This window comes from Triticum urartu, chromosome 4, assembly GCF_003073215.2.
Source record: "Triticum urartu cultivar G1812 chromosome 4, Tu2.1, whole genome shotgun sequence".
In the NCBI taxonomy this organism is placed as follows: Eukaryota; Viridiplantae; Streptophyta; class Magnoliopsida; order Poales; family Poaceae; genus Triticum; species Triticum urartu.
This window is the reverse complement of record NC_053025.1, coordinates 7426777-7498865: the sequence shown is the minus strand read 5'-3', so window position 1 is coordinate 7498865 and position 72089 is coordinate 7426777. Positions and strand designations below refer to the sequence as shown.

The window sequence follows — 72089 nt, the reverse complement described above, 5'->3', positions numbered from 1 at the left end:
TATATACAATAATTATCTCTTACAAATATAATCATACGGACTCAGGGTCCACATAGAATTCTCCGTCTTCAGGGATCACGTGGTCAACAAAGAATGCCGCCAATTCCTCTTGAATTGCTCGCATGCGAGCTGGTGCTAGGAGTTCATCCCGCTTCCGAAACATCTAATTTGAAGAAGGGGGTCAATACATATATATATATATATGAATGAATGAAACTCAACACAAATGATGGTAATAAAATAAAATTGTGAATGTTGTTATTTACGTACTTCATATTGTTCGTTAGAGTACCCGCCCCGCTCATACGTCGTGTGGCGGATGGACTCGCAGATGTAGTATCCACAGAAATCATTCCCTTGTTCCTGCCACAACCACTTTATAAGAAATAGAGGTCAATCAAACTGATAAGCAAGAATGCTAAATGGTATTGATGAAACTAGCGCTTGAATCACTAGGAGATGCGCGGAACATGCTACTATATTACTTACTTTCGGGTGTCTAAATTCCAACTCCTTCGGCAGTCCCGGAACTTTTTTGGTGAATTTTCTCCAAACCCTGCCGGACAAAGAAAACAATTACTTGATATCAGAAAATGAACAAAGTTGCTGATATGGTGGATAATGATCGATTTAACTTACTTCTTGAGGATTTCAGTCATGTCTGCATAGTCCTGGGGATCTTTTCGTTTTGAGTCTAAGACAGTTACTAGTCCCTGCTCAAGCTTAATCTCTAGGAGAATATAGTGAAAACTGCACACACATGCATAACTCATGAATTACATTACTATAACCTTGACTAATATATAAGGGAAACCGAATACTCACAAGACAGTAACACTCACTTGAAGTTGTAAGGAAAGAGTATTATATCTTTGTTTTAATTTATTATGAATGATTGTAGCAAGTTGGCCTCGGTAGCTGCGGCATGAAGTTTAACCTGAGTTGCATCTATGAGATATGTGTTAATGAACCCAATATCACCGACTTGTCTTTTCTTCAATTCGACGATCTTCAATCTGCATAATATAGTGAGGATGATTATAAATACATGCAATGAAAGAGCTAAGCTGTATAGAGAAACTTAATGACAGAAGTAGTACTACTTACAGACAGTAGCAGGCGACCGTTGTTTTATCGAGGGCCAATTGATTAAAAAACTGATAGAACTCCTCAAATGGAACAGGCAACAGATCAATTCCAACGAGGTCATGCTCCTTTTTAACTTTCACATACAAAGTAATCCTCCCCCCAGAGTCTCTGCAGATTTTCAAGTACCAATCATGCAATATTCGCATCATCGTTGATAGAGATCTTTCATCTTTGACGAGAGGCTTCCCGTACTCGTATCTTTGTATCTGCATGTCCATGGGTTCATAATGTACTTCGTCGGGCAGGTAATCTGCAAGATTGCTATAACCGGGCACCATCCTCGGATCATTAGCGACGTTGTGGCTAGGCACCTTGAGCGGGGGGCATGATTGCTTCGCTTGTTTGCCAAGCTGGGCAATTTGTTTCCCAGCTCGTCGTTCTTTCAGCCTTTGATCACTGACAGTACTTCCCGACCGCTCCGCTTCGGCAAATTCCTTTCCAATAATGCGGTCATAGTTTCCTTTCGGCGGATCAGACTTTGGTGGTTTTGTAAGGGCAGCCAGAGTGCGCTTCACTTTCACCCGATCTACCTTCTCCTCCGGAGGTGGATGTTTCTTTGCTTTCACCCCTTCAAAGAATTTCCTCACTTCTTCTCGCGCGATCTCGGCGTTCTCCTCCTGGGTCCTCTCGTATGGTAACTTCTCTGGAGTCTTCAGAGAAGAACCGAATCTGTATGTCCTCCCGCCTCTGGTTGTACTGCTAGACGCCGACCGAGCAGACGAAGTGGTTGTCTTCTTTACTTGCTTAAGAGGCGGAGGAGAAGGACTACGACGCGCCGGAGCAGCTGGAGCGGCGGCAGGTCTCTTCCGCCCTTGCTGACGAGGCGGAGAAGGAGGAGGCTGGCTGCTCGGGCGCGTCGGCGCAGGCGGAGACGGAGGTGGAGTGCCGCCACGCGCCGGAGAAGGATCCGGCCGAGGGCCCTGATCGTCACTCGCCGGAGGAGGAGGCAGTGGAGGAGGCGGAGTGCCCTGACTCGCCGGAGGAGGAGGAGGAGGCGGAGGCGTCCAGTTCGGAAGGTTGATGAGCTCCTTCCGCCATAGGCATGGAGTCTTCAGAGCAGACCCCAGCCGAGTCTCCCCTTCACCGGTAGGGTGGTCAAGCTGGAGGTCCTCAAATCCCTCCGTTATCTCATCCACCATCACCCTAGCATATCCTTCTGGAATCGGCCGGCAGTGAAAAGTTGCGCCGGGTTTAGTAGGATAAACAGAGCCAACAGCCGCCTTGACCTTCAAATTCATCCATTGCGTCATAAGGTGGCAATTTTGAGACTCCGTTATAGCATCCACGGGATAGCTGGCAGGAGCCGTCAAGGCATGCTCCGGCTGAAGCAGCTCGGTGGAAGCCACGCTGCTTCTGCGCTGAGATGGCGGGGTAGCTTCGGGGGAGGCTTCGGCAGTACGTTTGCTGCGATTTGCTTCTCGTTCCTCTATCGCTTGTACCCTTGCGTGCAGCGCCTGCAGTTCGGTCTGCTGCACTTTTTTCCTCCTCTCATGGGATTTGTAACCGCCTGCGTCCGGAAACCCAACCTTCCACAGAACGGAGCCTGGTGTGCCTCGTGTCCGTCCAGGGTGCTCAGGATTCCCGAGGGCCATTGTGAGCTCGTCGTGCTCTCTGTCTGGAAAGAACGTCCCTTCCTGTGCTGTTTCGATATACTGCTTAAGCTTACTGACTGGTATGTCCATTTGTTCGTTCGTCCAAATGCACTTCCCTGTTACAGGGTCCAAGGTTCCGCCAGCCCCGAAGAACCAAGTCCGGCAACGGTCTGGCCAGTTATTTGTCTCTGGTTCGATCCCTTTATGAACCAGATCATTCTCAACCTTGGACCACTTAGGCCGGGCTACGAGGTAGCCACCTGACCCCGTGCGATGGTGAAGCTTCTTCTTCGCAGCATTTTGCTTGTTTGTCGCCGACATCTTCTGACTCTTTTCCGATGTCTTGTGGGCCACAAATGCGGGCCAGTGATCTCTAATCTTCTCATATCTGCCCTTGAATTCTGGTGTCTCATTATTTTCGACAAACTTATTATTCAGCTCTTTCTTCCACCTCCTGAATAGTTCTGCCATCCTCTTCAGAGCAAAAGACTTGATTAATTTCTCTTTAATTGGGTTCTCTGGATTATCCTCTGGCGGTAGGGTGAAATTTGACTTCAGCTCAGTCCAAAGATCATTTTTCTGCATATCATTGACATAAGACACCTCAGGGTCTTCTGTAGCCGGCTTAAACCATTGCTGGATGCTTATCGGGATCTTGTCCCTAACCAGAACCCCGCACTGAGCAACAAATGCGCTCTTTGTCCGGAGGGGTTCAATAGGTTGGCCGTCGGGCACGATTGCTGTGATCTCAAGCTTTTCATCCGAGCTCAACTTTTTCTTCGGGCCTCGTCTCTTTACCGAAGTTGTGCTCGATCCGGAGGGCTAGAAAAAAGAACAAAGACTTAATTAATATGTGTACATACCAAAACAATGAATGCATCAATCAGCTAGTCAGCATAGGCTTAACTAATATATATACATGGCCGGACTCGGTTCGGTCACCGGAGCCGTCCTCATGTTCTTCTTCTTACACCGGCATTAGGTCACCGTAGCCAGCTTGTTCACCCTCTCCTTCCAGACCATCGGTTTCGTTGAGATAGTACGAGACGGCATCACTTCCTTCTGCGATTATCTCCCTCAACAACGCTTCTTTTGTTGCTTCGTGTAGGGCGGTGTCCATAGTTTCTACAAATATTTACAACATGGAAATTATTATTCAAACATGACAGATGGATGTATTAGTGCCAAACGTAGAACTAGCTACCTGATCATAGTAAGCTATCGGGAGGGGGTATATATCGACAACGACGACACTACATCTATGTCCCTCGACGACCCTCGTTCCCGATAAAAAATGGAGGAAGAAGAAAAAAAAAGAGGAGAAGAAAGAATAGAGGAGAAGAACCCTCGAACCCTCGACCCCTAGACGACCCTCTTCTTCCTCTCATGTTCGAGAGGATCGCCGAGGGGTCGGGAGGTTGCCTAGTGTCAAAGGATTCAACAAAACCATGTCTTCATCATTAGGCGAAAGTAACATGTGCATGATGGTACGAAGCTCTTCAAAGTTGTTCTGGAACGGAGTCCCAGATAGGATAATTCGCTTTTTGGTACAAAGTTCAGAAAGAGCCTTCCGAATATCGCTATTTGGAAGGCCTTTGCTGAATTCGTACCAAAAGGCGGATTATTCTATCCGGGACTCCATTCCAAAACAACTTTGCAGAACTTCGTACCAACATGCCCTGGTTACTTCCGGCTAATGATGAAGGCATGGATTTCTTCAATAGTTTGACACTAGGAGAAGAAGAGGAAGTCTTCTCCACTATTCCTTTCTTCTTCTCCTCTTCTTTTTCTTCTTTTTTCTTCTTCTTATTTATTTCTCCTCTTCTTTTCGGTAGAGGAAACCCTAAATAGAAAGTATCGTGGGTGTGAGATACATGTGGCCGTCGGTGTCGGACACTACATCCACGTCCCACAAGTGACGTGGGCGTCGAAGCCCGCGCCACTTGTGGGATGTGGATGTAGTGTCCGACACCGACGATACATGTATCTCACACCGACGATACTTTATATTTAGGGTTTCTCCTCTACCACTCGGCGTCCCTCGACGACCCTCGTTCCCAATAAAATAAAGAGGAAGAAGAAGAAGAAAAAAAAAGAAAAGAAAGAATAGAGGAGAAGACTTCCTCTTCTTCCTCTCCTCTTCTTCTCCCTCTTCTTCCCCTTCTTCCTCGCCTCTCTCATGAATGTCCGACGTTCTCGACCCCCCCCATGTGTCGAAGAAAAAAAAGAAGAAAAAGAAGAGGAGAAGAAGAAAGGAATAGAGGAGAAAAGAGAAAATAGAATATATATTCTAATTTTCTCTTCTTTTTTCTTCTTCTCCTCTTCCTTTTCTTCCTCTCCTCGTCTTCTCCTTCTTTTTCTTCTCCTCTTTCTCTACTATTTTCCTTTTCCTTATTTTACTTTTTCCTCTCCATTAAACATAAAATGCACTAACCTAAAATGCAACAAACATAAAATGCACTAAAGAGGCTCAACTAACTTAAAATCAGTGATAAAATGCACTAACCTAAAACCGATATCTACTAACAACTTAAAAAATTAATACATATATGAAAAAAATGCATATATGAAAAAAAAACATCATCATATCATCAACAGAAAACATCATCATATCATCAACAGAAAAAAACATCATCATATCATCAACATCATCAACCTAAAGGGCGGCGCCGGCGCGGGGCGACGACGGGGCGGGGCGGCCACGGGCTCGGGGCGGCGACGGGATCGGGGCGGCGACGAGGCGGGGCGACGGCGCGGGGACGGGGCGGGGCGACGGCGGCGGGCGCGGGGCGACGACGGGCTCGGGGCGACGGCGCGGGGCGACGACGTACGGGCTCGGGGCGACGGTGGGGCGGGGCGACGGCGGCGGGCGCGGGGCGACGGCGCGGGGCGACGACGGGCTCGGGGCGGCGACGACGACGACGACGGGCTCGGGGCGGCGTCGGGGCGAATGGGAGCGGTTGGCCAAAATTTCGCAAGTGTTGGCTTATATAGCCAGAGCAATGGTCCCGGTTCGCGGCACGAACCGTGACCAATGCCCCCCTTTGGTCCCGGTTGGTGCCACGAACCGGGACCAAAGGCCAATTTTCGGCAGCCCAAAGGGCGGGAAGCGAAGGCCGTTGGTCCCGGTTGGTGGCACCAACCGGGACTAAAGGGGGGCAATGGTCACGGTTGGTGCCACGAACCGTGACCAATGCCCTTGTGCGCGCCGCGTCCAAAAGTTTAGTCCCACATCGCTAGCTGAAGGGCGCCGGCACTGGTTTATAAGCGCTGCTCTGCCTCCCCATTCGAGCTCCTCTCTAATGTAGGCTTTCGGGCCTAAACTTGCTACTGCCTGTGGGCCTATCGGGCCTCTGCGGGCCTGAATCCTGGCCCATATAGGGTTTCTAGTCGTATTCAGGCCGTGGAGGCCCAGTAGGTGGCATTTTTTTGGTTTTTTCTTTTTTATTTCTACATTTTTTTGGTTTTTTATTTTTTTATTTCTACTTAAAACTAAATACTTAAAGTTTTTTAGTGATTTCTTTTTGCTTTTAGGTCACAAAAATTATAAACTTTCTGTTAGTGCCATTAGTTTTAAATTTTGAATAGTTTAAATTTGAATTTTTAAAAATTTGTGTGAATCACTAGTTTATGAATAACTTTACTATAAAAATAGAATTTTTTTTCTATTTATTTTTTATTTATACTTACAACTAAATACTTATAGTTTTTTAGTGATTTCTTTTTGATTTTAGGTCACAAAAATTATAAACTTTCTGTTAGTGCCATTAGTTTTAAAATTTTGAATAGTTTAAATTGGAATTTTATAAAATTTGTGTGAATCACTAGTTTATGATTGTGTTCATCGACATACGGGGTCACCAAGGTAGAGTTCTGTAGAACTGTGTAGTGTGCTTGAGACCAAGAATATCCGTCCCTGCATATTATTGAGTCTCTTTCAAGAGTGCCTTTTTCAGTCAGTCTCCCCTCATACCGCGATTTAGGGAGACCTATCTTGTTAAGGCCAGGAATGAAGTCAACACAAAACCCGATAACATCCTCTGTTTGATGGCCCATGGAGATGCTTCCTTCTGGCCTAGCGCGGTTACGGACATATTTCTTTAGGACTCCCATGAACCTCTCAAAGGAGAACATATTGTGTAGAAATACGGGCCCCAGGATGACAATCTCGTCGACTAGATGAATTAGGACGTGCGTCATGATATTGAAGAAGGATGGTGGGAACACCAGCTCGAAACTGACAAGACATTGCGCCACATCACTCCTTAGCCTTGGTACGATTTCTGGATCGATCACCTTCTGAGAGATTGCATTGAGGAATGCACATAGCTTCACAATGGCTAATCGGACGTTTTCCGGTAGAAGCCCCCTCAATGCAACCGGAAGCAGTTGCGTCATAATCACGTGGCAGTCATGAGACTTTAGGTTCTGAAACTTTTTCTCTGGCATATTTATTATTCCTTTTATATTCGACGAGAAGCCAGTCGTGACCTTCATACTGAGCAGGCATTCAAAGAAGATTTTTTTTCTCTTCTTTCGTAAGAGCGTAGCTGGCAGGACCTTTATACTGCTTCGGAGGCATGCCGTCTTTTTCGTGCAAACGTTGCAGGTCCTCCCGTGCCTCAGGTGTATCTTTTGTCTTCCCATACACGCCCAAGAAGCCTAGCAGGTTCACGCAAAGGTTCTTCGTCACGTGCATCACGTCGATTGAGGAGCGGACCTCTAGGTCTTTCTAGTAGGGTAGGTCCCAAAATATAGATTTCTTCTTCCACATGGGTGCGTGTCCCTCGGTGTCATTCGGAACAGCTAGTCCACCGGGACCCTTTCCAAAGATTACGTAGTGTAAATCATTGACCATAGCAAGTACGTGATCACCGGTGCGCATGGCGGGCTTCTTCCGGTGATCTGCCTCGCCTTTGAAATGCTTGCCTTTCTTTCGACATTGATGGTTGGTCGGAAGAAATCGACGATGGCCCAGGTACACATTCTTCCTGCATTTGTCCAGGTATATACTTTCAGTGTCATCTAAACAGTGCGTGCATGCGTGGTATCCTTTGTTTGTCTGTCCTGAAAGGTTACTGAGAGCGGGCCAATTGTTGATGGTCACGAACAGCAACGCCTTAAGGTTAAATTCCTCCTGTCTGTGCTCATCCCACGTACGTACACCGTTTCCATTCCACAGCTGTAAAAGTTCTTCAACTAATGGCCTTAGGTACACATCAATTTCGTTGCCGGGTTGCTTAGGGCCTTGGATGAGAACTGGCATCATAATGAACTTCCGCTTCATGCACATCCAAGGAGGAAGGTTATACATACATAGAGTCACGGGCCAGGTGCTGTGATTGCTGCTCTGCTTCCCGAAAGGATTAATGCCATCCGCGCTTAAAGCAAACCATACATTTCTTGGGTCCTTTGCAAACTCATCCCAGTACTTTCTCTCGATTTTTCTCCACTGCGACCCGTCAGCGGGTGCTCTCAACTTCCCATCTTTCTTTCGGTTCTCACTGTGCCATCGCATCAACTTGGCATGCTCTTCGTTTCTGAACAGACATTTCAACCGTGGTATTATAGGAGCATACCACATCACCTTCGCAGGAACCCTCTTCCTGAGGGGCTCGCCGTCAACATCACCAGGGCCATCTCGTCTGATCTTATACCGCAACGCACCGCATACCGGGCATGCGTTCAGATCCTTGTATGCACCGCGGTAAAGGATGCAGTCATTAGGGCATGCATGTATCTTCTCCACCTCCAATCCTAGAGGGCATACGACCTTCTTTGCTGCGTATGTACTGTCGGGCAATTCGTTATCCTTTGGAAGCTTCTTCTTTAATATTTTCAGTAGCTTCTCAAATCCTTTGTCAGCCACAGCATTCTCTGCCTTCCACTGCAGCAATTCCAGTACGGTACCGAGCTTTGTGTTGCCATCTTCGCAATTGGGGTATAACCCTTTTTTGTGGTTCTCTAACATGCGATCGAACTTCAGCTTCTCCTTTTGACTAATGCATTGCGTCCTTGCATCGACAATGACCCGGCGGAGATCATCATCATCGGGCACATCGTCTGGTTCCTCTTGATCTTCAGCAGCTTCACCCGTGGCAGCATCATTGGGCACATCGTCTGGTTCCTCTTGATCTTCACCAGCTCCCCCCGTTGCAGCATCACCGTATTCAGGGGGCACATAGTTGTCATCGTACTCTTCTTCTTCGCCGTCTTCCATCATAACCCCTATTTCTCCGTGCCTCGTCCAAACATTATAGTGTGGCATGAAACCCTTGTAAAGCAGGTGGGAGTGAAGGATTTTCCGGTTAGAATAAGACCTCGTATTCCCACATTCAGTGCATGGACAACACATAAAACCATTCTGCTTGTTTTCCTCAGCCGCATCGAGAAACTCATGCACGCCCTTAATGTACTCGCGGGTGTGTCTGTCACCGTACATCCATTGCCGGTTCATCTGCGTGCATTATATATAATTAAGTGTCCAAATTAATAGAAGTTCATCATCACATTAAAACCAAAGTGCATACATAGTTCTCATCTAATAACATATAGCTCTCCAGAGCATCTAATTAATTAAACCATACATTGAAACTATGTAAAACATTTCAATGCGAAAACAAATGCGATCATAATCGCAACCAAGGTAACAATTGATCCAACGGCATAATGATACCAAGCCTCGGTATGAATGGCATATTTTCTAATCTTTCTAATCTTCAAGCGCATTGCATCCATCTTGATCTTGTGATCATCGACGACATCCGCAACATGCAACTCCAATACCATCTTCTCCTCCTCAATTTTTTTTATTTTTTCCTTCAACAAATTGTTTTCTTCTTCAACTAAATTTAACCTCTCGACAAGGTCGGTTGGTATTTCCGCTTCACATACATCCTAGATAAATAAAATCTATGTCACGTTGGTCGGCATAATTTTCATAAACAATAAATGAACCAATAGTTATAAAAATAATATACATACCAAATCCGAATCATAGACAGGACGAGGGCCGACGGGGGCGGATACCAAAACCATCGCACTATATAAGATGCAATAAAAATGTAAGAAAATGATACAAGTATCTATCTAAACATACAAGTAAGAATATTTTTTCTTTCAGAAAGAATATAAGAACAAGAGGCTCATCACGGTGGTGTCGGTGATGAGATCGGCGCGGTGATCGACGGCGGTGAAGACAGGGACGGGGCGTGACGGACCGCTAAATCTAGACAAATCTCGAGGAAAATGGAGCTTGGAGGTCGAGCTTCGAGAGGAGAAAGCTTAAGTAGTGTGGCTCGGGCATTCCATCGAACACCTCATGTGCATAAAAGGTGAGCTAGAGCACCACAAAGCCCTCTCCCCCTCGGCCAGAGAAAAACAGAGCACTGGGGTGCTCTGCTCGCGAGCGAAGGGTATATATAGGCACCTCATTGGTCCCGGTTGGTGACATGAACCGGGACTAAAGGGGAGCCTTTGGTCCTGGTTCAAGCTACCAACCGGGACCAACGGTAGTAGGCCAGGAGAGAGGCCCATTGATCCCGGTTCATCCCACCAACCGGGACCAAAAGGTTCAGACGAATCGGGACCAATGGCCCACGTGGCCCGGCCGGCCTCCTGGGCTCATGAACCGGGACTAATGCCCACATTAGTCCCGGTTCTAAACTGAACCGGGACTAATGGGCTGATGCGGCCTGGACCATATCCCTGTTTTCTACTATGATGCTGACTCACACTCACCAGCTCGTGCATGTCATGTGCGCGCCGCAACCGCCTCCGATTTGGATCTGCATGCGAGCCCGAGACCACCAAACGCATGGCATGCATGATGCGGCGCTTGGTCTGGTCGTCTCTCCATCGATCCGGTCGTTTGCTTAAATCGTTTTCTTGTTAATTTAATATACTCTACTATGTAATTGACTATATAATTACTAGTAGCGACTCTCTGACGATAATTAAGCCCATGTTGTCTTGTCTACCCTCTCTATTTTATTACAAATGAACAAAGCCGTACAAGTTGCACAGTGATCACACATGTACTACGTGCCGGACACTGCACATCTCTCCATCTTCCTCTTATCTTTCTTTCTTGTTTTTTGCAAAAAAATCTCTCCGTCCTCCTCAACGGCACAAATATACTGACCAGAAACCAGAAAAACGCCATGGATTCACTTGTTTTCCGTACCTCGTCTGCCGTGTTTAGCTTTATCGTTTCGTTACCGTTAACTAATACGCAGGTTGAAGCCAAATGGTGTCGTCCTTGACGACAGATTCTTCTCTGTAACTCAAGCCAGGTCGGTGCTCTTCCACCCTTCCTCTGTTAATGAAATACGCAGCTCTCGTGCGCACTTCAAAAAACAAATAGTCAGGAGAATTAATGGTCACTGACATGTGGGCCCTCTAACAGGCTAGAGGGCGAAAACGAACACATCTGTCCTTTTTTTTACACTTTAGCGAAAAATGAACCTGACCTCCCCCCCAAAAAAAAATAACAAGATGGCCAGCACTGGCACCCTCTTGTTAGGACTCGGGACCGCACCCACTTGCTAGGACTCGGGACCGCAACCGCCTTGGGCTTCTGCTGGACGTGCTTCTGGCTGCAGCGCGACGTCTCTCCGCGGCGTAGGGATGCTTGTTTGGTTGCCACTCGGTGGCTTTGCTTTCTCTTTCTTTTATGCTTCTTGGGCATGATTGCATTGCCCCAGCCGTCTTCTTAGTTTGGGTGCTTCAATGCTTTGGTTGTATGGATCTGTGCTTTATCTATAAAGCGGAGCGAAAGCCTATTTCGAGAGAGCATGACGCCCAATCTAGCATGGCGCCTTGGCTGGGGCGCCATGCTAAGTGATGCTAGCATGGTGTCTCAGCCTCCGTCATTATGCAAAAGTGGGTCATTTTGTGAAAATCTTTTGAATTTTGCTCATTTGTATCAAATTTAAAAAAAGGACCAGCTTTGTCAATTTTCACGGGCCTGGACGCAATGTGTGAACTGCAGCAGTGAGTACTGTACTACTAGCACAGTGATGCTAATCATCAACCATACATATTCTGTTTTTGCAAACAAATTTTGATCGACCGGCTGTGAATTCTCTGTCAAAACTGAAACCGATGCCTTACCTGGTGTGCTAGTGAGTTGTTCATTTCAGCTGATCAGCATTAGAATGGAAGAAACTAAACTCAACAACCGATGTAACTCTGCATCCCGGCCACCAGAATGTAGCAACAGATCCCTGCGGAGCAAGCAATATATCATCAGTGAAACAGACTTGTAACGTTCAACCACTAGTTATTCTCAAATAATATCTATCACTCATAACAGAAAAAAATTAATTTCACAACTGTGGAGATTGTGTCAAAAGCTCCAAGACAGAACCATCTCAGCATTATTAGACAAATTAAACCAACATTTTGAAACAGAGAACAATAATAATAGGTAATTTGCCTTCAAGGGCTAAAATACCCGTGGACTACATCTGGTCTACGTGAGGGCTATGTGAGGGCTAAAATTAATATTAGCTCATAGACTACGTGAGGGCTACGTGAACAAATTAAACCAACATTTTGAAACAGACAAATTAATATTAGCAGTCTTTGGCTACATCTGGTCTACCTGAGGGCTAAAATACCCGTGGACTTACGAGGGGCTCATCAAGTAGGATAGCTTCAACGTCTGCTTTTTAGCTCATAGCCATACTTTTAGACATGCGTGCGCTAGCTAGTTACTAAAAAATCGAACTCATCGAATTCTTGCAGTGCAAGCCTCAAGCAAGGGGTTATGCGTCATCTTACTAACTGAGACTTCCTTCCGCCCAAAATAATTGACACTTGTTTTACTTTCCAGTCTTTACGGCATCAAATGGTACTTCCATGCTAGTAAAAGTAAAAATGGCGCTGGTGTTAAAAGCAGTTTTTATGGTGAATTCATGCCATTTTGATCCCGTGCTTGATATGTAGTCATTTCCATCGTTCTTTGGGAGAGAACAATGGACGCTCGTTGGCGCGTGCGATACGCGACGGACTTGACGACCGCCTGCACCATCCATCTTCACGACGGCGAGCTCCTCCTCCGTGGACACGCCCTCCGCCTCGTGCTCTTCAACGACAAGGGCGACGTAATCGACGCCAAGGCTCTCCGGGAGCACGAGTCGGTCGACATACGGGATATTGTTTCATTGCCGTGTTTTTTTTGCGAGGGTTGTTGACAGGATTCCGGTGAAGCCCCGAGAGGTTCCCCGACGTGATGGTGCTGATCCGGTCAAGGGTACTGCGGCGGTGCACGGATCCAGTCCTGCGGTACACGGCACGGGCGGGGTACACCGCATCATCCCCGACCCGTTGTGTGCGGGACCCAGAAGGGGGAAGATGCCGCCAATGGCGGATGGCGACCACGTGGACGGCGATCCCGGACTCCATCCGCATCTCACCGGCCCGAGGGGGAGTATAAAATCCCCATCCCACGCTCCCCTTGACCTAGACGCCGCTCTCGCTCACCTGTGGGCGGCGCCGCACAACCCTAAATCCAGATCTGACTCCTCTCCTTCCTTCTCCTGGTGACGAGGGAAAATTGGTGGTGACCACAGATCCTTCGCCGAGGTCGTTGCAACCCCTCCTCGGCCACCTGATCCCATGGACAAGGCGGAGCATGGCTACCGCGGCGACCACCGCGAGGGGTTCGGAGCTGGGCGCGCAGGCCGCGGCGCGGGTCGATTCGGACGCGGTGGCGGGCGTTTCGACCGCGGCGTGGGCAGATTTGATCGCGGCGGTGGTCGCTTCTCGTGGTGGAGGGACGGCACCAACAACAACACCGACAAGTCCGGTACATCCGATGCCTCCGAGGCCCCTCGTTGGGACGCCGCAGTGGCGGCGGCGGAGCAGCAGAGCTCCAGCCCGGGGGGCGTTTGAGTGGAGAAGAACAAGGTCCCAGTGGATTCAGGCGGAGGGAGCAGTGATACGTCTCCAACGTATCTATAATTTTTTATTGTTCCATGCTATTATATATTCTATTTTGGATGTTCAATGGGCTTATTTATACACTTTTATATTATTTTTGGGACTAACCTATTAACCGGAGGCCCAGTCCAAATTGCTGTTTTTTTTGCCTATTTCAGTGTTTCGCAGAAAAAGAATATCAAACGGAGTCCAAACAGAATGAAACCTTCGGGAGCGTGACTTTTGGAACAAACGTGATCCAGATGACTTGGAGTGGATGTCAAACAATCAACGAGGAGGCCACGAGGCAGGGGGCGCGCCCTCCACCCTCGTGGACCCCTCGTGGCTCCACCGAACTACTTCCTCCTCCTATATATACCTACGTACCCTGAAAACATCAGATGGCACCACGAAAACCTAATTCCACCGCCGCAACCTTATGTACCCATGAGATCCCATCTTGGGGTCTTTTCCGGCGCTCCGCCAGAGGGGGCATTGATCACGGAGGGCTTCTACATCAACACCATAGCCTCTCCGATGATGTCTGAGTAGTTTATCTCAGACCTTCGGGTCCATGGTTATTAGTTAGATGGCTTCTTCTCTCTCTTTAGATCTCAATACAAAGTTCTCCTCGATTCTGTTGGAGATCTATTCGATGAAATCTTATTTTGCGGTGTGTTTGTCGAGGGTTTATGATCAAGATTATCTATGAACAATATTTGAATCTTCTCTGAATTCTTTTATGTATGATTGGTTATCTTTGCAAGTCTCTTCGGATTATCAGTTTGGTTTGGCCTACTAGATTGATCTTTCTTGCAATGGGAGAAGTGCTTAGCTTTGGGTTCAATCTTTCGGTGCTCGATCCCAGTGACAGTAGGGGAAACGACATGTATTGTATTGTTGCCATCGAGGATAAAAAGATGGGGTTTATATCATATTGCATGAGTTTATCCCTCTACATCATGTTATCTTGCTTAAAGCGTTACTCCGTTCTTGTGAACTTAATACTCTAGATGCATGCTGGATAGCGGTCAATGTGTAGAGTAATAATAGTAGATGCAGGCAGGAGTCGGTCTACTTGTCACGGACGTGATGCCTATATACATGATCATACCTAGATATTCTCATAACTATGCTCAATTCTATCAATTGGTCGTCAGTAATTTGTTTACCCACCGTAATACTTATGCTATCTTGAGAGAAGCCACTAGTGAAACCTATGGCCCCGGGTCTATTTTCCATCATACAAGTTTCCAATCTATTTTATTTTGCAATCTTTACTTTCAATCTATATCATAAAAATACCAAAAATATTTATCTTATTATTATCATCTCTATCAGATCTCACTCTTACAAGTGGCCGTGAAGGGATTGACAACCCCTTTATCACGTTGGTTGCGAGATTCTTATTTGTTTGTGTATGTACGAGGTGACTCGCGCGTGGTCTCCTACTGGATTGATACCTTGGTTCTCAAAAACTGAGGGAAATACTTACGCTGCTTTGCTGCATCACCCTTTCCTCTTCAAGGGAAAACCAACGCATTCTCAAATATCTATGTCAATTTGATGGGCATAATTTGTCATAAACACGAAATACAACAAAATAGTTATAAAATAAAATATACCACATCTGAATCATAACTCGAACGAGGGCCGGCGGTGATGGATATCAAAACCATGGCACTAGGAATAACAAACAACGTACGGGTAAAAAAATTATACAAGTAACTATATATCTAAATCACACAAACATGATTTTTTAATATAAAAAGATAAGAACAAGAGGTGAGCCCCGCCTAAATCCCGCTCAGGCGTCTTATTGCTATCTAACGCTCCGTTTTCCAGTTCTAGAATTTCGGCTCAGTCTTGAGTCCCTGTTAATTGTATGCATCCTTCATCATGTCACATCTTCTTGCTCGGTGCTCCAATTCGTGCATATGATAGATCAAAATGTTCATCAGGATGTCCTCTCCATTTTGTTCCATTGTACCATGCTTGTTTGAGTCTATCTTGATGCCCTAATGACTCTTGCAAGAGTGCTATAAAATGTTAGTTCCTGTTTCTTATCAGATTATGAGCGTTTGTCATTTTTGCCATGATTATTGTGTGCTGTATATAAGCATGAGCTCTACATGTGTTTTGGGCTATGTCATCCATCTTTATAGGGGTGTATGCCATGTATTTTTGTGATCAATGTGGTGACTAGCACAAGTATGCAAAGTAGCTCTCGTAATATTGCTGTTTTCAGGGACTTAGAATTTCACTTAAGTCATTTCCCTGCTGTTATTTTTATGCCATGTATTCATGTTGCTACAGAGAGATCCATGCTTCTTTTGAGTATATTCAGTAAGGATGATTTTGACATATGGTTATGCTCTATCCATCCATGCCCCTGTTTGCATTTATGGAGTACCCTAGCATGACTCAATCTTGCTCTACTTTTGCTATAAAATGTTCCTGGCAGATTGTTTACGTGTTAATCAATTTTGCCAAGGTTGTTGTAGTTGATCCATGCATGCTATGAGTTTGTTCTTGCATTGGTTAGCTTCTTTAACATGTCTTATTGCTGGTAGTATGCTTAGTTTGTCATGCAATGCCTTGTGATGAGTGCATCGAGATCGCAAAGATGCCTTCGTAATTCTGTTTATGCCATGTCCAGTTTTCTGCTAAGTCTTAATTTGTTAACGAAACTTGCAATGTTTACATGGGTGCCATCATATCTTCTGATCCTTTTTGGCTTATGGTCAGTAAGGGACTTTTGTTATATGCTTTGAGTAGATTCATGCCATGCCTTTGTTTGTTATGTTATGTTCCTGTAGCATGTTGTTAGCTTGCTCTAAACATTGCTTCCTGATGTTAATTTCTGACATGTTGTTATTTTCACTAAGTCTGTGATGTTGTTATCTTTTGCACTTTTGCCATGCTTGTTTGAACCTGCTATTGTGTGATTTAGCCATAGCTCAGTGTTCATCTTTTGTCAAGAATCTTGAGTAGATCACTGCCATGTGCTTTGTTGTTATGTTGGGGTGCAGTAGCTTAGTTTCTTGTTGCATTCTAGTTGGCATGTTAAACGCAGAATTGTGCCATTCTTGTTTTGCTTGCCATTTGCAAACCGTGCATCCGATTCCGGTGATCTTTATATCGATTTCGACCGAAATCAACTCATCTTTCCAGCGGCGCGCTTGGTTTGCCAAGTTGAGGCCTGGTTCAATCTTTTCCTTCCGGAGCACGCATATGCATTGCATATCACTTCCCGCATATCATACCATGTTTTGCATCATGTTGCTTGCGCATTGCATCGTGGTTGATTGTTCTTTCCTTTGCTTATGTTATTGCTTTGGATAGAGCCGGGAGACGATTACGTGATCGAGGAACCCGTTGAGTACACTTACGAGGATCAAGCTATCGTCAACTCGGAGAACTTTGCAGGCAAGATGACCATACCCTCAAAATCACTTCTATCTTTGCTTGCTAGTTGCTCGCTCTTTTGCTATGTTGCGATACCTACCACTTGCTATATCATGCCTCCCATATTGCCATGTCAAGCCTCTAACCCACCTTGTCCTAGCAAACCGTTGTTTGGCTATGTTACCGCTTTGCTCAGCCCCTCTTATAGCGTTGTTAGTTGCAGGTGAAGATGGAGTTTGTTCCATGGTGGAACATGGATAATGTTGGGATATCATTATTATATCTTATTTACTTTAATGCATCTATATACTTGGTAAAGGGTGGAAGGCTCGACCTTATGCCTAGTGTTTTGTTCCACTCTTGCCGCCCTAGTTTCCGTCATACCGGTGTTATGTTCCTTGATTTTGCGTTCCTTGCGCGGTTGGGTGTTATGGGAACCCCTTGACAGTTCGCTTTGAATAAAACTCCTCCAGCAAGGCCCAACCTTGGTTTTACATTTGCACTAACAACCTATCACCTTCCCTTGGTGAAAGGGCGTGTAGCCCCTAAGTGTGGTTTTGGTAATTAAATGACAATCTCTATGGACTAATGTTTCTCAATGAGATATATTTGAAGGTTTTGTCCATAGATGGTGCCTCAAGGATATTGGATGGAATCATGGATGAAGTCCATATATATGAGGATAGTGCCTCAAGGATATTGGACGGAATCAAGTATGAAGTCCATATATATGAAGATATATTTGCCCTATGCTTTGGTATTAAATGACAATTCCTATGGAGCATCAAGTGCATTGAATCTTGTATAAAGATATGTTCCATAGTGATGCTTGAAGTGCATTGGGTTGTTTTGTGAAGTCTTCCATCAAAGCATCCGAAGAAGTCCTCATGGTATCCTTCTCTGGATACCCCATGCACACGGGCTTGTACCGTGCGCACGGGGTCGAGTGTCAACTCTCTGGATACCCCGTGCTCACGGGGCCTAGGTGTTGGCTCTCGAGATCCCATATCTAGTGAGGTTTCAAGTTGGTCTTCGTGTACTTCTATTGACGCCATCAAGATTGGTTTCAATGCCTAATCTAATTATGTTCATGATGGAGTTCATTGGAGGATCTCAAAGATTGATATATTTGGGCTTCTGAGGATCAAGGGCTTGAGAGAATAATCAAAGAGAAGAATTCAAGTTATGGTTTCAAGACAAGATCATGGTGAGCTCATGTGTTGGGTTTAGGTCGATCAAGTCTTGAAGCAAACAACTAGAGTGAAGAATTCATTGTGCCTATCAAGATATTATGATGGACGACTTTTAAGGGTCAAGGGCTTGAGAGAATAATCAAATAGAAGAATTCAAGTTATGGTCTCAAGACAAGATCATGGTGAGCTCATGTGTTGGGCTTCGGTTGATCAAGTCTTGAAGCAAGCAACTAGAGTGACGAATTCATTATGCCCCTCAAGAGATTGTGATGGAGTTTTTAGAAGGGCAAGTGGTGACCAAGATGATATTCATAGTGGGACTTGATATGGCCATGAAAGAGTCTTTGGTGATATCGTCTTGAAGCAATTAAGGGAAATGAAGAGTTCATTGTGGCTTTCAAGAAACCAAGATGGAGCTTGGAGTAAAGATGTTGGTTGACCAAGATGAAGCTCGAAGATTATATCTAGATGGTCAACTCTCAAGGCGCAAACATTGTACCACGTGGGATCAAGTGATCTAGTGGTATGGTAAGTAATTGTGAATTGTGCTTTGTTACCTAACCCATGCTATGTGCTTGATATGTCTATGTGGGTTAGGTGTTTCTCATGGGCTTGCATCAAAAGGAAAGATCTCAAGTAGCCTATGTGTGGATGACATCAAGTGGTGATGGTCATCGGGTTCGAGGAGTCCAAGTGCAAGATGAGAAGCCGGAGGTTATATGCTTTGAATCTTGCGGTCCACATCATGATAATGCTCATGTGAAGACGGGCTTAAGTTAAGGCTTCCCTCATTGCAATATGAGGAAGTAATTCAAGCATCTTCACCAAGTGGTTGTGGACAAGAAAGGGATTCCAACTTGGGACAAGCATTGGAGTCATCACCAAGCTCAAGTTGAATATGCAAGGCAAAGGTATACCTTAGCTAGGTTTTCCTAGTTTTTCCGGTCTCATGGTGCTTGGAGAGAGATCGGATTATAGGTTTGATAGCCGTACTTGTTGGAAATATGCCCTAGAGGCAATAATAAATTAGTTATTATTATATTTCCTTGTTCATGATAATCATTTATTATCCATGCTAGAATTGTATTGATAAGAAACTCAGATACATGTGTGGATACATAGACAACACCATGTCCCTAGTAAGCCTCTAGTTGACTGGCTCGTTGATCAATAGATGGTTATGGTTTCCTGACCATGGACATTGGATGTCGTTGATAACGGGATCACATCATTAGGAGAATGATGTGATGGACAAGACCCAATCCTAAGCCTAGCACAAGATCATGTAGTTCGTATGCTAAAGCTTTTCTAATGTCAAGTATCATTTCCTTAGACCATGAGATTGTGCAACTCCCGGATACCGTAGGAATGCTTTGGGTGTACCAAACGTCACAACGTAACTGGGTGACTATAAAGGTACACTACAGGTATCTCCGAAAGTGTCTGTTGGGGTTGGCACAAATCGAGACTGGGATTTGTCACTCCGTGTAAACGGAGAGGTATCTCTGGGCCCACTCGGTAGGACATCATCATAATGTGCACAATGTGACCAAGGAGTTGATCACGGGATGATGTGTTACGGAACGAGTAAAAGAGGCTTGCCGGTAACGAGATTGAACAAGGTATAGGGATACCAACGATCGAATCTCGGGCAAGTACAATACCGCTAGACAAAGGGAATTGAATACGGGATTGATCGAATCCTCGACATCGTGGTCATCCAATGAGATCATCGTGGAACATGTGGAAACCAACATGGGTATCTAGATCCCTCTGTTGGTTATTGACCGGAGAGTCATCTCGGTCATGTCTGCATGTCTCCCGAACCCGTAAGGTCTACACACTTAAGGTTCGATGACGCTAGGGTTATAAAGGAAGCTTGTATGTGGTTACCGAATGTTGTTCGGAGTCCCGGATGAGATCCCGGACGTCACGAGGAGTTCCGGAATGGTCCGGAGGTAAAGATTTATATATAGGAAGTCCTATTTCGGCCATCGGGACAAGTTTCGGGGTCATCGGTATTGTACCGGGACCACCGGAAGGGTCCCGGGGGCCCACCGGGTGGGGCCACCTATCCCGGAGGGTCCCATGGGCTGAAGTGGGAAGGGATCCAGCCCATGGGCTGGGGCGCCACTTCCCTTATGGCCCATGCGCCTAGGGTGAAGGGGGAACCCTAAGGAAGAGTCCCAAGGAGGGAAGGCACCTCCTAGGTGCCTTGGGGGGGAGGGAAACCTCCCCTGGCCGCCGCCCCCTAGGAGATTGGATCTCCTAGGGCTGGCGCACCCCCCCTTGGGCTCCCTATATATAGTGAGGGTAGGAGGGCCTCTTGAGACACACCTTATGCCTTTGGTGCAGCCCCTCCCTCTCTCCTAAGTCCTTCTCCTCTCCCGTGGTGCTTGGCGAAGCCCTGCAGGATTGCCACGCTCATCCATCACCACCACGCCGTTGTGCTGCTGCTGGATGGAGTCTTCCTCAACCTCTCCCTCTCTCCTTGCTGGATCAAGGCATGGGAGACGTCACCGGGCTGTACGTGTGTTGAACGCGGAGGTGCCGTCCGTTCGGCACTAGGATCTCCGGTGATTTGGATCACGACGAGTACGACTCCATCAACCCCGTTCTCTTGAACGCTTCCGCTTAGCGATCTACAAGGGTATGTAGATGCACTCTCCTTCCCTTCGTTGCTAGTCTCTCCATAGATTGATCTTGGTGATGCGTAGAAAATTTTGAATTTCTGCTACGTTCCCCAACAGTGGCATCATGAGCTAGGTCTATGCGTAGTTTCTATGCACGAGTAGAACACAAAGTAGTTGTGGGCGTTGATTTTGTTCAATATGCTTGCCGTTACTAGTGTTATCTTGATTCGGCGGCATCGTGGGATGAAGCGGCCCGGACCAACCTTACACGTACTCTTACGTGAGACCGGTTCCACCGACTGACATGCACTAGTTGCATTAGGTGGCTGGCGGGTGTCTGTCTCTCCCACTTTAGTCGGATCGGATTCGATGAAAAGGGTCCTTATGAAGGGTAAATAGCAATTGGCATATCACGTTGTGGTCTTTGCGTAGGTAAGAAACGTCCTTGCTAGAAACCCATAGCAGCCACGTAAAACATGCAAACAACAATTAGAGGACGTCTAACTTGTTTTTGCAGGGTATGCTATGTGATGTGATATGGCCAAAAGGATGTGATGAATGATATATGTGATGTATGAGATCGATCATGTTCTTGTAATAGGAATCACGACTTGCATGTCGATGAGTATGACAACCGGCAGGAGCCATAGGAGTTGTCTTTATTTATTTATGACCTGCGTGTCAACATAAACGTCATGTAATTACTTTACTTTATTGCTAACCGTTAGCTGTAGTAGTAGAAGTAATAGATGACGAGACAACTTCATGAAGACACGATGATGGAGATCATGATGATGGAGATCATGGTGTCATGCCGGTGACGAGATGATCATGGAGCCCCAAGATGGAGATCAAAGGAGCTATCTGATATTGGCCATATCATGTCACTACTATTTGATTGCATGTGATGTTTATCATGTTTATACATCTTATTTGCTTAGAACGACGGTAGTAAATAAGATGATCCCTTACAACAATTTCAAGAAGTGTTCTCCCCTAACTGTGCACCGTTGCGACAGTTCGTGTTTCGAAGCACCACGTGATGATCGGGTGTTAGATTCTAACGTTCACATACAACGGGTGTAAGACAGATTTACACACGCGAAACACTTAGGGTTAACTTGACGAGCCTAGCATGTACAGACATGGCCTCGGAACACAGAAGACCGAAAGGTCGAGCATGAGTCGTATGGTACATACGATCAACATGAAGATGTTCACTGACGTTGGCTAGTCCGTCTCATGTGATGATCGGACACGGCCTAGTTGACTCGGATCCTGTAATCACTTAGATGACTAGAGGGATGTCTATCTGAGTGGGAGTTCATAAGATGAACTTAATTATCCTGAACATAGTCAAAAGGATTTTGCAAATTATGTCGTAGCTCGCGCTTCAGTTCTACTGTTTAGTTATGTTCCTAGAGAAATTTTAGTTGAAAGTTGATAGTAGCAATTATGCGGACTAGGTCCGTAAACTGAGGATTGTCCTCATTGCTTCTTAGAAGGCTTGTGTCCTTAATGCACCACTCAGTGTGCTGAACCTCGAACGTCGTCTGTGGATGTTGCGAACATCTGACATACGCATTTGATAACTACGTGATAGTTCAGTTAAACGGTTTAGAGTTGAGGCACCGAAGACGTTTTGAAACGTCGCGAAACATATGAGATGTTTCGAGGGCTGAAATTGGGATTTCAGGCTCGTGCCCACGTCAAGAGGTATAAGACCTCCGACGATTTTCTTAGCCTGCAAACTAAGGGAGAAAAGCTCAATTGTTGAGCTTGTGCTCAGATTGTCTGAGTACAACAATCGCTTGAATCGAGTGGGAGTTGATCTTCCAGATGAGATAGTGATGTTTCTCCGAAGTCATTACCACCAAGCTGCTAGAGCTTCGTGTTGAAACTATAATATATCAGGGATATATATGATGATCCTTGAGATATTCGCGATGTTTGACACCGCGAAAGTAGAAATCAAGAAGGAGCATCAATTGTTGATGGTTGGTGAAACCACTAGTTTCAAGATGGGCAAGGGAACGAATGGATACTTCATGACACAGCAATTCAGCTGCTGCTCTAGTGAAGAAACCCAAGGTTGAACCCAAACCCGAGACTAAGTGCTTCTGTAATAAGGGAACAACCACTGGAGCAGAATTACCCTAGATACTTGGTAGATTAGAAGGCTGGCAAGATCGATAGAAGTATATTGGATATACATTGTGTTGATGTGTACTTTACTAGTACTCCTAGTAGCACCAGGGTATTAGATACCGGTTCGGTTGCTAAGTGTTAGTAACTCGAAATAAAAGCTACGGAATAAACGGAGACTAGCTAAAGGTGAGCTGATGATATGTGTTGGAAGTGTTTCCAATGTTGATATAATCAAATATCGTACGCTCCTTCTACCATCGAGATTGGTGTTTGTGTTGAGCATAGACATGATTGGATTATGTCTATCGCAATACGGTTATTCATTTAAGGAGAATAATGGTTACTCTGTTTATTTGAATAATACCTTCAATGGTCTTACACCTAAAATGAATGGTTTATTGAATCTCGATCGTAGTGATACACATGTTCATGCCAAAAGATAGTAATGATAGTACCACCTACTTGTGGCACAGCCACGTAAGTCATATCGGTATAAAACGCATGAAGAAGCTCCATGTTGATGGATCTTTGGACTCACTCATTTTTGAAAAGTTTGAGACATGCGAACCATGTCTATTGGTGTATATGCATGAAGAAACTCCATGCAAATGGACCGTTTGGACTCACTTGATTTTGAATCACTTGAGACATGCAAATCATACCACATGGGCAAGATGACTGAAAGCCTCGTTTTCAGTAAAATGGAACTAGAAAGCAACTTGTTGGAAGTAATACATTTTGATGTGTGCAGTCCAATGAGTGCTGAGGCATGTAGTGGATATCGTTATGTTCTTACTTCACAGATGATTTGAGTAGATGTTGAGTATATTTACTTGATAAATCACGAGTCTGAATTATTGAAAGGTTCAAGTAATTTCAGGGTGAAGTTGAAAGATCGTCGTGACAAGAGGATAAAATATCTATGATATGATCATAGAGATGAATATCTGAATTACGAGTTTGGCACAGAATTAAGACGTTGTGGAAATTGTTTCACAACTAATACAGCCTGGAACACCATAGTGTGATGGTGTGTCCGAACATCATAACTGCACCCTATTGGATATGATGCATACCATGATGTCTCTTATCGAATTACCACGATAGTTTATGGGTTAGGCATTAAAGACAACCACATTCACTTTAAATAGGGCACCACGTAATTCCGATGAGATGACACCGTATGAACTATGGTTTAGAGAAACCTAAGCTGTCATTTCTTAAAAGTTTGGGGCTGCGACGCTTATGTGGAAAAGTTTCAGGCCAATAAGCTCGAACCCAAAACGGATAAATGCATCTTCATAGGACAACCCAAAAACAGTTGGGTATACCTCCTGTCTCAGATCCGAAAGCAATAAAGGATTGTTTCAAGAATCGGGTCCTTTCTCGAGGAAAAGTTTCTCTCAAAAGAATTGAGTGGGGATGGTGGAGACTTGATGAGGTTATTGAACCGTCACTTCAACTAGTGAATAACAGGGCACAAAGAGTTGTTCCTATGGCACCTACACCAATTGAAGTGGAAGCTTATGATAGTGATCATGAAACTTCAGATCAAGTCACTACCAAACCTCGTGGGAGGACAAGGATGCGTACTACTTCAGAGTGGTACGTAATCCTGTCTTGGAAGTCATGTTGCTAGACAACAATGAACCTACGAGCTATGGAGAAGCGATGGTGGGCCTGGATTCCGATAAATGGCTTGAGGCCATAAAATCCGAGAGAGGATCCATATATGAAAATAAAGTGTAGACTTTGGCAGAACAGCTCGATGGTCGTAAGGCTGTTGAGTGCAGATGGATTTTAAAAGGAAGACGGACAATGATGGTAAATGTCACCATTAAGAAAGCTCGACTTGTCGTTAAGATGTTTTCCGACAAGTTCAAGGAGTTGACTATGATGAGACTTTCTCACTCGTAGCGATGCTAAGAGTCTGTTGGAATTATATTAGCGATTACTGCTTTATTTATGAAATCTTGCAGATAGGATGTCAAAACATTGTTTCCTCGACGATTTTCTTGAGGAAAGGTTGTATGTGATACAACCGGAAGGTTTTGTCAATCCTGAAAGATGCTAATAAGTATGCAAAGCTCCAGCAATCCTTCTGAGGACTGGAGTAAGCATCTCGGAGTTGGAATGTATGCTTTGATGATGATCAAAGATATTGGGTTTATACAAAGTTTATGAGAAACTTGTATTTCCAAAGAAGTGAGTGGGAGCACTATAGAATTTCTGATGAGTATATGTTTTAACATATTGTTGATCGGAAATGACGTAGAATTTCTGGAAAGCATATAGGGTTATTTGGAAAGTGTTTTTTCAATGGAAAGCCTGGATTAAGCTACTTGAACATTGAGCATCAAGATCTATGAGGATGGATCAAAACGCTTAATGGTACTTTCAAATGAGCACATACCTTGACATGATCTTGAAGGTGTTCAAGATGGATCAGTCAAAGAAGGAGTTCTTGCCTAAGTTGTAAGGTATGGAGTTAAGACTTAAAGCTCGACCACGGCAGAATAGAGAGAAAGGACGAAGGTCGTCCCCTATGCTTAAGACATAGCCTCTACAGTATGCTATGCTGTGTGCCGCACCTAAAGTGTGCCTTGCCATGAGTCAGTCAAGGGGTACAAGAGTGATCTAAGAATGGATCACAAGACAGCGGTCAAAGTTATCCTTAGTAACTAGTGGACTAAGGAATTTTCTCGATTATGGAGGTGGTAAAAGAGTTCGTCGTAAAGGGTTACGCCGATGCAAACTTTGACACTAATCCAGATTATTCTGAGTAGTAAACTGGATTCGTATAGTAGAACAGTTATTTGGAATAGCTCCAAATGTAGCGTAGTAGTTGCATCTACAAAATGACATAAGAAATTTGTGAAGTACATACGGATCTGAAAGATTCAGACCCATTGACTATAACATCTCTCACAAGCATAACATGATCAAACCCAGAACTCATCGAGTGTTAATCACATGGTAAATGTGAACTAGATTATTGACTCTAGTAAACTCTTTGGGTGTTAGTCACATGGGGATGTGACCTTGAGTGTTAATCACATATCGATGTGAACTGGATTATTGACTCTAGTGCAAGTGGGAGACTGTTGGAAATATGCCCTAGAGGCAATAATAAATTAGTTATTATTATATTTCCTTGTTCATGATAATCGTTTATTATCCATGCTAGAATTGTATTGATAAGAAACTCAGTTACATGTGTGGATACATAGACAACACCATGTCCCTAGTAAGCCTCTAGTTGACTGGCTCGTTGATCAATAGATGGTTACGGTTTCCTGACCATGGACATTGGATGTCGTTGATAACGGGATCACATCATTAGGAGAATGATGTGATGGACAAGACCCAATCCTAAGCCTAGCACAAGATCATGTAGTTCGTATGCTAAAGCTTTTCTAATGTCAAGTATCATTTCCTTAGACCATGAGATTGTGCAACTCCCGGATACCGTAGGAATGCTTTGGGTGTACCAAACGTCACAACGTAACTGGGTGACTATAAAGGTACACTACAGGTATCTCCGAAAGTGTCTGTTGGGTTGGCACGAATCGAGATTGGGATTTGTCACTCCGTGTAAACGGAGAGGTATCTCTGGGCCCACTCGGTAGGACATCATCATAATGTGCACAATGTGATCAAGGAGTTGATCACGGGATGATGTGTTACGGAACGAGTAAAAGAGACTTGCCGGTAACGAGATTGAACAAGGTATCAGGATACCGACGATCGAATCTCGGGCAAGTATCGTACCGCTAGACAAAGGGAATTGAATACGGGATTGATTAAGTCCTTGACATCGTGGTTAATCCGATGAGATCATCGTGGAACATGTGGGAGCCAACATGGGTATCCAGATCCCGCTGTTGGTTATTGACCGGAGAACGTCTCGGTCATGTCTGCATGTCTCCCGAACCCGTAGGGTCTACACACTTAAGGTTCGATGATGCTAGGGTTATAAAGGAAGCTTGTATGTGGTTACCGAATGTTGTTCGGAGTCCCGGATGAGATCCCGGACGTCACAAGGAGTTCCGGAATGGTCCGGAGGTAAAGATTTATATATAGGAAGTCCTATTTCGGCCATCGGACAAGTTTCGGGGTCATCGGTATTGTACCGGGACCACCGGAAGGGTCCCGGGGGCCCACCGGGTGGGGCCACCTATCCCGGAGGGTCCCATGGGCTGGGGCGCCACTTCCATCCTGCCCAAGTGGGCTGGGGCGCCACTTCCCTTATGGCCCATGCGCCTAGGGTGAAGGGGGAACCCTAAGGAAGAGTCCCAAGGAGGGAAGGCACCTCCTAGGTGCCTTGGGGGGGAGGGAAACCTCCCCTGGCCGCCGCCCCCTAGGAGATTGGATCTCCTAGGGCTGGCGCACCCCCCCTTGGGCTCCCTATATATAGTGAGGGTAGGAGGGCCTCTTGAGACACACCTTATGCCTTTGGTGCAGCCCCTCCCTCTCTCCTAAGTCCTTCTCCTCTCCCGTGGTGCTTGGCGAAGCCCTGCAGGATTGCCACGCTCATCCATCACCACCACGCCGTTGTGCTGCTGCTGGATGGAGTCTTCCTCAACCTCTCCCTCTCTCCTTGCTGGATCAAGGCATGGGAGACGTCACCGGGCTGTACGTGTGTTGAACGCGGAGGTGCCATCCGTTCGGCACTAGGATCTTTTGGATAACGACGAGTACGACTCCTTCAACCCCGTTCTCTTGAACGCTTCCGCTTAGCGATCCTACAAGGGTATGTAGAATGCACTCTCCTTCCTTCGTTGCTAGTCCTCTCTATAGATTGATCTTGGTGGATGCGTAGAAAAATTTTGAATTTCTTGCTACGTTCCCCAACAGTACTATCAAGAGGGACTCTCGGGCGAGTAGCTTGATCACGTCGCATGTAGAGAGCTCAAACCATTGCATTACTTGCATCATACTTTCTTGTTGATCTTGGTTGGTTCTCTATGTGAGGACCTTGGGCTTTTCCATAGCTTCAAAACGAGCCCAAGATCATCGAATTCGGAGTTCGTATGCCAAAGTTATGCATGTTTTAGTGGGCTGCTGCAGGCTGTCCTGGGTACCCCGTGGGCACGGGGTTTTTGACCCCCGTGGGCACGGGGCCCCGTGTGCACGGGCTCGTACCGTGCGCACGGGACCCCATGTGCACGGGCTCGTACCGTGCGCATGGGACCCCGTGGGCACGGGGTATAAACCCCCGTGGGCACGGGGTGTCCAGGAACTGCTCGTTGAGCCCCAACGGCTAGTTTCGGGTTTTGGCTATTTAAGGGATCCTTCCTCCCACCGGTTGGGGGGTTGTTCATTCACATTCTAAACATCATTTTGATCCTCTTGCCACCTCTCCCAAACCCCTATCTCCCCTCTAAGTGAAGGGGGATTTGTGGATGGATCTTGGAGTCATTTGTTGATTTCCTCCATTGCATCCCCTCTCTTCAATCTCCCACTTTCTTGAGTTGCATCCTGTGAGATTGAGAGAGTGAGTTGAGCATTTGTTGCTTGACCTTGCATTGCATTTGTTGCATTGGTTTGAGCTCCCCGCATCGATTTGTTCGAGTGAGAGCCCATGAGTTTATTACTCTTGGAGGCTTCGTCTCCTAGACGGTTTGGTGATATCATTGAGAAGATTGTGAAGAGGCCTATGTGGCCAAGGTTCCCCTAGAAGCTTCCTTTTGTGGTGTGCTCCGGGTGAAGGAAATATGCCCTAGAGGCAATAATAAAGTTATTATTTATTTCCTTATATCATGAAAAAGTTTATATTCATGCTAGAATTGTATTAACCGGAAACATAATACATGTGTGAATACATAGACAAACAGAGTGTCACTAGTATGCTCTACTGACTAGGCTCGTTATCAAAGAATGGTTATAACCATGGACAAAGAGTTGTCAATTTGATTAACGGATCACATCAATAGTTGAATGATCTGATTGACAGACCCATTCCATTAGGCACCGATTCGTTTTAGTATGTTGCCTAATTGCTTTCTTCATGACTTTATACATGTTCTATGACTATGAGATATGTAACTCCCGTGTGCCGGAGAACACTTTGGTGGTGCTACCAAAACGTCACAACGCACTGGATTATAAAGGTGCTCTACAGGTGTCTCCAAAAAGGTACATGTTGGGTTGACGTATTTCGAGATTAGGATTTGTCACTCCGATCGTCGGAGAGGTATCTCTGGGCCCTCTCGGTAATGCACATCACTTAAGCCTTGCAAGCATTATATTGGACGGCTATATTCGGACACCGGAAGTGTTCCGGGTGATTTCGGAGAAAACCGGAAAGCCGGAGGGTTACCAGAACCCCCCCGGGAGAAGTAATGGGCCATATGGGCCTTAGTGGAGAGAGAGAGAGGGGCAGCCAAGGTGGGCCGCGCGCCTCCTCCCCCCTGGTCCGAATTGGACTAGGAGAGGGGGGGCGGCGCCCCCCTTTCCCTCTCCCTCCCCACTTCTTTCCCCCTCCTAGTAGGAGTCCTACTCCTACTAGGAGGAGGACTCCTCCTTGGCGCGCCATAGGGGCCGGCCGGCCTCCTCTCCCCTTGATCCTTTATATACGGAGGCAGGGGCACCCCAGAAACACAGAAGTTGATCCACGTGATCTTATTCTTAGCCGTGTGCGGCGCCCCCTGCCACCATAGTCCTCGATAATATTGTAGCGGTGCTTAGGCGAAGCCCTGCGACAGTAGTACATCAAGATCGTCACCACGCCGTCGTGCTGACGGAACTCTTCCCCGACACTTTGCTGGATCGGAGTCCGGGGATCGTCATCGAGCTGAACGTGTGCTAGAACTCGGAGGTGCCGTAGTTTCGGTGCTTGATCGGTCGGGCCGTGAAGACGTACGACTACATCAACCGCGTTGTGTCATAACGCTTCCGCTTCCGGTCTACGAGGGTACGTAGACAACACTCTCCCCTCTCGTTGCTATGCATCACCATGATCTTGCGTGTGCGTAGGAAATTTTGAAATTACTACGTTCCCCAACAGTGGCATCCGAGCCTAGGTTTTATGTGTTGATGTTATATGCACGAGTAGAACACAAGTGAGTTGTGGGCGATATAAGTCATACTGCTTACCAGCATGTCATACTTTGGTTCGGCGGTATTGTTGGACGAAGCGGCCCGGACCGACATTACGCGTACGCTTACGCGAGACCGGTTCTCCCGACGTGCTTTGCACATAGGTGGCTTGCGGGTGACAGTTTCTCCAACTTTAGTTGAACCGAGTGTGGCTACGCCCGGTCCTTGCGAAGGTTAAAACAGCACCAACTTGACAAACTATCGTTGTGGTTTTGATGCGTAGGTAAGATTGGTTCTTGCTTAAGCCCGTAGCAGCCACGTAAAACTTGCAACAACAAAGTAGAGGACGTCTAACTTGTTTTTGCAGGGCATGTTGTGATGTGATATGGTCAAGACATGATGCTAAATTTTATTGTATGAGATGATCATGTTTTGTAACCGAGTTATCGGCAACTGGCAGGAGCCATATGGTTGTCGCTTTATTGTATGCAATGCAATTGCGCTGTAATGCTTTACTTTATCACTAAGAGGTAGCGATAGTCGTGGAAGCATAAGATTGGCGAGACGACAACGATGCTACGATGGAGATCAAGGTGTCGCGCCGGTGACGATGGTGATCATGACGGTGCTTCGAAGATGAAGATCACAAGCACAAGATGATGATGGCCATATCATATCACTTATATTGATTGCATGTGATGTTTATCTTTTATACATCTTATCTTGCTTTGATTGACGGTAGCATTTTAAGATGATCTCTCACTAATTATCAGGAAGTGTTCTCCCTGAGTATGCACTGTTCCGAAAGTTCTTCGTGCTGAGACAACCACGTGAATGATCGGGTGTGGATAGGCTCTACGTTCAAATATAACGGGTGCAAAACAGTTGCACACGCGGAATACTCAGGGTTATACTTGACGAGCCAAGCATATACAGATATGGCCTCGGAACACGGAGACCGAAAGGTCGAGCGTGAATCATATAGTAGATATGATCAACATAGTGATGTTCACCAATGAAACTACTCCATCTCACGTGATGATCGGACATGGTTTAGTTGATTTGGATCACGTAATCACTTAGAGGATTAGAGGGATGTCTATCTAAGTGGGAGTTTAAGTAATATGATTAATTGAACTTAAATTTATCATGAACTTAGTACCTGATAGTATCTTGCTTTATGTATGTTTGATTGTAGATAGATGGCCCGTGCTGTTGTTCCGTTGAATTTTAATGTGTTCCTTGAGAAAGCAAAGTTGAAAGATGATGGTAGCAATTACACGGACTGGGTCCGTAACTTGAGGATTATCCTCATTGCTGCACAGAAGAATTACGTCCTGGAAGCACCGCTGGGTGCCAGGCCTGCTGCAGGAGCAACACCAGATGTTATGAACGTCTGGCAGAGCAAAGCTGATGACTACTCGATAGTTCAGTGTGCCATGCTTTACGGCTTAGAACCGGGACTTCAACGACGTTTTGAACGTCATGGAGCATATGAGATGTTCCAGGAGTTGAAGTTAATATTTCAAGCAAATGCCCGGATTGAGAGATATGAAGTCTCCAATAAGTTCTATAGCTGCAAGATGGAGGAGAACAGTTCTGTCAGTGAGCATATACTCAAAATGTCTGGGTATAATAATCACTTGATTCAAATGGGAGTTAATCTTCCAGATGATTGCGTCATTGACAGAATTCTCCAATCACTGCCACCAAGCTACAAGAGCTTCGTGATGAACTATAATATGCAAGGGATGAATAAGACTATTCCCGAGCTCTTCGCAATGCTGAAAGCTGCGGAGGTAGAAATCAAGAAGGAGCATCAAGTGTTGATGGTCAACAAGACCACTAGTTTCAAGAAAAAGGGCAAAGGGAAGAAGAAGGGGAACACTTCAAGAAACAGCAAGCTAGTTGCTGCTCAGGAGAAGAAACACAAGTCTGGACCTAAGCCTGAAACTGAGTGCTTCTACTGCAAGCAGAGTGGTCACTGGAAGCGGAACTGCCCCAAGTATTTGGCGGATAAGAAGGATGGCAAGGTGAACAAAGGTATATGTGATATACATGTTATTGATGTGTACCTTACTAGAGCTCGCAGTAGCACCTGGGTATTTGATACTGGTTCTGTTGCTAATATTTGCAACTCGAAACAGGGACTGACGAGATAAGCGAGCAAGAGGACGAGGTGACGATGCGCGTGGGAAACGGTTCCAAAGTCGATGTGATCGCGGTCGGCACGCTACCTCTACATCTACCTTCGGGATTATATTAGACCTAAATAATTGTTATTTGGTGCCAGCGTTGAGCATGAACATTATATCTGGATCTTGTTTGATGCGAGACAGTTATTCATTTAAATCAGAGAATAATGGTTGTTCTATTTATATGAGTAATATCTTTTAGGAGCATGCACCCTTGAAGAGTGGTCTATTTTTGATGAATCTCGATAGTAGTGATACACATATTCATAATGTTGAAGCCAAAAGATGCAGAATTGATAATGATAGTGCAACTTATTTGTGGCACTGCCGTTTAGGTCATATCGGTATAAAGCGCATGAAGAAACTCCATACTGATGGACTTTTGGAACCACTTGATTATGAATCACTTGGTACTTGCGAACCGTGCCTCATGGGCAAGATGACTAAAACGCCGTTCTCCGATACTATGGAGAGAGCAACAGATTTGTTGGAAATCATACATACAAATGTATGTGGTCCGATGAATGTTGAGGCTCGTGGCGGATATCGTTATTTTCTCACCTTCACAGATGATTTAAGAAGATATGGGTATATCTACTTGAATGAAACATAAGTCTGAAACATTTGAAAAGTTCAAAGAATTTCAGAGTGAAGTTGAAAATCATCGTAACAAGAAAATAAAGTTTCTACGATCTGATCATGGAGGAGAATATTTGAGTTACGAGTTTGGTGTACATTTGAAACAATGCGGAATAGTTTCGCAACTCACGCCACCCGGAACACCACAGCGTAATGGTGTGTCCGAACGTCGTAATCGTACTTTACTAGATATGGTGCGATCTATGATGTCTCTTACTGATTTACCGCTATCGTTTTGGGGTTATGCTTTAGAGACGGCTGCATTCACGTTAAATAGGGCACCATCAAAATCCGTTGAGACGACGCCTTATGAACTATGGTTTGGCAAGAAACCAAAGTTGTCGTTTCTGAAAGTTTGGGGCTGCGATGCTTATGTGAAAAAGCTTCAACCTGATAAGCTCGAACCCAAATCAGAGAAATGTGTCTTCATAGGATATCCAAAGGACTATTGGATACACCTTCTATCACAGATCCGAAGGCAAGACTTTTGTTGCTAAATTCGGAAACTTTCTGAGAAGGAGTTTCTCTCGAAAGAAGTGAGTGGGAGGAAAGTAGAACTTGACGAGGTAACTGTACCTGCTCCCTTATTGGAAAGTAGTACATCACAGAAACCTGTTTCTGCGACACCTACACCAATTAGTGAGGAAGCTAATGATAATGATCATGAAACTTCAGGACAAGATACTACTGAACCTCGTAGATCAACCAGAGTCGAGATCGCGCCAGAGTGGTACGGTAATCCTGTTCTGGAAATCATGCTGCTAGATCATGATGAACCTACGAACTATGAAGAAGCGATGGTGAGCCCAGATTCCGCAAAATGGCTTGAAGCCATGAAATCTGAGATGGGATCCATGTATGAGAACAAAGTATGGACTTTGGTTGACTTGCCCGATGATCGGCAAGCAATTGAGAATAAATGGATCTTCAAGAAGAAGACTGACGCTGACGGTAATATTACTGTCTACAAAGCTCGACTTGTCGCAAAAGGTTTTCGACAAGTTCAAGGGATTGACTACGATGAGACCTTCTCACCCGTAGCGATGCTTAAGTCTGTCCGAATCATGTTAGCAATTGCCGCATTTTATGATTATGAAATTTGGCAGATGGATGTCAAAACTGCATTCCTGAATGGGATTTCTGGAAGAAGAGTTGTATATGATGCAACCAGAAGGTTTTGTCGATCCAAAGGGAGCTAACAAAGTGTGCAAGCTCCAGCGATCCATTTATGGACTGGTGCAAGCCTCTCGGAGTTGGAATAAACGCTTTGATAGTGTGATCAAAGCATTTGGTTTTATACAGACTTTCGGAGAAGCCTGTATTTACAAGAAAGTGAGTGGGAGCTCTGTAGCATTTCTGATATTGTATGTGGATGACATATTACTGATTGGAAATGATATAGAATTTCTGGATAGCATAAAGGGATACTTGAATAAGAGTTTTTCAATGAAAGACCTCGGTGAAGCTGCTTACATATTAGGCATAAAGATATATAGAGATAGATCAAGACGCTTAATTGGACTTTCACAAAGCACATACCTTGACAAGATTTTGAAGAAGTTCAAAATGGATCAAGCAAAGAAAGGGTTCTTGCCTGTGTTACAAGGTGTGAAGTTGAGTCAGACTCAATGCCCGACCACTGCAGAAGATAGAGAGAAAATGAGAGATGTTCCCTATGCTTCAGCCATAGGCTCTATCGTGTATGCAATGCTGTGTACCAGACCTGATGTGTGCCTTGCTATAAGTTTAGCAGGGAGGTACCAAAGTAATCCAGGAGTGGATCACTGGACAGCGGTCAAGAACATCCTGAAATACCTAAAAAGGACTAAGGATATGTTTCTCGTATATGGAGGTGACAAAGAGCTCATTGTAAACGGTTACGTTGATGCAAGCTTTGACACTGATCCGGAAGATTCTAAATCGCAAACCGGATACGTGTTTACATTAAACGGTGGAGCTGTCAGTTGGTGCAGTTCAAAACAAAGCGTCGTGGCGGGATCTACATGTGAAGCAGAGTACATAGCTGCTTCGGAAGCAGCAAACGAAGGAGTCTGGATGAAGGAGTTCATATCCGATCTAGGTGTCATACCTAGTGCATCGGGTCCAATGAAAATCTTTTGTGACAATACTGGTGCAATTGCCTTGGCAAAGGAATCCAGATTTCACAAGAGAACCAAGACATCAAGAGACGCTTCAATTCCATCCGGTATCTAGTCCAGGTGGGAGACATAGAGATTTGCAAGATACATACGGAGCTGAATGTAGCAGACCCGTTGACTAAGCCTCTTCCACGAGCAAAACATGATCAGCACCAAAGCTCCATGGGTGTTAGAATCATTACTGTGTAATCTAGATTATTGACTCTAGTGCAAGTGGGAGACTGAAGGAAATATGCCCTAGAGACAATAATAAAGTTATTATTTATTTCCTTATATCATGATAAAATTTTATTATTCATGCTAGAATTGTATTAACAGGAAACATAATACATGTGTGAATACATAGACAAACAGAGTGTCACTAGTATGCCTCTACTTGACTAGCTTGTTAATCAAAGATGGTTATGTTTCCTAACCATTGACAAAAGAGTTGTCATTTGATTAACGGGATCACATCATTAGTTGAATGATCTGATTGACATGACCCATTCCATTAGCTTAGCATCCGATCGTTTAGTATGTTGCTATTGCTTTCTTCATGACTTATACATGTTCCTATGACTATGAGATTATGTAACTCCCGTGTGCCGGAGGAACACTTTGTGTGCTACCAAACGTCACAACGTAATTGGGTGATTATAAAGGTGCTCTACAGGTGTCTCCAAAGGTACATGTTGGGTTGACGTATTTCGAGATTAGGATTTGTCACTCCGATTGTCGGAGAGGTATCTCTGGGCCCTCTCGGTAATGCACATCACTTAAGCCTTGCAAGCAATGCAACTAATGAGTCAGTTGCGAGATGATGCATTAAAGAACGAGTAAAGAGACTTGCCGGTAACGAGATTGAACTAGGTATTGGATACCGACGATCGAATCTCGGGCAAGTAACATACCGATGACAAAGGGAACAACGTATGTTGTTATGCGGTCTGACCGATAAAGATCTTCGTAGAATATGTAGGAGCCAATATGGGCATCCAGGTCCCGCTATTGGTTATTGACCAGAGACATGTCTCGGTCATGTCTACATCGTTCTCGAACCCGTAGGGTCCACACGCTTAAGGTTTCGATGATAGTTATATTATGAGTTTATACGTTTTGATGTACCGAAGGTTGTTCGGAGTCCCGGATGTGATCACGGACATGACGAGGAGTCTCGAAATGGTCGAGACATAAAGATTGATATATTGGACGGCTATATTCGGACACCGGAAGTGTTCCAGGTGATTTCGGAGAAAACTGGAAAGCCGGAGGGTTACCGGAACCCCCCCCCCCAGGGAAAAGTAATGGGCCATATGGGCCTTAGTGGAGAGAGAGAGGGGCAGCCAAGGTGGGCCGCGCGCCTCCTCCCCCCTGGTCTGAATTGGACTAGGAGAGGGGGGCGGCGCCCCCCTTTCCCTCTCCCTCCCCACTTCTTTCCCCCTCCTAGTAGGAGTCCTACTCCTACTAGGAGGAGGACTCCTCCTTGGCGCGCCATAGGGGCTGGCCGGCCTCCTCTCCCCTTGATCCTTTATATACGGAGGCAGGGGCACCCCAGAAACACACAAGCTGATCCACGTGATCTTGTTCTTAGCCGTGTGCGGCGCCCCCTGCCACCATAGTCCTCGATAATATTGTAGCGGTGCTTAGGCGAAGCCCTGCGACAGTAGTACATCAAGATCGTCACCACGCCATCGTGCTGACGGAACTCTTCCCCGACACTTTGCTAGATCGGAGTCTGGGGATCGTCATCGAGCTGAACGTGTGCTAAAACTCGGAGGTGTCGTAGTTTCGGTGCTTGATCGGTCGGGTCGTGAAGACGTACGACTACATCAACCAAACGCTTCCGTTGTCGATCTAAAAGGGTACGTAGATCACACTCTCCCCTCGTTGCTATGCATCACCATGATCTTGCGTGTGCGTAGGAAAATTTTGAAATTACTACGTTCCCCAACAACCGACTCATCATCTTCATCATCGTCATCATCCTCATTGTACTCTTCTTGCACAACCAAAGCCTTGGGAGGAGTCTTCTTGGTGAAGTTGTTCTTGTTGGGGAACGACTTGGCCTTGTCCTTTCGGATGAGCTTGCCACCATTGTCTTCCCTCTTCTCATACGGGCACTCCGCAACAAAATGACTCACGTTGCCGCAATTGTAGCAAGTCCTTACACGTTGCTTGCCCCTTGTGCCACTCGAGTTGTTTTTGCTAAAGTTTGGCCTTGAGTTTTTCTTGCTCCAAAATTGCCTTGAAGCAAGTGACATGTGTTCATGATATGCATACTTCGTATCTTCGGGGTTGCTCTCCTCTTCTTCCTCTTCTTCTTCTTCCACGGCGAGCTTGGCCTTCAATGCAAGGTTAGGCTTCTTTGCCCGTTGAGAACGGAGCACCGCATTGTCGGTGGTCTTGTCCAAAATGTTCATGGCCACAAACTCATCCAACACTTCGCTTGAGGTCAAAGTGTGGAAGTCCGGTCTCTGACGAATGACGGAGGACATGGCCTTGTGATAGGGCATCATTGCCTTGAGGAATTTGCGCTTGATCCAATTGTCATCCGTGTCCTTGCTCCCGTGATCTCGTAGTGAGACCGCGAGTTTGGTTACTCTCCGATAAAGCTCACGAGGTTCTTCATCTTCTTTCATTGCAAACTCATCGGCCTCATCTTGTACCACTTCATAATTGGAGCGTTGAATGCTTGCGCTTCCCCGGTAGAGAGAGACAACACAATGCCATGCATCTTTGGCCAAGGCGAAGGGACGAAGATGAGGTAGGTCTTCGGGTGGAATTGCATCTTGAATGATGAAGAGAGCATTCTCATTGAATTGATTGTCCGCGGCTTCCCGAGGAGTGAAGTTGCTTGGATCATGTGGATAGAAACCTTCTTCAATGATTCTCCAAAGTTTAGTGTTCACATGATTTAAATGACGTTTAAAGCGGTAAACCCAATAATCAAAATCCTCATTTTTCACAATCTTAGGGGGAGGACCAGCATGATTCAAATGAGTAGAAGGAACCGGTCCACCATAAACAAGTGGTGGTTCCACATGGGCAAAGATGCCGGTGCCATTCTTACCACTAGAAGAAGGAGCCTTTTCACTACTAGCTTCCCCCTTGTAGGGGATAGCATCCATCACCTTGTTGGCGGGGTTACCCACTTTCAACGGTGCGGTGGATAGTTTAAGCCCCTCAAGAAATTTAGTAAACATGCTTTCAACTTCGGTCGTCATGGAGGTTTTCAATGTCTCCAAGGCCACATTGAACTCCTCACGAGAGACCGAGGTTCCCCCATCTCCCGTAGACGAGATCGGATTCACACTGGAGTGTTCCTCCACACCGTCTATGGTATCAACCATACTCTTTGGACGGTAAAGTCCTTAATAAAAAACCTGGCTCTGATACCAATTGAAAGGATCGATATGGTTTACTAGAGGGGGGGTGAATAGGCAACTACCAATTTTTACTTTTCTTTACCAAATTAAACTTTGCATCAAAGTAGATTGTCTAGATGTGCAACTAGGTGAGCAACCTATATGATGCAATAACAACAAGCATACAAGCAAGCAAGGGAAGAAACACTAAAGAGCTTGCACAAGTAAAGGTAAGAGATAACCAAGAGTGGATCCGGTGAAGACGAGGATGTGTTACCGAAGTTCCTTCCTTTTGAGGGGAAGTACGTCTCCGTTAGAGCGGTGTGGAGGCACAATGCTCCCTAAGAAGCCACTAGGGCCACCGTATTCTCCTCACGCCCTCACACAATGCGAGATGCCGTGATTCCACTATTGGTGCCCTTGAAGGCGGCGACCGAACCTTTACAAACAAGGTTGGGGCAATCTCCACAACTTAATCGGAGGCTCCCAACAAGACCACGAAGCTTCACCGCAATGGACTATGGCTCCGTGGTGACCTCAACCGTCTAGGATGCTCAAACACCCAAGAGTAACAAGATCCGCTAGGGATGAGTGGGGGAATCGAAAATCCCTTGGTGGAAGTGTAGATCGGGGCCTTCTCAACCACTCCCGAGCAAGTCAACAAGTTTGATTGGCTAGAGAGATAGATCGGGCGAAAATGGAGCTTGGAGCATTTAATGGAGCTTGAGCAATAAATGGAGCTTGGGGAGGAAGAGGTAGGTCAAAGAGAAGAAGGGGACTCCCTTTTATAGTGGGGGCAACAACCCAACCGTTGCCCCCCACCAACCAGCCCCGCTCAGGGCGGTACTACCGCTGAGAGGGGGCGGTACTACCGCCAGGACAGCGGTACTGCCGCGCCAGGCAGCGGCACTTCCGCGCAGAGGAGACTAGTAGGAAAGGACCCAAACGCGGTACTACCGCGGTGGTAGGGATGGTACTAACGCTCCTAGAACGGTACTACCGCCTCTACAACCGCGACTAGTGCCGCAAAACCCGACACGAGAAAAAGACCTCTCGAATCGAGGCGGTAGAAGCCAGACTGCCCAGCGGTACTACGGCAGCGGGGTCACGGGCGGTACTACCGCTGTGGAGCGGTACTGCCGCTTGTGACCCTTCGGCCGTACTACCGCTGGCAGTGCGGTACTACCGCTGGGGCGCAAAAGAGAGAGAGAGAATCTCTCAAAGATGCTGAGGACGAGGCGGAGGTGCCAGGCACCCCAGCGGTACTACTGTTGTGGAGCCACGGGCGGTACTACCGCTGTGGAGCGGTACTGCCGCTTGTGGCTCCTCAGCGGTACTACCGCTGGGTTGCGCGGTACTACCGCTTGGACCCAGACAGGACAAGGAAGAGAGGAGAGATCTCTTCAATGGAATGGAGACGCTCGGAGGGTGAGAAGCTGATGTGTACGTGATGATTTCATCCATGCAATACCCCAGCGGACCCCCTCTTGATAGTACGGTGCCCTCTACGCAACTAGTCCACCGAGAAAGAAACGAAAAAGCTACACCGTCTTGAAATACACTCCGAGGGGAGGAAAGTGTCTCGTGCCAGGGGAGAATCTGTGAATTATTCAAAGCACAAGATTAGTCCGCAAACATGTTGTCATCAATCACCAAAACTATCTTGAGAGAGATATGCCGTAACAGCCATCATATACTTTTTCTAGTTTGAGACATTCTGCCTAACATGTCATGATGATGAACAAACATGCTAGACATTTCTAGCTGCCTCGTTTTTGGTGGTCATAATAAATGGGCTCGGTTCTGAATTAAAACACTGCACAACATCCACCTAATTCCTTCTTGCATCTTCAGACACGTTTTTATATGGCATCCATTATAACGATAAAAGGGAGTATACAGTGAGGCTACTCCCTCCGTTTCTAAATATAATCCTTTTTAGATATTCCACTACAAAATATATACGGATGTATATAGACATATTTTAGAGTGTAGATTCACTCATTTTGTTCCGTATGTAGCCCATAATGCATTTTCTAAAAAGACTTATATTTAGAAACGGAGGGAGTAGTATTATAATGACACACTTTAAAGAATATCTTAGCTAGTGGAGTACTGTAGTTACTTCTTCTATCTGTTTAGCTAGACATTGACCTCATGCCCTTCAAGAGTTCTCTTCACATACATACAGCCCCAGACTTCGAGTACTCCTATATGAAAAATGTCATTATACAAAATATCACTTATGAAATATTCCATTTATAACTTTTTATAAAATGTTTCTAGAGTCCATGACAGTGACAAAAAACGTCTATTTCCTGAATTGTTGGGTTTACCTACCAAGCGTCTTATATTATGTTACAGAGGCAGTATGCCCTTACAATTTCTCAATACACACATAAGGGTTGTCGTGATATTTTTCAGATCAAAATAACCCCGCAAAAAAGAGTGTGTTGGATCAGCCAAAAAAGACTTATATAAGTGACAAGATTAGATGAATTACATGTATGAATGAGTAAATAAAAACAAAAAAAGTTTGCACCAGCCGGGAATCGAACCCGGGTCTGTACCGTGGCAGGGTACTATTCTACCACTAGACCACTGGTGCCTCACTGACAAATTTATTTGGCTAAATTAGAAGACGGTTGACAAGACTAGCAAACGGGAATCCGGGCAACATGTCAGTTCAGTTTCGGTGCTGATCTTCAGTCCACACACATAGTTCGGGGACGCCAACGTGTCCCAAAGAAAGTGGTGAACTACAAATCGAACGTCTACTCTTGACAGGGCGCATGAACCATTCCTATCACAGTTCTGAATTGCAATAAGCAAGCGGGTCTCTTAAATAGAGTCGAACTGAATTGCTAGACTGCGTTCAGTGATGAACTCACTACTGTCAGAGTTCTCTCATATCTTATTCCTGAACTACTAGTTGATCCAAGTCCACCAAGAAGGCAAGAACAACCAACACTCCCTTCAGTACTGGAATCTGGTTCTTTGCCATGTACTCCGTACTCGACGAAGGTCGATTTCCGCTCAGTAAAGACTTTGCTGAGCGTTACTCCCTTTGTAAAGAAATATAAAAGTGTTTAGATCACTACACAGAGGAAGTACGGAAAACCTAGTCAGCTTACTCCTTTTTTAGGGTTATTAACTTGGAGATAGGACATCTCCATGACCTTCATGATGATCCGCGTGGCCAGCGAGCTCCGCCTCCCGTGCTACTACGCCTTCTTCACCACGCGTGCCACCATGTTTCTCCCGACGGCGCCTCATTTTTTTTTTTTCATTCATCATGTTTGCCGAGTGTTCCGTTGATTTTCATTGCCCGTTATTTTTTTAAACCGAGCATAAATCTTTGCCGAGGCGAGTGTGCAACCCAAAAAAAAAGAGATAAACAATGCATGTCGTGGCTGATCTATATATGCAACATCAGAACCGTAGGGCGGTGTTTTTTCGTGTCGCATATGTGGCACTTATCATTTTGGTACATCTGTTGCATCACAGGCTTGCGACCACCTGGAAGATATGATCAACTAGCTAGATCTATTGGTCGTCGTCGTCCATCGCGTAAATGGCCTCCGGCTGACCATCCTTCAGAGCACGCACCCGCCTCCGTATCCTCCGTAGCGCGCCCTCGACGGCGATGTCCACGGCGTCCATGCTCGCCTCCCTCATCCTCTCTGCCGCGCTCCCGTGCCGCCGGTAGACCACCCTCGGCGCCAGCTCCAGAAGCCGCTCCCGCATCCTGGCCACCTCCTCCTCCGGCACCGCCGCCAGGGTCTCCATGATCTGCACGCCCCCCAGCATCACCGCGTCCTTGGGTATGGTCACCGAGAACTCCTCGTACCTCCCCGGCGGCAGGTGCCACCCGTACTGCGTCCTTGCCGACGCGTCCTCGAAGAACACCGGCACGCACCCGGCCACCACCGCGTCGAACGTCGAACGCCGCGTCGACGTGTCCCCCGGCGGCTCCAGGCAGAACTTGGCCTTCAGCATGGGCCGCATGGAGCGCACCGGGTCGAGCGCGCAGGACCCGCCATGGCAGTCGACGACGGTGCATGTGTCGATGCGGTTCGCGCACTCGGCGAGGATGAAGCTCCGGATGTTGGGGCGGGACGGCCTGGACACGGTGCCGGCGTAGAGCATCAGCGCCGTGCGGCGCGAGCGGCGCGCGCGGGCGATCCATGCGCGGAGCCGCGGGAGCGACGATGGGTGGAAGGACGTCGGGTGCGGCACGGCGTGCTCCTGCCACGGCCACGCGCGGGACTCGAGCGTGAGGAAGGTGAAGTTGTCGAACTCGGGGCGGCGGAGCAGCGAGGTGGTGCCCCACAGCCTGGGGTCGGTGTCGGCCGGCTGCGCGTAGTCCCATGCCGGGCCGGCGAGCACGAGGAAGTGGTCGTGGCCGTGGCGCCGGGCGAGGACCCGCGGGCGGTCGGTCGCGAGGAACTGGGCGAGGGCGACGCCGTGCGCGCCCGAGAAGTTGAGCATGGCGGGTTCGAGGAGGAAGGGGAGCGCGTCGAGGGAGGCGTAGTAGGGGAGGAAGACGGCGTCGGCGCGGGCGGGGTCGTCGGCGAGGCAGGCGCGGTCGAGGAGGCGGCGGTGGAAGAAGGGCTCGAGGAGGCGCGCGTCGGTGCGGTACCATGAGCGGGAGCGGTTGTGGGTGCGGGGGCCAAGGCCGTGGTTGGCGAGCGAGGCGCAGGCGGGCGTGGCACCGGGGTGGTCGGCCAGCGGGAAGGCGCCGTCGCAGTGGCGGAGGAGGTCCGTGTTGAAGCGCGGGGGGAGACGCCGGACGTGGATGCGGCGGCCGGCGCATGGGTCCGGCTCCGGCACGGCGAGGACCGCGGTGGAGGAGAGGATCACCAGGAGGAGCAGGAGGACAAGACTTGCCCTGGTTGTTAGGAGATCGCGCGCCATACCATGCCGAGTGGATTCCCGATTGAACGTAAGAAGAGGATCCGATGCAAGCATGACAAAGTTTAGTGAATCTGGGCTTGAATTTTCATGGCAAGCGTGTTAAGTGGATGCGGCGGCCGGCGCATGGGTCCTGGCTCCGGCACGGCGACGGCGGTGGGGGGAGAGGATTTCCAGGCGGAGGAGGAGGACAAGGTTTGCCCTAATTGTTAGGAGATCGCGCGCCGTGGCATGTCATGTGGATCCCTCCATCGAACGCATGTCAGGAGGAAAAGAAGACGCCCGGATCGGATGCATGCACAACAAAGTTTAGCGGATCGGACGCATACCAAGTTTTGGGTGTATTTTTGAGTTTTTGTTTTCTTTTAGGGAAATACTTACCATCAACCGGCGGATAACTGGGCCGCGTCCGTCACCTTCCCTGCATGACACGTGTCCCGCATACCATCGTTCAATAAACTCGCTTTTGCAACATGAGCTATGCTTCCGAAACATATGCAGTGTTGCAATACTATACGACGGGTCTACGTTTTACAGCAAAACCTCTCCGAATTTTTTCCGCAACAAGAACTCAGTTGCAAAAAAAAAATTTACAACAAAACCTCAGTTGCAAAAAAATACAAGAAAATTGATGTTGCAAAAAAATCCGCAACAAGAGCTGTGTTGCAGAAATAAGTCCGCAACAACACATGCGTTGCAAAAATAATTCCGCAACAAGACCTGTGTTGCAGAATGAAGACACGTTCGGCTGTATGACGCGGTAAAAAGATCAGCCGCGGACGCGTAGCACGCCCCTTTTTCTTTTACGGGGTATAAGCAGGTCCCTTTTATGGGAAACTCTTACCATCACCCGGCGGATCGCGGCGTCCGCGTCCGCCGCCTCCCCTGCCTCACACGTGTCCTAGTGAGATTCCACACACTATCCTTTGTCGAACGCGCTTCTGCAACAGAAGTTATGTTTCCGAAACATATATAGCGTTCAATGGTCTATGACAAGTCTATGTTTTGTAATAAAATATCTCTTATGAATTTTTTTCTGCAACAAGACCTCGGTTGAAAAAAAATTGCAACAAACAATCAGTTGCGAAAAAATGCAACAAGACCTATGTTGCAGAAAAATCCTGCAACAGGACCTATGTTGCAGAAATAATCCTGCAACAAGACCTGTGTTGCAGAAGTAATCCTGCAACAAGGCCTGGGTTGCAATAATGAAGGCACGTCTGAGCGCTCGATGCGGCACAGATCACAGATCTGATGGCTCGCGACCCGGCGGACGCCTAGCACGCCACCCCACCCCCCCCCCCCCCCCCCCTTTTATAGATTATTATACGCAATGGGGTTACTACCGTAGCAAAGTGTCCGGAATTTTTTGAACACGGCACAAATGCAGATGCTCACATGTTTACACTTATCCATCTCTAATTTTCTATGAACGCATGCAGGCACTCCCACCTTCGAAATATTGAGTCAATTCAACATTTTAAGATTAACGGATTTATCATAGGCGTCTTCGTAATAGATGAGAACACTCCTCCCACTAAACAACTAAACTTGTACTATACCCCGCAAAAAAAACTAAACTTGTACTCCATATTGAGTATTATGTGATGATGTGATGATGAAGAAACATGTTCCATTCATATGTCTAGCAGCAAATGTTTTTGGGTGATTTAGGCTCATCTCTAGAACGTTCTTTGGGCAGTGGTTTTTTGAAGAAAACACTCTCTAATAACGTTGTTCGCTTGAACGAGGCTTCCTGAGGGAGCGATTCGTACAAGGGTTCCTATAAGAAGTGTCAGCCCCTCATTAGGTTTTTTTTAGGTGGACTGGATTTCATTATCTCTACTATTAAAAAGTCCTCGTGACATTCTTCTAGTTCACAAAACATTCACAGGGCGCGGCCAATGTGCGCGGAGGGATATTTCATACGCGAGCGCGCGCGGATGGGACGAAATATTTGCTGGTGGCACGCGCATTGAGCTGGGACACTTTGGCACAATGAGATTGATTGGAGGAGGGAGATATTTCGGAGGCATCATCCAGGATTTACGAGGTGCACTGGAGATATTTCGGAGGATGTGTGCTCGCTGGCAGGCTGAAATGGTTGCAACATGCACGCGGGGCGATTTCTCGGCACAAGCGGATTGAGTGGGGGCGGGAGATATTCCGGGTGCGACGTTGGAAATTTTGTACGACTAGTAGCTTTTTAGTGTTTGGACTTCTCTTTTGCTGGGCACGGAATGCTTTTTTTTAATACAGTACAGACTTATATGCTCATACAGACACGCATACACTCATCCTTATGAACACACACATGTACATTCTATCCCTATGAGCACCTCCGAAAGACTGAGCCGGCATGTCATCTTGAGATTGATAAAGTCGCTCCAAACATCCTCATTGTGGACAAAAACGTCTTATCCCTGAACACACATCGCCGAAAGGCCTAAAATAAATTCAGAAAAATGCAAGCACCAATATCAAGTTTAGGATTTGAACTTTAGTAGACTGGGAATACCACTGTCCTCCTAATAATCCAACCATGAGATTGGTTCGCACTGGGCACGGATTGCTATTATTGGCCAGACACAACCCTCCCACGGATCGATCCCGTGTTCAGCTCATCTGAGCCGTTCATCTATATCCGATGGAAGAGAGAGTAGAAGAGGACCGTGAACATTTCATTCATGAGGAAAGACCACAACGTCACATCCAAACTCGTTCATGGGCACAAAATTCACGTGGACCATGGAAGCCACAATTCATGATGGACCCAAAATTTGTGTGTGCACCATACTTGCCATCCTATACGTGCGGTTGAAATCAGGTTTGTTTTCCTTTTCAACGCTTAGCAAAAAAAGGGTGGGCAGATGGCCTAAGCGCAGGAGCGAGGCCCGAAATATTTCCAGAAGAAATTCGGATAGGATCAGAAAATATTTTGGGCGAGAAAATCCAGTAGAGCCGCACAATGGAGAGTACGCCAATTACATTGGACCCAGCCCTGGTGAGGTAAGGACGCATGCGATCTCGAGCGTCGGGTCTTGCTATCCGAGGAGGGGGTGCGGTGGTGCAAGAAGGTTGTGCCGATTAATGGCGATCCCGTTTCGCCCTTGGTTTTTAATTTTGTTGCGGACGTCCTCTCGGCCATGATTGGTAAGGCTAGGGAAGCCGGCCATATTAAGGGTTTGGTCCCCAACCTCATTCCAGGGGGGTGACCCATCTTCAATATGCAGACGACACACTGCTATTATTTGAGCCTGATGACCACAGTATAGCTACGGTTAAACTGCTTCTTCTCAGTTTTGAAATCTTATCGGGTCTAAAGATTAACTTCCTAAAAAGTAAGGTCATAGCCATGGGGATGGACGGCCAAGCTAGCAAGCTGGTGGCTGACCTACTTAACTGTAAGCTTGGGAGCTTTCCGATCAAGTACCTAGGCCTTCCCATCTCAAATAGGAAGCTCTCCATACACGAGTGGGAACCGCTATACGGCAAAATGGCTAGTAGAGTGAGTCCGTGGAGAGGTCGTTTTATGTCCTCAACGACTAGACTCATCCTTACGAATTCTAGCCTATCCTTGCTCCCGCTCTTTACAATGGGCATGTTTCTACTAGCCAATGGGTTACACGCTAAGTTAGACACTCCCCGCTCCCGCTTCTTCTGGCAAGGGGCTGGGACTAAGCGGAAATACCACCTGGTAAAGTGGGCCGCAGTATGTAGGCCCGAGAAATTCAGTGGGCTGGGTATCCTTAACTCCAAACTTATGAGTGCGGCCCTTCTCGCGAAGTGGATTTGGAGGTTAGTCCAAAATGAGTCGGGGCTCTGGACTGACCTGTTACGAGCAAGTATTTCCCGAATGGGAAAAAATTCACTGCAAAAAACAAGGGATCACCCTTCTGGAACAGGATCCAGGCGGTGAAGCATGCTTTTGTTGTTTGGGCTAGCTTCCAGGTGAACAACGGCAAGTCTACCCGCTTTTGGTTGGACGCGTGGCTAGGGCCTACTCCCCTTTGGATGAGCCATGGTTCACTCTTCCAACTGGCAACGGACACAGAGCTTATGGTTGCCGACGTACTTCGCTCTTCTCCCCCCACAGTTAGTTTTATGAGAAACCTCACTCCGACAGAAGGGCTCTGCTGGGATGGCTTGGTCGCTAGGCTGGGAGGGAGAACGGTGGTCGTGGGCTCGGATGCAGTCTCGTGGAGCTTGACTGCATTCGGAAAGTTTTCCGTCAAATCCTTGTATGGTAAGCTTACCGAGGGATGGTGTTGGACATAGCTATGGGTTATGGAAGGCAAGAATGCTGCTTAAGACGAAAATCTTCCTTTTTGGCAAATGTTCCGCAACCGCTTCGCCGCTTCTAATAACATGGCCAAGCGAAACGGCCCATCCAATGGGTCATGTGTAGTGTGCAGACTTGGGGAGGACGCTAACCACGTCGTCTTTCGATGCCATTTGGCTAGCTTTGCCCGGTGTGCCGTAAGAGAGGCTCTTGGGCAGAATTGGAACCCCTCGTCAGGGGCTGACCTCCTCGCCTTGCTTCAGGCGCAAAGGGGCGCATTTGCTAGGATCGTGTGGCGTAGCGTTGGAGCGCTGCTTTGGTCTTTATGGGCTATCTGAAATAAAATTACCATTGAGAATAAATTTCCTTCTCACCCAAGAGATGTCATTTTCAAATGTCAACTTTTTTAACATACTTGGACACCGTTGGGGAAACTGCGAGACTCCGAGCTCATGCAGGAGGTCATGGAGCGGATCATGACACCGTTGGGGAAACAACGAGACTCTGAGCTCAGTGCCCGTGGACTTGTATCGCTCTATTTTTAGTACCTTCATATGTTGTTGTTGTTATGGTGTCGAACCTATGTTGGATGCTGCCTTGGATCGCTTTATTAATTTAAAGCTGGACACAACTTGCGTCTTCATTCTAAAAAATATATCTACGTGCCTGAATTTTTTTTCGGCCCCAGAGTTTTTTTTACATCATTTTTTTACAGCAGTTGTTTCCGGCGCCAGTCTATTTCACAAGGCAGAGACAATGTGAGAAGCGACAGCGACCATCGTCAACCACGACAAGGCTGAGCCAGGACCTTGCCAGAAACAAGGTCCGGAAGCAGCAGCGTCCCAGGCGAAGGCAAGGAAGCAGATCGACGAATGCAGGTCAAGTGATGTGGGTCGCCGGAGTTGCCGCTCACAGCGTAAAGGCGAGGAATGCAGGTCAGGGGATGTGGCGGTCGCCATCGGAGCTGCTGCTCCGGTCTCATTCAGGTGTGGCGGCCGCCGGAGCTGCTGAGATCCTCCGCAAGCTGCTGCTGCAGAGATGGTGTTTGTTGGTCATTTAGGCTGGATTCTGGCTTGAAACATGGCACATCATCCATCTCGTTGGTGAAGAAGAAACAGGCTGCATTATAAGTGAAGATGATTTTTTAATTAAAAAAACTTAAAATGAACAAGTAGTGATTTCTTAGTTTCAATCATTCATTTTGTGCGACTTGGCCGCATGTATGTTAGATTCTTCTAGGCCTGCAAGATCACCCAACAATGTTGCATCAAGTCCTTTATTTTTAATGTACCACCAAACTCGTTGGACATGCCCAGTTCCCAGTTTCCAGGAAATCTGGATCTAATTCAGCATGAGGTTCAGACTGTGAGGGCTGGGACCAGGAATGCACACAACAGCTCTAAATTTAAATTCGCCCACAAGGTTACAACTTACAACTGGGGAATTTGAATTCGTTCCGGATTCCAACAGTTCCATTCTGAAAATTACACGAGTCGCATTTGATCAAACACTTTGATCAGCCCTAGTGCCCTAGTTTGGCTGTACTGACAGTTCATCCTCAAGGAAGTTGTACTCAAATGTGAAGTCGTTCTTGATCCTTTGGCACCTGCAATCGAGCGAGCGAGCAATAATAAGTAACAGGGTTAACAACTCACGACCTTTACCAGTAACAGTACTGGTGCCATCAATCTATGTAATAGAAAGTTAGAAACACTAAAAGAAGAGGGGTCAGCTTACCACCCATTGCCGTCATCTGCGAGATGAAAATCAAAGTACACATATGATCCCCGCTCATACTCATCCGTCGTCACCTGTGGCTCCACGTGCCGCTGGAACCAAGTATTGTACTTCCTGTGAAATCTCCATGACTGCTTTTTTAGTTCTTTCGCGGCCAAATATTGTTGGTACGAGTTCTACCAACATGGAAAACAAAGAAAGAATGTCAAGAGCTTCATTAAAGTTGGATGGGTGATGCTGCAAGGAAATAAGTAAACAGTTGGAATTTGGAAACAAGTACATGAAACCTGACCAACCTGCTGATAGTAGAATGCAAAGAATAACATATCTGTAGACAATGTATCACTACCGAGCCTTTCCCAAAAAGCAGGATTTGTCACAATTGGTGCCTGAATCTGTGGGTAACTGGCAGGGGTCACTGAAGGGTGCCTCTGAAAAAGTAACGAGATAGGGAGGTTAACTCTACATTACAACATCTGGTGCATATATAAATGACAGAGCATCATCCATACCGGAATATAAGTTTTCGCACGCTCAGAGTCCTTGGGCTGTGGAAGCCTGTGGTATGCAGCTTCGAGCATTTGCAAATTATAAAGGTGATCGTGACCAGAAACTACCGAAGCTCCACTGAGATTGTCTCCAATTGCTCCAAAATCAGATACACTCCTCCGGCCAATAACACCAACACCAGATGATGGCATGCCAGCTTGCATAGGCTGCCCGGGTGATAGATCAGAGTCTCTAGATAGCTGGGTGCCTTCTGCTATGGATGCTGGAGGATTCTGTAAAAACCATACAAGGAAAATCAATGTTCAGATAATAAGAAAACACGCACACCAAAATCAATGTTCATGTTCAGAAGGTTGCCAAATTTTTGGCCATGCCCAGGTCTATTTGCCACTCTTTTGCATTTTTGTAGCCCACATGAGCAAGCAAAATCCTCGCCGAAGTTTTGGCTAACCAAAATTTTGATGGGGGTAGGCTCAGGCTCAGACCAACACACCCTAAAATACTACTGCCCAAAATAATTACTGCGGAAAAAATACACTGTACGTTGTTCTAATTTTTTCTGTTAAGCCACACAGGGTGACGTCCCAGGTGTTACATTATGTGCCTGAATAGAAGTACAGGGAAACTATAGAGTCAAAAACAATTAAGAATTAAACTGTCTAACATTGTAGGAGCACCGAAAAGATATGCAGATTGGAACTGATGTGACCAGTTCAAGTCTATTTTGCAAGAAAGATGGGCCATACACACGACCGGTTTTCTAAAATATGAGCAAAATAGCCCAAAGTCCTTTAAAAATCTAGCTACGAAATGTCATAGATTATTGTGAGTTACTCCACACTATTGATTATTCCCACTGATAAGTGCAGTGTCCTTAATTGTATGCACCTTGTTTCACTGAATTCATGAGCAGGCGTGTATGGAAAAGTTGGTCCGTACCGAATAAGGAGCCTTTGTGTCATCTTCATTGGTGTGCTTATTCGGTCCAGTTGTTGCAGCAGACTCCACACTAGCATCATCGGCCAAGCCTTGTTGCTGCTCGTCACTTTTTGTTTGCCCAGCGTCTGCACATATTGATAAATTCTTAATGCACAGGAAAAACTAGTGGTCAAACACTATGAGCCTCCAACTTTATATATACTAGAAATAAATGCATGGCCATTACATTGCTCGAGAATTTGGGATTCATGAGGTTGTAGCTGAGATGAGAAGGCAGAAGGGATACCTGGTCCCTGAACCCCTAGCCCAAGGCCCCCTTGAGAAGAGATAGAAGAACTCTGAGAATTAAACTGCAAAAATGAACAAACTGAAAATGTGAAAACAATCACTATATAGAATTGACTTTAGATTTCAGGCATTATAAGATGGTTACAAAAGATTGAGGAATGCCAACACAAAATATTACTACAAACTTTACGAGTTGATTTCATGCCTTAACAGAATAAGATTAGAATGGAAGCATCTAAAGAAGGACTTGCACTCCTAAAGACAGAAAGAGAACAGCACCTAAGTAATACGCGGACAATCAAAAATCAGTGTATTCAACTAATTTGTACTTCCTGATTCTTGACTAAAGGAGACATTGATATATCACAACATTTTTATTAGTAAAAGCAGGAACAACCTGTTGTAAGAGGGAATTGGGCTGCTGGGTTGAAAATTGCTTCTGATTGATGCCCGTTATATGAGAAGCATTAAGAAGGTTGCCCTGCTGCTGCTGTACTTGTTGCAATCTTTGCAAGTACTTCTCCCTTTGGTCGGTGACCTCAGGTCTTCCACGAAATTGACCCTGAAAATGTGAACAAGTAAATGTCATATATTCCTATAATCCTATGAATATTTTATAAAATCATTTGTAAAATCACAGTGAAATTCAGAAATAAAACTGGAGCAAAGGTACATACAGTTTCACTTTGATTTTGGAAACCAGCAGGAGCTTGAGGCCTCCACTGAGCCCCAGGAACAACCGGAGGAGAAAATACCCTTCCTCCAATAACTGCACTTTCACTGGTGTTACTGGAATCAGAGCTAACAGCATCGTTAGTCTTCACAACCGGCTGTGGTTGAACTTTACTACCAAGAGGTGAAACCAACTGCTGAGAAAGACCACCAGTGTTAACCCTCTCATCAGTATTCATTATGTTTCGTTTGGACAGGTCATTTATTGGAGGAATTGCAGTAATGGACCCATTTCCTGGAGCTGGACCTACACTTATGGGAGCAGCTAATGCCTGACTAGTTAAGCCACGGGTAATACCCCTGCCAAGACCAATTTCAGTAACTGCGGGAGACGGTCTACGTGGAGGAAAGCTCATGCTTTCATCATCCTTCACGGCAGTAGATAAGTTTGCAGGAGTTGAAGCAACAGCAGGCATGCTCTCTGTAGCATTTCGAACAGCAGCAGAAGCAGCAAATATTGTGGGTGCTGTGGGAGGAACAATTGGCCGTACTGGGCCTGGGGAACTAATGGCATCCGCCGAAACAGAAACAGCTGCAGCACTGGTACTAATGGCAGTGGGCACAACTGGCACTGATGGTCCCAGATTTCCACCCTTCGGAGGTGGTGTTTGTGGCACCGATTCAGGATTGCTTTCTAGCGTAGTTGTTTCCTCTGCTTGATCTTGTGATGTCCCTTGTGAGATTGTTGATACAGTAGCCTGAAGCAAAGGGAGACAGAGTCGGTAAATCAGCATATCGACAAGTAGTAATCAGGATTGTACATTAGAAATAACCAATTCCTCAATCTTGTTAGCATGTGTTTTTATTAAATGCCCAAATTAGCAACAACCACATGTATTCATATTCAAGGATTAGCTTGTAAGAATATGATCAAATAAATCAATACTAGCATGTAAAGGTTGACAAGAAAGCAGCAGCCAAGATGCCACTAAGCTGACACTGGGCACATAACAACCATTGTGTTCTGAGTATTTGATATACTAATACTATCTCTCCGTTTATCACAAACCAAGAGATATTCAATAAATAACTAGGAATGAATAACATGTACCTGAGTAGGTGAAGTTGCTGTCGGACTCTTCGTACTCAAAACTGCAGTAGTGGAAACAGCAGCAACACCCTGTCAACCAAACAAGAAGCGATGTTGAAAAATATATAATTACCCATACAACTAAAAGATGAAGAGCTGCACGACATAAAAACATGGTAGAGAAATGGTCTGCACCAGCATAGCAGACAAGCAGTATTTGTGGGGAAAAAAAATAAGAAAGTTTGCCAGTTGATTCTATTAGCAAAATCACAATAAACAAAGTAAAAAAATAACAGCTCACAGCTCACCTTGATAAGAATGGAAGGAGCAAGTGAAACCATGTCTTCGAGTGCTTCAACCTTCTCCATAGGCAATGTGCTATAGAGATCCTCAACATCACTAAATTCATCAAAATCTTCCTGAATCGGATTAAGAAATCGATAGTCAGAACAAGCAGCAGATCCACAATGCTTTTAGGTCATCACAATTCCGACTTGACTATATCAAAAATTAAAAAATGGATATTATGACAGCTAAGCAGGAAGAAAATCCCACCTGATTACGTTCAACATAGTCTTCTAGGAAATCTTTCACATCATTGACTTGCTCAGGACTCAACTCATCATTATCCAAGAGTCTCAGAATTGACTCCAATTTTTTTATATGAGCCTTATGCCGCGTAATAGATTTCTCTAAATGTACCTGATAATGCATAATTACTTCCTCCGCAATAGAGACTGTTGGAAACAGGTTCCGTAGACAGTAAAATATGAACACTTTCCAATCCTATACAGTTGATCATACCAATCGAGGAGGTCTTTGCTTTCCTTTCTTAAATGAAAGTCCTTCAAGCTCCGCTTCAAAATTATCAATCTGATTTTCCAAATCACTAACCTGTAAACCGAACCCAAAAGTATATTAGAAATGTTGCACCCACATGCAACAAATAAATAGCAACACCAGAAAATCACAAAGTAATGACTGATATAATCAAAATACAATAAACATCAGCAGAGTCAAGTATGCATGCAAATGTCATTAGCGAGGTGCAGCGTAATGACTTGATATAATCAAAATATCAATAAACATCAGCAGAGTCAAGTATGCATGCGAATGATACTTTCAGAGTGATCAGATCAAAGAAAATAGCCACAGAATAATAGTCTATATGATTTTGTTTTATTCTGAGAGGGACAAGTAACCACCAGTATAGTCAAAATATTAGCAAACATCAGTAGTCGGGTGTGCATGCAAGTTATACTTTCAGACCAATCAGATCAGAAAACTTAGTCAGCAAATTCTAAATAGTCTATTATCAGTTGTCACAAAGTAGAATCTGCGAGTGTCTTTCAGAACATACTCTAGGCCAAAGAGAAACAACAATAAGACTAAGCATACATGTAATGCATCAAACATACCACACTGTTAAGCCAATCTCTTGTTTCAGCTTTAGCCTTCTCTCTAGGATCCTGCGTGAAATAAGAATTGATGCTGAGATTCATAACAACTAAAGAAAAAAGGGTTAATCAAACACAGAAACAAGACCGAGTGCATACAGTTTTAGGCTGTTGACCTAACCCTTCTTTCGAGAAGGCCTTGGTTTTAGTTTCCTTCTCACAGACCTTAAATCGTTCCATCTCGCGTTCAATCTGCTTGCGGGCATCCATGAGAGCCTGCTCATAAGAGGCACTAACCTATGTCAACATATATCACAAATGGATTAAACACAGAACGGTAAGCTATGCCCAACTTTAAATGGTAACATGTAACGAAAAGAAGTTGGCCTAAACACCACAAAACTGAAACAAATGAATAACTGCTTCTCTAAACGAACACCTGCAATCAGGAACCCTACCATATTTCTTCAGTAAAACACTCCTCAATTTACAAAAAAAAAAATGCAGCATGTAGTAGCACAAACATGGAGAACGCAATGTTCCAATTGACAAGAGATGATTAAAATGACAAGACATATTGGATAACAAAATACCGAGGGTGTGTTGGGTTGGGAATATAGTGGAACGAGTGGGTCAGTTCTGCGCCTGGGACATATTACTATGTTTGGTTACAGAGGGAATGAGAATGAATTGGTTGCTCAAAAGGGAATATTCCCTCAGATGCGCACCCATTCCTCCAAATCCTGGTGCTTTATGTGAGGAGAAGTTTCAAAGAACTGGTGCATGTAGGGTGTTCTAGGAAATGCTCAGTGAATTGGTGCACGGTGGTTACTTGGTTCCTCCTCTTGCCTATGGTTTTGTGATACCTGTTGGTACATGCTGCTGTCCAAAATTACATTGTAATTTTTTACCTCTAGTTCTTAGAAAATTGTGATAGCTACACAATTTGTCTTGTTTATATGTGCATTCCAGTTTTATGTTTGATAACCAATTAGCCATAGCCATAGTGATAGCTATACAATTGTTTACGCTGAAAATACAAAGGCAATGCTGCTGAAAATTCGAATAATATATTGTCTAATGAAAATATGATCATGCACATGGGAGATAATATCACCAAGAGGTGAACTGAACCAGATTCTTGTCATTCCATCCCTCCAACCAAACACAGGAAATGAACAGAACCATTCTATTTTCCTCTGGAATGGAACTGTTATATTCCACTCCATTTGGTTCTAAAACCAAACAGACCGTAAGAAACAACATCAGGAATTGCAACGTCTCCAGAACCATCACTATACTGTTGATTTAGCAAGTCTTTCTAAAGGCAGGTTTGGTTTAAGGTCAGTAAGAACTTTAGGGGCCTAGAAACTCCAAAACTCTGTTGTACATCCATACAGATTGCCTTATTGCACTTCACAACTTTCTAAGTTTAGTCAATGCCTTGATCAGAACACCTTCTCACAACTGTGCGCTCCACAGCTTAATCCAATCATGGCTTAATGGTACAAATTCGAACACGAGATACAAGCAGTTCTATAAACAACATTTACTCACATTCAGATCAGAAGATCAAACGAGGACCTCTTCTAGTGTTCCATTCCAGACAATCATTAGACCACGAGATCTACCAAGTAATAAACCCATTTAAAACCCATCAACTAAATTCTTCGCCTCTTACTACCTACCGCTCAAGTTTACCATTTTGTTTTTAAATCAGCTTCGTTCCTTTCAGTTCTTTTAGAGAGAAGAAATGGTCGGCTGTCATTCTTATTACCACTTAAATAAAATACCATCATGTGCAGAGTCACTTCGAGCGGTCAACTACGACTTCGTGTTCCAGACAAGCATGATATCAAAAATTTCAATTCAGAAGAGAAGTGCATTGGCATTGCACCTACACGAGTACTAGTACGACGCCGCACAACCAAAATCGAGCAAGAATATCAATGTTAAGACAGGTACAGAAGCGCTGGAGACTGGAGTTAGCCACTTAACCTCCCCCCAGACACCTGTAAAGGCATATTTCCTCCAGATAACTTGGCACCGAAGCCGCATCTAAACTAAACAGTTGACTGAACTGAAGAGCGGGGCAGACGGTAGATGATTCTCATGAAGGACGGACGGAAGGGAGGAAGGAAGCAGAGGCAGAGGCAGAGGCAACAAAGATACTGGACAGACAGAGATTAGGGAGGGGTCACCTTCTTGTCCTTGATCTCGCTGGACTGGATCCAGGTCTTGATCTGGTCGCGGTAGCGCTGCAGCTTCTTGATCTCCTTCTTGAGGTCCGCCTCGAACTTCTCCTTCTGGTTCGCATTCTCGGTGTCGTAGACCTGCCCCCAGAATCGCGCAAAATCATGAGAATCCGGCGCGGGGGGTTGGGGGAGAAGGGGGAGAGGAGGGGGGACCTTGTTCCAGATGCTGTCGAAGACGTCGACGCCCTCCTGCACCTTCTTGAGGACGCGGTCGATCTCGCCCTGCAGCTTCCGACTGGCCCCCATGGCATCCGGCGCTCCGGCGGTCCGGCGGGCGGGGCTAGGGTTTACGATTGGGGGGGGAGGGGAGGGGAGGTTTTTTTTTCTTTTGGTGGTTTGGGGGATGGGGATGGGGTGGAGCGAGGAGTGATCCAGGAGTGGACGATGACGTTCGTTTATTCGTCGGCGGCCGAGAGCCGAGAGATGGGTGGATGGATGGATGGATGATGGGGGAGCAACACCTGTGTCTCGCCTATGGCGAGACGTAGGGAAGGGGAGCCTGATGAGCCAGCCCACCCGCGCCGGAGGCCACGGCCTTTTTCTTTGTTTTTTCACTTTTTTTCTTTTTCTTTTTTACTTGTTTATTATACTTCCAAATATTATAAATAAATAATGCACAAACATTACTCTAAATAAAGAATTTTGAAAGAATTGTTAACCAAATATTATAAAAAAATCTTAAATGTGTACAGAGAACATGTTTCTCGTGTATATGGAAAATGTATAAAAATATATAATGTGTGTGAAAAAACTGACCGTTTATTTTTTTAAATGTTAATCGAGCATTCGAAACAGAGTTAAAGAAGTTTTGTATAAACGTTAAGCAAATATTTGAAGTGTATAGAAAAAAAAGGTTGCCCGTGTATTCAAAAAATGATTAGCATGTATTTGAAAAATGTTAAGCAAGCATTTGTTAAAAATTAATCAAGCATTTTCAAAATATATATGTGTATAGAAAAAAGGTTGACCATGTATTAAAAATTGGTTAATATTGTATTGTATTGGAAAAATTAAACTTGTATTTGAATTTTTAAAAATGTTAATCAAGCAATTGAAAAATGTTAAATGCATATAGAAAAAATGTTGACCATGTATTCAAGAAATCTTAGTCTTGTATTTGAAAAAAATGTTAATCAAGCATTTGAGAAATGTTAAATGTGTATAGAAAAAATGATGACCATGCATTAAAAAATGATAATTTTGTATTTGAAAAATGTTAATCAAGCATTTTAAAATGTTGACCACGTAATCAAAAAATATTAATCAAGTATTTAAAAAATGTTTAAATGTGTATGAAAATATTAAACATGTATTCAAAACAATTAAACTTATATTTAAAAATGTTAAATGTGTACGCACAGGGGAGATCAGCTATTGTTTTGGGATGGGCCGGCCCGTTACACGTTTCAGCGCATCCACTTTTGGGAAGTTTCTAGGTGGTTCCGAGCTGGTTTTTCGGTTTTGGGAACCTTCTAGGAGATTTCTGGAGCAGTTTTTTTTTCCTTTTCTCCTGTTTCTTTTTTTTCCTTTTAGCCTGTTGCTTTTTCTTCCATTTTTATTTTTGGGATTTTCAAAATTTGATCATGGTTTTAAAAAATGTTCAGAATGTTTTGGTTCAAAATTTTCACAACTTTCCCAAAAATGTTCCAGTATTCAAAACATGTTCTAAAATTTGAAAAAATGTTTGTGCTTTCAAATGTTGTTCCTGTTTTTAAAAAATATTGGGAATATTTTTGTTCCAAATTTTCGAAAAATGTTCCTGTCTTCAATATTTGTTCTACAATTCCAGAAAAAAAATGTGGTTTCAAATTTTGTTTCTGTTTTTGGAAAAAAATCATAATCTTTTGGTTCAAAATTTTCACAACTTTCCAGAAAATGTTTGGAATTTCCAAAATTCTTCCTATTTTTAAAAAATGTTTGCGTCAGTAGTAGGAGGTCCTTTGTTCCGTCCCTCACTTGTACTTTACGTTTTGGGGATTTTTTTCTAGTGTTTTAAGTTTTTACCAATGTTGTTTAGTTCTTTTAGCAGTGCACTGGAAGTTGAGCAAATACGTGAATCTGTCGCAGCGGCTTGCCTAGCTTGCGCATTGGTAAGAAGTCAGGGGATAGAATCCCAGTGTTAGCATTGTTTCTTTCGTGTCCACCTCGCGAACCCAAAATGGGCCGGCCCAGGTGAGATACGCCATGTGCGAAACCAAAAGAGCGTTAGACATGAGCTCCCGTGATGGGGCTCTTCTTTTTTAGAGAGAGAGAGACAATGGTGGCCCTTTCTTTTCATGGGTATGGATGTGGGGCGGCAGCCTGTGGTTTGTTTCGGATATATCTTACTCCTTACTCGTTGTAATACCCACGGTGCGGCTATATCTCCCACATGTCGGAGCATGACTTAGAGGCATAGCCGCATAGTAGGTATGTCGCAAGAGGAGAATCTTTACACATCCCATGTACTGAAATAGAAAGGGATAAAGAGTTGGCTTACAATCGCCACTTCATACAATACATAAATATAGCATTACATCATCCAGAATACAATCAAGGTCAGACTACGGAACCAAATAAAGAAAGACAACCCCTAATGCTAGATCCCCGATCGCCCAACTGGGCTCCACTACTGATCAACTGGAAACGAAACAACACAACGAAAACGATCTTCAGCGAGCTCCCACTTGAGCTTGGTTGCGTCACCTTCAATGGTATCGTTGGCACCTGCAACTGGTTTTGGAAGTAATCTGTGAGTCACGGGGACTCAACAATCTTACACCCTCGCGATCAAGACTATTTAAACTGATGGGTAGGAAAAGGTAGTGAGCTGGAGCTGCAGCAAGCACTAGCACATATGGTGGCTAACTTACGCAAATGAGAGCGAGAAGAGAAGCAGAGCACAGTCGCGAACAAGAAATGATCAAGAAGTGATCCTGAAACTACTTACGCACAAACATAACTCCAAAACTGTGTTCACTTCCCGGACTCCGCCGGAAAGAGACCATCACGGCTACACATGCGGTTGATGCATTTTAATTAAGTTAAGTGTCAGGTTTTCTACAACCGGATATTATCAAATTCTCATCTGCCCATCACCGCGTGCACGACTTTCAAAAGTTCAAAACCCTGCAGGGGTGTCCCAACTTACCGCATCACAAGCTCTCACGGTCAACGAAGGATATTCCTTCTCCTAGGAAGACCCGATCAGACTCGGAATCCCGGTTACAAGACATTTCGACAATGGTAAAACAAGACCAGCAAAGCCGCCCGAATGTGCCAACAAATCCCGATAGGAGCTGCACATATCTCGTTCTCAGGGCACACCGGATGAGCAAGATGTCGGGTTGGCATAGACCTTGGTTGCCCAGGGGCGCCGGACATCGCTCAGGTTGGACCAACACTTAAAGAAGCACTGGCCCGGGGGGGGTTAAAATAAAGATGACCCTTGAGTCTGCAGAACCCAAGTGAAATGATCTAGATGACGACTAGAGGGGGGGTGAATAGGAGTTTTAAAACTTTTACGGATTTGGCTTTATCCTAATGCGGAATTAAACTAACGGATACTTTTCAAGCACAAATCCTAAATATGCTAGGCTCAACTAAGTGCACCAACAACCTATGCTAAACAAGATAGGCACTTAAGAAAACTAGCAAGCACAAACTATATCACAAGATATGGAAATGAAGGAACAACTAAGAAATTCAACTATTACAAGATATCTCAATATGAGAAGTATGAATTGCGGAAAGTAAAGGGTGTGGGTATGAGATAACCACAAGTGAGTCGGGGACGCGGATTTATCCCGAAGTTCACACTCGTGAGAGTGCTAATCTCCGTTAGAGCGGTGCCGAAGCCGAAGTTCCGGGGCGTCACCAAGTGACAGGACAGCCTGCAGCAGCCCACTAAAACAGTGATAACTTTGGCATACGAACTCCGAATTCGATGATCTTGGGCTCGTTTTGAAGCTATGGAAAAGCCCAAGGTCCTCACATAGAGAACCAACCAAGATCAACAAGAAAGTATGATGCAAGTAATGCAACGGTTTGAGCTCTCTACATGCGACATGATCAAGCTATTCGCCCGAGAGTCCCTCTTGATAGTACGGCTATCAAACCTATAATCCGGTCTCTCTCCAAGCACCATGAGACCGGAAAAACTAGGAAAACCTAGCTAAGGTATACCTTTGCACTGCATATTCAACTTGAGCTTGGTGATGACTCCAATGCTTGTCCCAAGTTGGAATCCCTTTCTTGTCCACAACCACTTGGTGAAGATGCTTGAATTACTTCCTCATATTGCAATGAGGGAAGCCTTAACTTAAGCCCATCTTCACATGAGCATTATCATGATGTGGACCGCAAGATTCAAAGCATATAACCTCCGGCTTCTCATGTTGCACTTGGACTCCTCGAACCCGATGACCATCACCACTTGATGTCATCCACACATAGGCTACTTGAGATCTTTCCTTTTGATGCAAGCCCATGAGAAACACCTAACCCACATAGACATAACAAACACATAGCATGGGTTAGGTAACAAAGCACAATTCACAATTACTTACCATACCACTAGATCACTTGATCCCACGTGGTACAATGTTTGCGCCTTGCGAGTTGACCATCTAGATATAATCTTCGAGCTTCATCTTGGTCAACCAACATCTTTACTCCAAGCTCCATCTTGGTTTCTTGAAAGCCACAATGAACTCTTCATTTCCCTTAATTGCTTCAAGACGATATCACCAAAGACTCTTTCATGGCCATATCAAGTCCCACTATGAATATCATCTTGGTCACCACTTGCCCTTCTAAAAACTCCATCACAATCTCTTAAGAGGCATAATGAATTCATCACTCTAGTTGCTTGCTTCAAGACTTGATCAGCCGAAACCCAACACATGAGCTCTCCATGATCTTGTCTTGAGACCATAACTTGAATTCTTCTCTTTGATTATTCTCTCAAGCCATTGATCCTTAAAAGCCATCCATCATACTTGAGAGGCACAATGAATTCTTCACTCTAGTTGTTTGCTTCAAGACTTAATCAACCTAAACCCAACACATGAGCTCACCATGATCTTGTCTTGAAACCATAACTTGAATTTTTCTCTTTGATTATTCTCTCAAGCCCTTGATCCTCAGAAGCCCAAATATATCAATCTTTGAGATCCTCCAATGAACTCCATCATGAACATAATAAGATTAGGCATTGAAACCAATCTTGATGGCGTCAATAGAAGTACCCGAAGACCAACTTGAAACCTCACTAGATATGGGATCTCGAGAGCCAACACCTAGGCCCCGTGAGCACGGGGTATCCAGAGAGTTGACACTCGACCCTGTGCGCACGGTACAAGCCCGTGTGCACGGGATATCCAGAGAAGGATACCATGAGGACTTCTTCGGATGCTTTGATGGCAGACTTCACAAAACAACCCAATGCACTTCAAGCATCAGTATGGAACATATCTTTATATAAGATTGAATGCACTTGATGCTCCATAGGAATTTTCATTTAATACCAAAGCATAGGGCAAATATATCTTCATATATATGGACTTCATCCTTGATTCCGTCCAATATCCTTGAGGCACTATCCTTATATATATGGACTTCATCCATGATTCCATCCAATATCCTTGAGGCACCATCTATGGACAAAACCTTCAAATATATCTCATTGAGAAACATTAGTCCATAGAGATTGTCATTTAATTACCAAAACCACACTTAGGGGCTACATGCCCTTTCAATCTCCCCCATTTTGGTAATTGATGACAATCTCAACAAGAGGGTTTATATAATGAAATTAAAACAAGTATGCAATCTATCCGAGAATAAATTGTATACTTGATGTGGTTTTGATAGCCCCAAACATCACAAAGATAGTTGATGTTATCAAAACCGGTTGTACTAGCATCGAAATACTACACAAGAATTTGATGCTAGTAGAACCACAATATATAGAGCAAACTCCCCCACAATATATGCACAGGAAATAACTTGGTGGAGTTTCCTCTATATACACATCCATGCAATGAGCAAGCCTAAACCCTCTAAACTTCTCCCCCATTGGCAACAAGTGCCAAAATGGAAGAAAAATCTAGACGACCAATATAGTATGAGTTCCTCCTTAATTTGTGCATTTCTCATATTGTGAGTGGAATCAAATGCACATATCCAGTTACGAACAAACGAAGAAATTCACATTATATTGAGGATCCATAGAATGCACCAAAATGATATGCAAGAGAATCTAACATTCAAAGGATCCAAAGAACATATTTTGGACAAGGGATAATGGAGATATCCAATATGATAATCATGCTAAGCATGGGTCCAAAATATATCCAACAATTCATGAGTGCAAACATATATGCAAAACATACAAGCACTCACTCAACAAGTACTAATCATGCTATGATGCAACATACACAATGTTGACTCTAATTTAAATAAATGCATGAAGTAAGTACTTGTTACTGAGAGAGAAAGCATTGGTTCAAGGGGCCCTTGATCTAGTACGCGAACATGAGGGACTTGATCTTGTTCTTGGATAGGTACATGATCTCCCATAGCATCTTGCTCTTGTGTTGGGGGTGATGACTTCCCTTGTGGTCGATCCACAAGAGGGGCTCTTACTCCTTCTTCTTCTACATGGACAAGGGGTGTTTCTTGTGGAAGAATATGACCAATCCCCATTGTACTTTTAGCTTGGGAAGGAGCCTCATCACCTACAACACTTGAAACAAATTGCTCTGCATGGAAGCCGTTATTCTCATCACACTCCACATTCATCATTTCCTTAATACATCCCGTGGATTTATTGAGAATATAGTAAGTGTGGGAGTTTGATGCATATCCAACAAAAAGACCCAAATTTTGTATAACTGGGTTTACATGGTGAGAATGAAACACTCACAACCGAACCGGGTTTTCATTTACCTTCTCTCTCAAATCAGTGAATCAACCAAGCTTGGCTCTAATCATTTTCCATGGTGTCTCCACCTTCCTAATGAATAAGCCAAGCATCCAATGCTTCTCCAACGTACCTAAAACACATTAAGGTACAATTTGGTCCCCAAACTTATTGGGTCCGAAGTAGTTAGTCCAACCATAATACATAGGGCAAACTCCATATTAACTATGTGCAAAAGGATATGAACTTGAAGTTCATGCACACTTTTAATCATTAATGATTTGATGGAGTTTACCCTATATAGAGGGTCAAGTAGAGCAATCAAGGCATGAAAAGGTATATAAATAAATATGCATGCACATGCCTACCAAGACCCAAAGAGATACAATTTGGACAAAAGAACACTTAAACGAAGAATACTCCAAAAAATAACATAAAGCATTCAAGTTGTCCAAATTATATCAAGAGACGAATCCACACAGGACTGCAAGAAAAGTACAACATATGAACTAAGCAAAAACCAAAGAGCATATAGGATATACATTACACACATGCTCAAAGGCTTATCTCACTCAAGTAGATAAAAGATAGTACAAGCAGTGAGATGAGGCAAGTTGAAGTACAAGCCGAGAAGAAGATGATCATAAAATTATACCACAAGAAGAAATACCAATTGGTATTTGGAATTAACACTCAGTGGTAGAATCCGAAGAAGCACAAGATCATAATCAACAACCACCCCGTGCACACGGGGTATCCAGGGAGTTACATAGTACCCCGTGCGCACGGGGGTCAAACGACCCCTTGCGCACGGGGTACCCAGAGAGTTACGCAACACCCCGTGCACACGGGGGTCAAAAGACCCCGTGCACACGGGGTATCCAGAACTTTTCTGGTGCAAATTTCTGGATACCACGGCAAGCACACAACAGAGGCAAATAAACACCTACAAGAGATAATTAATGGATACTCTGAGAATTTGAATTTCAAATGAGCTTGACATACCACATAGTGACTAGATAATATTGAGTATCAATACTATGTAGTATTTCTCATATTCACATTTTGGGTTTGTGATGCGCACAAAACATAACACTCCCCCATAATGTGATGATCCACTAATATCTCGCAAGAGCCAAACAACATACAAATAAGGCTCAAGACAACAAGCAGCACTATATGATGTGCAATGCAACCTACACATGCTAGATAACACAAATCAAGCATACTAGGAAGCACAACATATAAATGCAAATGCTAGATACAAAACCTAAGCATGTAAGGGGCAAGTAACTTTCAATGAAAGCAATAAAAATACAAGTTACCGCAAGGAGGAACATTGGATGGATAATATGAAAATAATCTACATGACTTGGCTCGGACAAATAAATGGTGGATATCCTTTTCTTCATGAACTAGCCAAATCTCCAATGTCCTCCACACACCTATTGATCAAGTTTGAGCTTGATGGTCCCCAACCAAGTTGGGTCCTAAGAAGTTAGTCACAATAGACTTGGCAACCCAAATGGTCTTTTCCATTTCCAAACCACTTTGGGTACCAACAAACTTGGCAAACAAATTGCCAACAACATCCTCCCTATGAGAATAATGATCATTGATGAGAGGAGGCTTAGGGATGTTACCGTTGGGACAAGATGAGGATATGTGCCCCTTCTCACGACAAATATAGCAACATGTGCCCCCCCTTCTCTTCTTCTTTATTTCATCAACTTGGGGAGCATTCTCTTTGTTCATCATTGGTAGTGGCCTTTCTTCAACATGAGGTTGACCTTGAGATTGAACTTGAGGACACTTCCCTTGATGCTTCATATTTGAAGCCTTCTTCTTCAATGGACAAGATCTCACATGGTGTCCAACATTCTTGCACTTGAAGCATGTAATGTTGGCCGGATTCTTGACTTGATCTTGTCCCTTCTTCTTTCTCTTGGACTTCTTGTTGTTGGAGATGAAACCAAGTCCGCCCTTGTCATGAGGGGATTTTTGAACACTCAAGATAGCGTTGAGAGAGTTATTTCCTTCATGACATATTTCCAAGTCTTTCTTCAAAATAGTGACTTGGGCCTTGAGCTCTTTGTTTTCCTCTACAAGTTTAGTATCAACAAAAGTACTAGAGGAAGTAGAAGCTTCATTGTTAGAGCAACAAGGCAAGGAGAGTCATTCATCACAAAAATTAGCAATAATATGTCTAGATGAATCACTAGGACTAGCACATGTCAATAAAGCATTTTGAGTAGAAATAGTGCTAATGTCCACATGAGGCTCACACGATGTTACCTTAGTCAAAATAGCCTCATGAGCTAACTTTAGCCTTTCATGGGAGATTAGAAGGTCATCATGAGAGCCCGAGAGCTTTTCATGACTTTCTTCTAATCTTCCATAATTGCTAGTTAGCAAAGCAAGTTGAGCCCTTAGCTCAACATTCTCCTTCAAGATAGATGCTTCACAAGAAGTAGAGTTAGTAGCACAAGCATCATTGACAATATGAGAGGAGCTAGAAGATACTAGAGACTTCACATGAGTAGCTTGAAGTTCCTCATAAGACTTAGAGAGTTTGGTGAGCTCTCCTTTGACATTCTTATACACAAGGTCAAGGTGCTCAAAATCCTCTTTAAGTTGATCATGAGCAACTTCAATCTCTTCTTTAGAAGATTCTAAGTCTCTAAGAGTTTCTAGAGCATCAAGAAGGTTACAATCAAGTTTTTCATTTTGTTCTTGCTCTTCGTGAAGTAAATCATTACACTTTCCAAAATGAGTGATAAGATCTTTAAACATCTCATAAGTGTTCTTATTTACCCCATGAAGAGAATTACCAATATCATATATTTCTTGACTCATATCCCTATCACATTCATCATTACTCTCATCAATATCATTACAAGGAGTAGATGATACCTCAGTATTACCTGTTGCCATGAGGCACATGTGAACATCGGAGGTTGATGATGATTCTTTTGGAGAGGGAGTTTCTTTATCATCAAGAGTAGGATATCCATGTCCATCCTCTTGACACTCATAGCATTTCCTCTCCAACAAGGTGATGTACTTCTTTGCTCCTCTAGCAATTTCCTTATTAATGATGTGTGCACTATTTTCTCTTGTTTCCTCTACATGGTTAGTCAAACAACAACTAGAGGAAATAGAAGCACATAGATCATGGAAACAAGGAGTATCAAGCATATCATCACAAAAGGTATTCAAGGAATCTCCAAATGATATGCATGGACTATCAACACAAGAATGTAAGTCATTTTTGCTAGATATGTTCAAGTCCATAGAATCTACAACACTAGCATGAATACAAGTAAGATCATCAATGTTGAGAACATCATCACAATCATCACAAATGATATTTTCACTCACCATGTCATTACCTTGGGACATGCCACATGATGGTGAGGCGGAAGAAGTTGAAATGTCCAAGTACACGGAGGAAGAAGCAATATGGAGATCTTCATGATTTGAAGATGTGGAGACCTCCTCGATTAACTCCTCTGAAAGATGATGAACATCAACAAGATTGGACCCACCATATATTTCTTCAAGTTTGGTCCACATATCATGAGCCGTCACACAAGTCATGAAAGACTCAAATACTTCGAGGGATATAAACCGGATTATGGCATTCTTAGCACTATATCCACAAAGCATATCATCATTTTCCTCACTAGTTGGAAAAAGGTCGTCCTTCCACGGAGAAGCCCCTACAAGAACAACTCGCACAAAACTTGGACCCATGGTCCGAAAATGACAAAGCATGCGAATTTTCCACAAGTGATAGTTTGTGCCACTAAAACAAAAAGTGTCATCATCCACTATACCACTAGTCGACATCTTTACTCTCTAGGCGGTGAAGCCTAGCAGGGAGAGACCAAAGCTCTGATAGCAATTGAAATGATCTAGATGACGACTAGAGGGGGGTGAATAGGAGTTTTAAAACTTTTACGGATTTGGCTTTATCCTAATGCGGAATTAAACTATACTTTTCAAGACAAATCCTAAATATGCTAGGCTCAACTAAGTGCACCAACAACCTATGCTAAACAAGATAGGCACTTAAGAAAACTAGCAAGCACAAACTATATCACAAGATATGGAAATGAAGGAACAACTAAGCAATTCAACTATTACAAGATATCTCAATATGAGCAAGTATGAATTGCGGAAAGTAAAGGGTGTGGGTATGAGATAACCACAAGTGAGTCGGGGACGCGGATTTATCCCGAAGTTCACACTCGTGAGAGTGCTAATCTCCGTTAGAGCGGTGCCGAAGCCGAAGTTCCGGGGCGTCACCAAGTGACTCACCGTATTCTCCCTTTCGAGTCACCCCCAACGGATGAGCCTCGGTTCACTCGGGGTTGGTCTTGAAGGTGACCACCACACCTTTACAAACTTCTCCGGAGCACACCACAACCACTGAAGCTTCCAGAGGAACTTGACCACCTAGGCCACTTGAACACCCTTCCCCGGTGTTGGGGAATGTAGTAATTTCAAAATTTTCCTACGCACACGCAAGATCATGGTGATGCATAGCAACGAGAATGGAGAGTGTTGTCTACATACCCTCGTAGACCGGAAGCGGAAGCGTTATGACAACGCGGTTGATGTAGTCGTACGTCTTCACGGCCCGACCGATCAAGCACCGAAACTACGGCACCTCCGAGTTCTAGCACACGTTCAGCTCGATGACAATCCCCGGACTCCGATCCAGCAAAGTGTCGGGGAAGAGTTCCGTCAGCACGACGGCGTGGTGACGATCTTGATGTACTACTGTCGTAGGGCTTTGCCTAAGCACCGCTACAATATTATCGAGGACTATGGTGGAAGGGGGCACCGCACACGGCTAAGAATATGATCATGTGGATCAACTTGTCTCTCTAGGGGGTGCCCTTGCCTCCGTATATAAAGGCTCAAAGGGGGGGGGGCGGCCGGCCAAGAGGAGGCGCGCCAGGAGGAGTCCTACTCCCTCTGGGAGTAGGACTCCCCCCTTTCCTAGTTGGAATAGGATTCGCGGAGGAGAGAGAGGAGGAAGGGGGGCCGGCCCCCTCTCCTTGTCCTATTCGGACCAAGGGAGGGGAGGGGCGCACGGCCCATCTCAAGCTGCCTCTTCTCTCTTCCACTAGGGCCCACTAAGGCCCATATATCTCCCGGGGGGTTCCGGTAACCTCCCGGTACTCCGGTAAAATCCCGATTTCACCCGGAACACTTCCGATATCCAAACATAGGCTTCCAATATATCAATCTTTATGTCTCAACCATTTCGAGACTCCTCGTCATGTCCGTGATCACATTCGGGACTCCGAACAACCTTCGGTACATCAAAACGCATAAACTCATAATATAACTGTCATCGAAACCTTAAGCGTGCGGACCCTACGGGTTCGAGAACAATGTAGACATGACCGAGACACGTCTCCGGTCAATAACCAATAGCGGGACCTGGATGCCCATATTGGTTCCTACATATTCTACGAAGATCTTTTATCGGTCAGACCGCATAACAACATACGTTGTTCCCTTTGTCATCGGTATGTTACTTGCCCGAGATTCGATCGTCGATATCCAATACCTAGTTCAATCTCGTTACCGGCAAGTCTCTTTACTCGTTCCGTAATACATCATCCCGCAATTAACTCATTAATTGCAATGCTTGCAAGGCTTAAGTGATGTGCATTACCGAGAGGGCCCAGAGATACCTCTCCGACGATCGGAGTGACAAATCCTAATCTCGAAATACGTCAACCCAACATGTACCTTTGGAGACACCTGTAGAGCACCTTTATAATCACCCAGTTACGTTGTGACGTTTGGTAGCACACAAAGTGTTCCTCCGGCACACGGGAGTTACATAATCTCATAGTCATAGGAACATGTATAAGTCATGAAGAAAGCAATAGCAACATACTAAACGATCAGGTGCTAAGCTAATGGAATGGGTCATGTCAATAAGATCATTCAACTAATGATGTGATCCCGTTAATCAAATGACAACTCTTTGTCCATGGTTAGGAAACATAACCATCTTTGATTAACGAGCTAGTCAAGTAGAGGCACACTAGTGACACTCTGTTTGTCTATGTATTCACACATGTATTATGTTTCCGGTTAATACAATTCTAGCATGAATAATAAACTTTTATCATGATATAAGGAAATAAATAATAACTTTATTATTGCCTCTAGGGCATATTTCCTTCAGTCTCCCACTTGCACTAGAGTCAATAATCTAGATTACACAGTAATGATTCTAACACCCATGGAGCCTTGGTGCTGATCATGTTTTGCTCGTGGAAGAGGCTTAGTCAACGGGTCTGCTATATTCAGATCCGTATGTATCTTGCAAATCTCTATGTCTCCCACCTGGACTAGATCCCGGATGGAATTGAAGCGTCTCTTGATGTGTTTGGTTCTCTTGTGAAATCTGGATTCCTTTGCCAAGGCAATTGCACCAGTATTGTCACAAAAGATTTTCATTGGACCCGATGCACTAGGTATGACACCTAGATCGGATATGAACTCCTTCATCCAGACTCCTTCGTTTGCTGCTTCCGAAGCAGCTATGTACTCCGCTTCACATGTAGATCCCGCCACGACGCTTTGTTTAGAACTGCACCAACTGACAGCTCCACCATTTAATGTAAACACGTATCCGGTTTGCGATTTAGAATCATCCGGATCAGTGTCAAAGCTTGCATCAACGTAACCGTTTACGATGAGCTCTTTGTCACCTCCATATACGAGAAACATATCCATAGTCCTTTTCAGGTACTTCAGGATGTTCTTGACCGCTGTCCAGTGATCCACTCCTGGATTACTTTGGTACCTCCCTGCTAGACTTATAACAAGGCACACATCAGGTCTGGTACACAGCATTGCATACATGATAGAGCCTATGGCTGAAGCATAGGGAACATCTTTCATTTTCTCTGTATCTTCTGCAGTGGTCGGGCATTGAGTCTGACTCAACTTCACACCTTGTAACACAGGCAAGAACCCTTTCTTTGCTTGATCCATTTTGAACTTCTTCAAAATCTTGTCAAGGTATGTGCTTTGTGAAAGTCCAATTAAGCGTTTTGATCTATCTCTATAGATCTTTATGCCTAATATGTAAGCAGCTTCACCGAGGTCTTTCATTGAAAAACTCTTATTCAAGTATCCCTTTATGCTACCCAGAAATTCTATATCATTTCCAATCAGTAATATGTCATCCACATATAATATCAGAAATGCTATAGAGCTCCCACTCACTTTCTTGTAAATACAGGCTTCTCGAAAAGTCTGTATAAAACCAAATGCTTTGATCACACTATCAAAGCGTTTATTCCAACTCCGAGAGGCTTGCACCAGTCCATAAATGGATCGCTGGAGCTTGCACACTTTGTTAGCTCCCTTTGGATCGACAAAACCTTCCGGTTGCATCATATACAACTCTTCTTCCAGAAATCCATTCAGGAATGCAGTTTTGACATCCATCTGCCAAATTTCATAATCATAAAATGCGGCAATTGCTAACATGATTCGGACAGACTTAAGCATCGCTACGGGTGAGAAGGTCTCATCGTAGTCAACCCCTTGAACTTGCCGAAACCCTTTTGCGACAAGTCGAGCTTTGTAGACAGTAATATTACCGTCAGCGTCAGTCTTCTTCTTGAAGATCCATTTACTCTCAATTGCTTGCCGATCATCGGGCAAGTCAACCAAAGTCCATACTTTGTTCTCATACATGGATCCCATCTCAGATTTCATGGCTTCAAGCCATTTTGCGGAATCTGGGCTCACCATCGCTTCTTCATAGTTCGTAGGTTCATCATGATCTAGCAGCATGATTTCCAGAACAGGATTACCGTACCACTCTGGCGCGGATCTCACTCTGGTTGATCTACGAGGTTCAGTAGTATCTTGTCCTGAAGTTTCATGATCATTATCATTAGCTTCCTCACTAATTGGTGTAGGTGTCGCAGAAACAGGTTTCTGTGATGTACTACTTTCCAATAAGGGAGAAGGTACAGTTACCTCGTCAAGTTCTACTTTCCTCCCACTCACATATTTCGAGAGAAACTCCTTCTCCAAAAAGTTTCTGAACTTAGCAACAAAAGTCTTGCCTTTGGATCTGTGATAGAAGGTGTATCCAATAGCCTCCTTTGGATATCCTATGAAGACACATTTCTCTGATTTGGGTTCGAGCTTATCAGGTTGAAGCTTTTTCACATAAGCATCGCAGCCCCAAACTTTCAGAAACGACAACTTTGGTTTCTTGCCAAACCATAGTTCATAAGGCGTCGTCTCAACGGATTTTGATGGTGCCCTATTTAACGTGAATGCAGCCGTCTCTAAAGCATAACCCCAAAACGATAGCGGTAAATCAGTAAGAGACATCATAGATCACACCATATCTAGTAAAGTACGATTACGACGTTCGGACACACCATTACGCTGTGGTGTTCTGGGTGGTGTGAGTTGCGAAACTATTCCGCATTGTTTCAAATGTACACCAAACTCGTAACTCAAATATTCCCCTCCATGATCAGATCGTAGAAACTTTATTTTCTTGTTACGATGATTTTCAACTTCACTCTGAAATTCTTTGAACTTTTCAAATGTTTCAGACTTATGTTTCATTAAGTAGATTTCATTAAGTAGACATACACATATC

At 44.8% G+C, this 72089-nt stretch overlaps 2 protein-coding genes and 1 non-coding gene across 6 annotated transcripts; all 3 read right to left on the bottom strand.

Annotated features, from left to right (window-relative positions):
* Positions 1-40967: 40967 nt before the first annotated feature.
* On the bottom strand, positions 40968-41038 carry TRNAG-GCC. The gene has a single exon. It is a non-coding gene; the product is annotated as a tRNA-Gly (tRNA).
* A 938-nt stretch (positions 41039-41976) lies between these two features.
* Positions 41977-43347, bottom strand: LOC125554488 (probable xyloglucan galactosyltransferase GT19). Its single transcript, XM_048718033.1, has one exon. The coding sequence runs from the start codon at positions 43345-43347 to the stop codon at positions 41977-41979; it is 1371 nt and encodes a 456-aa protein (XP_048573990.1).
* Positions 43348-49011: 5664 nt separating this feature from the next.
* LOC125550183 (CCR4-NOT transcription complex subunit 3) lies at positions 49012-56885 on the bottom strand. 4 transcript variants are annotated; one of them, XM_048713115.1, is made up of 16 exons: positions 56668-56885; positions 56461-56592; positions 54419-54556; positions 54281-54331; positions 53667-53756; positions 53418-53564; positions 53171-53281; positions 52884-52952; positions 51778-52530; positions 51498-51662; positions 51039-51162; positions 50813-50937; positions 49876-50145; positions 49660-49794; positions 49364-49539; positions 49012-49232 (listed from the first exon to the last, which is right to left on the bottom strand). In XM_048713115.1, exons 1-16 carry the CDS (start codon positions 56758-56760, stop codon positions 49157-49159), a joined length of 2655 nt encoding a protein of 884 aa, XP_048569072.1. In that variant the 5' UTR covers positions 56761-56885; the 3' UTR covers positions 49012-49156. The 4 variants fall into 4 exon arrangements, with proteins under 4 accessions (XP_048569072.1, XP_048569075.1, XP_048569073.1 ...); XM_048713118.1 differs by having other exon boundaries at positions 51099-51162; XM_048713116.1 differs by having other exon boundaries at positions 54419-54535.
* Positions 56886-72089: the final 15204 nt, after the last annotated feature.

Excerpts from the sequence above, each read along its gene's own strand:
- LOC125550183 (XM_048713115.1), bottom strand. The coding sequence starts at position 56,760 with ATGGGGGCCAGTCGGAAGCTGCAGGGCGAGATCGACCGCGTCCTCAAG. Across the intron at positions 51,163-51,497 it reads CCAATTCCCTCTTACAACAG|TTTAATTCTCAGAGTTCTTC; the intron begins GTTGTTCCTGCT and ends TCATTTTTGCAG. Across the intron at positions 49,233-49,363 it reads GCAGATGACGGCAATGGGTG|GTGCCAAAGGATCAAGAACG; the intron begins GTAAGCTGACCC and ends GCTCGATTGCAG.
- LOC125554488 (XM_048718033.1), bottom strand. The coding sequence starts at position 43,347 with ATGGCGCGCGATCTCCTAACAACCAGGGCAAGTCTTGTCCTCCTGCTC.